Source organism: Alligator mississippiensis, chromosome 4 (genome assembly GCF_030867095.1).
Source record: "Alligator mississippiensis isolate rAllMis1 chromosome 4, rAllMis1, whole genome shotgun sequence".
Lineage (NCBI taxonomy): Eukaryota > Metazoa > Chordata > Crocodylia > Alligatoridae > Alligator > Alligator mississippiensis.
This window is the reverse complement of record NC_081827.1, coordinates 90,181,593-90,253,681: the sequence shown is the minus strand read 5'-3', so window position 1 is coordinate 90,253,681 and position 72,089 is coordinate 90,181,593. Positions and strand designations below refer to the sequence as shown.

At 43.3% G+C, this 72,089-nt stretch overlaps 1 protein-coding gene across 1 annotated transcript; it reads right to left on the bottom strand.

The window, feature by feature from the left end:
* Window positions 1-26,719: 26,719 nt before the first annotated feature.
* LOC102574919 (glutamate receptor ionotropic, NMDA 2B) lies at window positions 26,720-68,918 on the bottom strand. The gene is made up of 9 exons (XM_006269786.3): window positions 68,716-68,918; window positions 68,217-68,388; window positions 67,431-67,584; window positions 65,643-65,768; window positions 61,973-62,202; window positions 35,999-36,159; window positions 32,847-33,034; window positions 31,043-31,281; window positions 26,720-28,636 (listed from the first exon to the last, which is right to left on the bottom strand). Exons 1-9 carry the CDS (start codon window positions 68,892-68,894, stop codon window positions 26,735-26,737), a joined length of 3,351 nt encoding a protein of 1,116 aa, XP_006269848.2. The 5' UTR covers window positions 68,895-68,918; the 3' UTR covers window positions 26,720-26,734.
* Between the last annotated feature and the right edge of the window lie 3,171 nt (window positions 68,919-72,089).

The following is a 72,089-nucleotide window of genomic DNA, read 5'->3' as shown; positions in this document are numbered from 1 at the left end:
TCTCCAAGAAATCTTCAGCTTCTCTGAAGCTGTGCAAAGTTGACTATTGTCCTTTCAGACCTGGTCACAGAATTTCCTCCCCCCTGGCTAAAACATCAGTTCATGGAACTGAGAATGTATATGGGATTTGATGCATACTAGGACATTTGGCTCTTTGGAAAGTTGTATGCAGACTTCCAGCGTGAGAGAATATGTACAGTAATACTGCAAGTTTCTTAGGCTAATTTGGCAGCACTGTCACCAGGTTCTTGCGGTTCTCCTGGCTGCATCTGCTACCCAACAACCAAACAATATAAACTAAGACTTAAACTTACACAGTGCCCTATCTATTGATCTGACTTACCACAAATCTGCACTTCCTTAATGCGACCGTGGCTGACATTTGCACTGAGACACCCAGCTGAGACCACGGGGAGCAATTGGCACTGATGAGTCATAAGACGATCCATGCTGCATGACCAGAGAACAGAACAGTCATTTATACACACAGGCTGTAGAAAGGGAGACTCAAATTAAGCATTAGGAGAAGCTTTCTAGTCAAGAAAAGTTCTCACAAGGAGCAAGGCCACCACTGGAGGTCGTGTTTCAATGAAATAACAGTCTTTGGAGACACTCTACACACCTCTTTATTAGGGAAGTTTTAGGGCAAGGCTGTCCAACTTTTCCAAGTTACCAGGGGCCCCAGGCTCTCCCTCTCTCTGCCGCCCCCCACTCTATGCAGACTGCACATCCCATGGGCTGCAAGTCACACAGACTGCAATCTGCATGTGCCCCCCTCACCCTCACTGCACTATGCCAATGCCCCTGCACCCTGCATGCCACACCATGGGACACCTCCCCTCCTGCTGTACCATGTGGGCCCCCCAGGTCACCTGGTTGCAAGCTCCATTGGCCCTACCTCCAGAGGCACAGACAGGCAGTGAAAGCCAGAGAAGGAAAAGGGAGCCCAGAGACTGTGGAGGCATTAGCAACCAGAGCACTGGGGAGAGCATCACCCAGGCTAGGAGCCCAGGGGCCACAAGTAAACCCTTTGGGAGCTGCATGGGGCCTGCAGAACACTACTTGGGCAGCCCTGTTTTAGGGAATATTTAAATCTTTCTGTGAAGCTAATGAGATTCCTTCCCACACTGGTATCTGTAGGATACTGGAGATCATGGAAAGGTGTCACCCAAGAATCTGAGAATAAACCCTTTCAGCTTTGCAGGACCAGATAGTTACAATAGGTTAACAATGGAAGTAAAATAAGATCATGTGGGTATTAGGATGAAGCACTCACAAGCTCATCAGGACATGGTTCACTGTAGCAGAAACAAAATACCACTCGCACAGAAGGAGGGATGGTTGGTTACCTCATGAACCAACATATATTCTTATCTCTAACTCCATATGCTGAAAATTGGAAAATGAACCCCCTCCCCCCTTAACCCAACGTATCTCTCTGTTCTGAGTGGTCTATATGTATAAAAAAGGAGCACATCTGGTATGGGGAGTTAAAAACAGCCCAAAATGAGGAGGAAGAAGAATTAAATAGGGCCAAGGGACTAAATTAGACATGAGAGAAATCGTATCTCTTTTCCTTTCTGGACTAGAACCTGGACTGAGATTTAGAAACAAAAGCTCTTCATCCCATCTCCCTGTACACACCAGTTCAACAAATTCAGTTGGAGCCAATGACCCAAAGGGTAAAGGTTCCATATTACATTCTCCTGCTTTTACCAAGTCAGACAAAAGCAGAAGGTCCATCATAACAGTGCAAGCGATCATGAGTCAGTCAGGTTCCCTTGTGTGGCATTTTGTCTTCACTTTAACTCATTACACTCTCTAGGTTTTTAAGGAAAAATCACAAATGCCTTACAAATTATTTTTCTGCTCCCCAAAACAAGTAATAAAAGAACAGACAACAAAGAACAAGTCCTCATTCTAGGTTTTTTTGTTGGTTTTTTTTTTTACCCTGATATTTTGTGGTAAGTTTCTTTATTTTTGAATATAAAGTGACAGAAATAATTTGCTGTTAGAAAAGAGAAAGAATCTTCGACTATTTACAGATTTTGTACATCACAAAGTTTTCTTATTTTGTGTTAATTTTTTTTGTTGCTAAATTTTTTTCTTTCTTTTTTCTGCATTGCTTAAACAATGCCAAACTGGAAATCTATACAGTTCACAAAAAAAAAAAAAAAAAAAAAAAAAAAAAAATCCTCTGCCCCAAAAGCAACCCCCAATGAGAAACAAGATAAATCAAAGGGGAAAAAATCAACTCCTTTCTTTGTTTTCCAGGAATCCATTTGCTTATATATATATATATATATATATATATATATATATATATATGTGTGTGTGTGTGTGTGTGTGTGTGTGTGTGTGTGTGTGTGTGTATTTATATATATTATTTTTCAAGTTCAAACACCAAAATTCAAGAGAAAAAAGGAAAAAAAAACAACCATCATCCCCTCCCTGCTCCAGAATCTGTCGATCCCTGCTTGTCCAAAATCAGAAATAGCTATTTACAGAAAAAAGAACCAGAGAGGGGGTATAGAAGAGAGAAGGATTAGGAGAAAGAAGGATGATGATTGGTTGGGGAGTTAGTGGGATTCGGGCCTCAGAGAGATGAGGCAAGCCTGAGTTCAACTACGCTTTCCCTCAGGAAGACACTGACCTGGGAACACAAGAGCAATGTCTTCTTCCCTTGTTTTGGTGGTTGGGGCGTTATCTTTTTGGGTCTCTACCTCACACCCATGCTGGAAGCATTTTGTTACTCCTTCCCATTCCCCGATTCTCTCAGTGTTGTTGAGTCTAACTGCAAGATAGACCTGAACACTAAAGCCGGACAACAACAAAGGAGTGTGCTCCCGGGTGGAGCTGAACTTGGTACATTGTTTCTCCTGCCTGTCCCCAACCAGAATATGTAGCATTGCCCCTCTGGTGTGCTTTCACTACATCTGTGGGCATTTTAATGAACAGGTCAGGGCCAAGGTAGCCATTTTGTAACAATATTCTGATTGGATGCCATACTAGTTGGCCCTTTTCCTAACTCGCACTCCCAGCCTTCCCACTGCCTTCCCAACCTTGTCTTCAGGTAAGAAGACACCGGACCAGCTATGACTTCACACCCGTCTAAGACAAGAGTTGAAGGATGAAAATAAGCTTGTCCCAATCTCTCATCCCACTCATCCCCTGTTCAGATTCACAATTACAAAAACGCAGCCCGCAGCAAGTGACAAGAAGAGTGTTTCTCCATAAAAAGCCACCAGCCATCTCTGTCCTTCATTCTCTCTCCATGACCTTGACCTCCAGCCTTAACCACGTCTACTGAAAAAATTCTTAGACAAAACACAGATTTCATTGCACAAAAAATGAATTTTACACTGCAGATGTGAGCTCACAACCTACACACTATGTGTACGTATTATAACTTATTAATCAGGAAATGCTACATCAATGTGTGTCGACGTAAGCCAAAATCTTAAATCAGTTTTGCATAATAGAAGCACAGGCGACGTGTAGGGTGGGGCACATGGTCCCCCTGACAGGACCAATGCCAATGTCAACAGCGGCGCCTGCAACAGCTTCACCAGCTCCACCGACAGTGGCGCCTGCGGGTGCCCCCCCAGACTCGGGAGGCACCAGTCGCCCATGAATAGAAGTAAACAAATTAATCTCTCAGTTCACTTGTAAATGTTAATATAAACTTGACATTAACTGTTAAGTTCAGATAATATTACTGGTTGGGAAAGCAGGGACTTCCATTTTTTCCTAAACAACACAGTTAAGAACAGTTTAGCTCTCTCACACATTGTTTAGTAATGCAACTAAAACATTCATCCACAAGACAATCAAATTGCCATTTATTTTTAAAGCTATATAAGCTTCATCTTATAGTCGGTGGATTCTTTTTTTAAAACACCACCTGTCCCCTATGATAACACACCAGGAATTAAATGGAAGCAACCCTTGAATATTTGAAGAGCAGAAGTGGAAGTGAATCTTCAAAACAGTCACTCTTCAAACTGTATAAGTGATTTAAAGGGATACTGTTAAGTCATTGAGGCCTAACATTTGATTTTTGAAAAAGGATTTATAAGACTTAGCACCTTATAGGAATTCATTAATGGTTGCTTTTATAATTATAAGAAAGTACATGAGAGGGGAGTAGAAAGAGATTTTTTTCTTTGCTTGTTTTAATTTAAAAGCATTCCTTTGAAGTGCTTGCAACTCAAGACACAGAAGTACTGAGCTCATGCTTGGAGACCAGGAAGTTAGAGTAAGTATTGAAATGGACATACGGCTGGTATCAACAAATCAGAATGAAAAATGCCAAAAGGGTTGAACAGCAGTGGCAGTAAGTAAATAAGAGATGCTCATCATTCATCCTTTCAGATGTGATCATCTAAGGCATTACAGTACATTACTAAAGCAGAAACACGACTTTTAAAGACAAGAATATCTTGACAGCCTCCCCTTAAAAGTTGAAAGATTTTAAGAGGATGAATGAACCATAGAAATACACAAGGAGAAATATTTGAAACAGTAAACTAAAATCTTTATGTGGGATTCTCCAAGGAACAGAGCTATGCTGAAATGTGAGACTTTGGGTAAAGTTTCATTTTACACTTAGACCATACTACATCTGTGGATGTTAACCTGTGTTACAGCTAGAACATGCTGTGAGCATGTCTACATTAAGGTTTAATAACCATTTCTTGCACAGTTCTGACTTGCCACCAGAGGGCTGGCAAACAATGTCATGGCTAGCAGCCAGAACACCTGTACTCTATCCCTGCTTGGGATAGGCAATAGGCAGGGAGGGATGAATCCTGGGATGCTGAAGGACTGCAAACTGTTTGTTTTATTTCTATGGAGCAGGCTACAGTTACCCTAACATGAGCTAGGTAACGTGACCCAGACATAACCCTTTCCTGAAGTAGCATAATTTTGGGAGCTAAGAGTGCACTTAGCATAAGGTAATGTGCTTTAATATGAGGACCTTTGTGTTTTAAGTGCCTTTAGTATGGTCGAAGTGTAATGTGTAACTTCACCCATATTGTAGGCCTTCATGATGTGCCCAGTGCAGGTCTCACCAAAGTCAATGGAAAAAAATCCCTTTACTTTCAGAAGGACTTGGTTCAGGCCCCACAAAGGGTGCTGAGCCCTCAGCAATTACAGCAGTATTGCTTCAGTGTGTAGGCATCCAACCCCTCTTAGGAAAGGACACATGCACATTCTCCCCATCCCTCACCCCTCAACATAGAGCTAATTCATTACATGAGGAAAAACACTAAAAACAAATGGGGAAAAATCTTTTCTTCATTGCTTCTGATCTTTGCTTTGGGAAAAAGTAATAGACAAGAAACTTCTGAGATTTCTCTGTTCCAACAGTTCCAAAACAGCAACTGATAATACTGAATGTGGCTTTGGAAATAATACAAGTCATCCCCCATCATCCAGATAACAAATAAAAGAATAGGCCACCAACCAGGGAAGTAATATTTAAAGAGGATTCCCTAAAACTCTAGGACAAACAATATTGGTAAGTACCTAAGGAGACTCAAGACAACAAGTCTGAGGATTCCTTTCACAGGAAGCACCCAAAAACCTTGGATGCTGATCCACAGTTTATCCAAACCTCTTGACACTGGGCCTGGAAATCTCATGATAATGGAGTTTTCTTTGTAAGATATTGAGCGCTCAAAAGATCCAGCTGGGTCAGAAATACCTGCGAGTACAGGCTCTCTCACAGTTATTTCGGTATTTCCACTTTCTGTTCTATGCCAGAAAGTATAGAGGCAGTCTGAAGAAATGAATAAAACCTCCAAACATGTAACAACTGCTTTTAGGTTGGACCTAATAGATGAAACAAGTGAGCAAAGAACCAGGAGTGAAGAGCATATACATTCTGAATGGGGCTCTGTCATTTCTGTATGGGTCATACCACCACTTTGCCTTAATCTTCCCATTTGTGCGAAGGGGACAATGATATCAGTCCTACTACATCATATTGGGGTCAAAAGGATTAATTAGGCAACATTAGCACCATGCTTTGCAGATGTAAAGTACTATGGAAGTGCTCAAAAGTGTCCTTGACAGTAGTATTTTCAAATGTCAAGGGAAGTGCAGGCTGCAAGTTCAAGTTTCAGTTGACTGTTCAAGATTTATGACATTTAAGACTAAACATCTGGCTCTAGAATGCAGAGCTATCATCTCTCTATGCACTACTTTCCTCCAATGCGTCAGATGGGATTCCTGCTGCCACCACTGATTTGTCCTTTCTTTTCTTCAAACCATTGAAGCCATTTATTTTCTTTTAGGAAACAGCAGGATTTCTTTCCCCCTGATTTACCCACAGCTGACTCTGCAGAACACATAAAGTTCACCTAGTTTACATGCTGCAGGGGACCTGTGATTGTTTTCCTTATAATTTGTACGTCTCATTTATTCATAAGTAATTTATATGTAAATGCATGCAAGGCAAAATTTACCAAAAAAAATCATTTGCATAATGTATGCAAACTATGGCAGCTGTCAATTTACGTGTTAATGTAAATGCTAATACAAATGTATTTAGATTTAACATCAAGACTGGGAACTCTTTGAAGTAAAGATCTTGGGTAAATATTCCAAAAACATCTAAGTGCCTAAATCACCCTTGACATTTTTATTTCTGCTTTTTCATTCTTGTGTCCAAAGCACACACTGAATCTGTGGTCTTCACAAAATAACAATAAATCATTATATTAATTATGATGTTATATCAATGAATAATTGTGACTTTATTAGAGGGGTAGAGTCATTCAGACTAAAATAGTATTCAATTCACATCCACGTCCATTGTTTGAAAGGAACAAGAATCCCCAAACTTTGCCAAAGTTTGAGAAAATTGTCTTATTGGTTTCTTCAGATTTCCCATATCTAAAGCAGCCTCTTCATTGCCTTGTTTGGGTCAGGAAAGGAAGTTTAATAATATTTTGAGAGATAGGATGCTGTTTTGAGATTTCCAACCTGATCAGAACAAGGAAATTCCAGAAATATTTTAGCAGAACTTGTTCTTTTGGGATTTTTACTTGAATTTTGTACACTCAAGAGGACTTAGATAGTTCAGATGACAAGTTTATTAAATGCTTTGTCCCTTCACATTATAAAAGCATAGCGACATTTACAATTTATGGGAGAAATCATCAGAAGCATCTCAGGCATTTAATTACCAAGGCCCTTTGATATTCAGTGAATCAGGATTTGGGCTCTTAAATCCCTTAGGTGAAAAATCCTCCCTACATGTTCAAAACACTGTACAAACATTAACTAATTAAACTTCACAAGACCCCAAGAAGCAGGCTTCAGTTTGCCTTATCTATAAAAGAGAAGTGACAAGGCAAAGGAGTGAAGTCACTTGTCCAATGCTGAGCAAAAAGTGAATGGCACGAGCCAGATTAGAAGTCACGGTCGCCTGATTCTGAACCTAGTGTTCATTTCTCCAGACTGTTACTCCCTAGGTTGCAGCTCCTCTGAGATTTTGTTTCCCTGAAAATCTCCCATTGCCTCTCTAGTAACAGTGGGGACACACTGATGTTTTTACCAAATGTTATCTAACGCACTTGTTCTCGACTAGTGGACCACAGAGGTGGATACAAGGAGGGACAGGGAGCTGGGCCACCTCCTCTGAACTTCCTTGCGATTCCAGGCAACATTTTGCTGAGACCCCTTGCTGCTCTATGTGTGCTACATGCTAAGCCAGAAGCAGAATATCCACCTTAGTGTGGTGCTGCAGATGAAATAATTAGCTCTGCCTCTCAATAAAAAGCCAGTAAACCTGGGCATGGCACCATGCTAAGATAAATACATCGCTTCCCATTTAGTAGGTGGCATGTACAGAGCTATCTTGGATAACTGAATGGCACTGCCTTGTGTGATACTCTGAAGAAAGTGCCAGCAGTACTACTGGCTCTGGAGTGCTGTAGAATCACTTTGGAGTAGCTAACATGGGCCATGGGATTGAAGAGGTTGAGATCCACTGAACTAACCATGCTCAAAGAAGGTCTAAGTGGTAAAAGCCTGGTAGCTAGTTTAAATTAGTGCTCCACACTCTGGTAGTATGGCTGGGGCTGGAACAGTAGTAGGCTTTCAGGACAGTCCAAGTTCTCAGGGTAGCCCAAAGCCATTATAAATTTTAAAACTTCTGGATACTGCTTAATCCAACTCATGATGAACCTTTGGCAGTTTGTCTGTCACTAACACATGCCAAATTACCGGCCAAGGTGGCAGTGATTTTCACCAAAGAGTAAGTTGCATGGGCCCTTAAACTGGGATCTAGAGGTATTTACACATACATGATATGCATGCCGTTGAAAGAATTGCCTTAGGCTGCTGCTGAAAAGCAAATCCCTTGCTCACACAGTGTGGGGATAAGCTTGCCTGAGTTTTGAAGGAGTGAACAAAAACCTGGTTGGGAAATTCCACCTTAAAAAAGGTGCCAAACAAGCCAAAATTCCTCTGCAGACAGGCACACACAGAGATGTACAGACACCTTGAAAGACTTACGTTGACAGAGAGGATGTTACTTAACATCCCAGAGAGTTCCCCTCAGCTACCAGAAAGTCAGCAAGTTCTGCTGAAGGGTACCCGCCTTTACCCAGTGCTTAACCTTGAGCTGACAGATTTGCTATCCAGGCTTCAGTATCTCACCTCCTCAGAGAGGATAACTAATCAGAGCACAGCAGAGACAGTTTCCAAAGCCTCTTGCAATTTTTAATCTAACAGCTCAGATAAGAAAACAACCCATGGAGCCCTTCCCTTCTGCATAGAAAAAGGGAATGGTTATGTGGGGAGTGCTGGTGCCCAACTGCTGAAAAAGTGCATGGACATCCACAAGAGATCTTCGGTCTGGAAGAAGAACATGTGCAACACATTTGAAAGATTATTCCCCAAGCAGATGCTCTTCTATGATGGCTACAAAGCTGAGAGACGTCGTCAGCTCACTATGGCTATTAGTCTTTGGTCCGGAATAGGATGCTGTGTTCTGCGTCTTGATACGCCAAGGCTCAACTTAGCTCTTGGAAGAAATTTTGAGCTTGCCTTATGATATTTCTCATGCTGTGATACTTTTTTGGATGGCACACCAGGCACAGTGAAAGTGCCCTACTAATTTGTGAAAAAGTTCTTACAGCCTTGGTAGTTCAAAGAAGATTCCTGGAACTATAATGTGACGGGAGGGGAGACTACATCCAGCAACTGCTACAGTATTAGAAGCTTTTTCAGTACAGAAATTTAAGAATTTCTAATGGAAACGCAGTATAAGCCAAATTGAAACACTAGCCAAGTTTCCGCTTCATGATGGATCACTAAAGTTCTCCGTTAGGAAAAATAAACCCAGCAACACTGTACATTAACAAACAAACAACAGACAAGTCACAAAGAGAACAGGGACCAGGTCTGTTCCAAGTCTCGCCATGTGTGTGCCCTGAAAAGGATCATGGCATTCTGCTAGCATGGCTGAACTTCTTCCATAAAAATACAGGAATCTGATGCCCTGACATGGAAAGCCAAGGTACATAAGAAGGTATTTTGAAAGGTATTTACAGTATCCCACCCCATACTGGTGAACAAGTTAAGAGGCTGTGACTTGGATGATTACACAGTCCGGTGGGTGGCGAATTGGCTAGAGGGTCACACCCAGAGAGTCGTGGTGGATGGGTCAGTATCGACCTGGAAGGGTGTGGGCAGTGGAGTCCCGCAGGGCTCGGTCCTAGGACCGATACTCTTCAATGTCTTCATTAGCGACTTGGACGAGGGAGTGAGGTGTACTCTGTCCAAGTTTGTGGATGACACAAAAATGTGGGGAGAAGTAGACACGCTGGAGGGCAGGGAACAACTACAAGCAGACCTGGACAGGTTGGACAAATGGGCAGAAAACAACAGAATGCAATTCAACAAGGAGAAATGCAAAGTGCTGCACCTAGGGAGGAAGAATGTCCAGCATACCTACTGCCTAGGAAATGACCTGCTTGGTGGCACGGAAGCAGAAAGGGATCTTGGAGTCCTAGTGGACTCCAAGATGAACGTGAGTCGTCAGCGTGACGAAGCCATCAGAAAAGCCAATGGCACTTTATCGTGCATCAGCAGATGCATGATGAATAGATCCAAGGAGGTGATACTTCCCCTCTATCAGGCGCTGGTCAGACCGCAGTTGGAGTACTGCATGCAATTTTGGGCGCCGCACTTCAAGAGAGATGTGGATAACCTGGAGAGGGTCCAGAGAAGGGCCACTCATATGGTTAAGGGCTTGCAGGCCAAGCCCTATGAGGAGAGACTAGGGCACCTGGACCTCTTCAGCCTCTGCAAGAGAAGGTTGAGAGGCGACCTTGTGGCTGCCTATAAGTTCATCACGGGGGCACAGAAGGAAATTGGTGAAGTTTTACTCACCAAGGTGCCCCCGGGGGTTACAAGAAATAATGGCCATAAGCTAGCAGAGAGCAGATTTAGACTAGACATTAGGAAGAACTTCTTCACAGTTCGAGTGGCCAAGGTCTGGAACGGGCTCCCAAGGGAGGTGGTGCTCTCCCCTACCCTGGGGGTCTTCAAGAGGAGGTTAGATAGGCATCTAGCTGGGGTCATCTAAACTCAGCACTCTTTCCTGCCTATGCAGGGGGTCGGACTCGATGATCTATTGAGGTCCCTTCCGACCCTAACATCTATGAATCTATGAATGCCTGCCCTTCCCAGTCTGAGGGAGCATGAAAGAGTCCAGGTAATTGTTGCTGGTGTGGCAGTGCTTCTGAGTTTAGGCGATGAGGGCCTCAGTCATCCAAAGAATGTAGAACTCTTCAGGTTCCTTGTTTCACCCTTTGTTGCTATCTTTTCCAATGAGGTGAAAGCAAGCTGTAGCTCAGAGTGGATTCTGGGAATGGCAAGTGCTGAATTTCTAGGCAAGCATAAAGAAATGATTAAACCCCTGCTCCTGGGATCTGACTTGTCACCCTTGGAAGTATGGATTTTCAGGAAATTGCCCAGAGGCTTCTCTAGTTCTATTCACTTCCTCCTTGGAAGCTCCTTTCTGAATCTATTCCACATTAGCACATGATTCCAGTCCCAGTTTTTCTCCTCTTTACACATGGTCATGTTGGAGGTAGCCATGGAAAGGTTTGTTTCTTTTTTTTTTTTTTCATTTTGCAGAGAAAAGACATTACTAGGGGGAAAAAATACGTTTTCCGATTCGACCCTTTCATGCCTCTTGCTGTAAGGCAGGAAGCCCTGGGATATGAAACAGAATGCATTTTTGATACTAAAGATAAAGATATTCTCTGGGGGTGGGAAGAGGGGTTGTTCTTAATGCAGCTTCCTGGAAGATCTCAGCCGAGCCCTCTCCCTCATCCTCCCTCAAGACACAGGTCACTCCACTGGTGAACATTTCACAGAGGAAAAGGTGGTCATCGCCCAATCTAAACAGTATGAAAAGGCATCAAGGGTCATAGAGTCATCTGTCATCACAGGCAAACTTAACAGCTGCTCCTCTCACCCTACACCATTTTTTCTAACTCATGACTCCTATGTATCAAACTTGCTTGGAGTCCAGAACAAGCAGCATGAATTTCTGTCTGATTTCCTCTGTTGCAAACCCACCTCTTCTGCCTCATTCCACAACCCCAATGAAAGGACTACACCTGGATTATGCAGGAGAGCCAACCACATGGGCATTTCCAGGCTAAAGATCAGGTTCCCCATGTACTCTCCTTTGCCATTCACAACCTTTGGGGTACAGAGACACATCTGAATATATACAAAGGGTCAAGCTGCATGTGGCACAAATTAAACCAGTCTCCTGGTAAGAATGGGGGCTAAGACACCAAGAGCTAGGTACAGCAATGTTCTGAAGCTGCAGAAAGGGACTGGGATTGACCACAGATCCGTGAAAACCATTTCTGAAAACATATATGACTAGGACTAGATTGCTAGCAGGCAGGGCGAGACAGGAATGAGTTTCTTTCCTTCACATATGCAGCAACAGGAGAAGCCACAGAAGTGTATCACTGCAGCTAGAAGCCAACCTGCTGGTAACATGGACTGGAAAGAACGGGTCTCGTGTTCCAAGCATAAGGCAGCAGATGTTTGCTAAAGGAGCAGCTTAGAGTCCAAAATAACACCAGAAGAAGCTTTACAGGACAAGGGAAATTCACTCTTTCTTCCGCAAGTAGAGCAATTGGGTTACTCAAGGATGGGTTAGTGCTAGCCTGGACCCAAATCAATCAAGATGTTGGTCCATCGTATCCCAGGATCTGAGGCTCTCCCCACATAGAAACTTTGTTTTGCCCCTTTCTCCTAAACAAACTTCCTTTTACACAATCTCCTCACTTTTCCCCATTCACAACCACTCAATATCAGTATCTTGAACTTCAGTATGATGAAGATTTTTATCCATTTGGATCTCTCCAAATAGCCAGTCAGTGGCAGATGTGCACACTGCTGTCAAAGGCTGACCCTGGGGGGTCTGAGCTTGTGATTTGGTATCAATGTTCCTTCTCAGTGCTGGCTTCAGACCCCAAGGGCCCACTATTATACTACCTGCAGTACTAGCAGCTTCTTCTTAGGCTTACAGGACAGGGGCAGTCAACCAGAAAATGGTACAGATTGGTGGCAGTGGAGGATAGCTGGGAAAGGAAAAGTGGAATTAACTGGGCTTTATATCTACAAACACGTAACATTACATTCTATTTGCAACACAGAACATGTAATGCCTGTCCACTTCCACCCAGCCAACCACCATCCTCCTCTCTCGGGAAACAAGTATCCACCTCCTCTAATCCACTGCAAACTGAGAGGGTAAACTGAAAAATAGCCAAGTTTCAACTATGTTCCTGCTGTGATTAAGGGGACTGGCATTTACTTTCATTTGAAGGTTTAAGGGACCACCCCTTGTTTTACAGCAGGAATGGAAGTCCACCATACATGTTTCCCAGGAAAGCTCAAGGAGCCAATGCCTCTTCCTCATTTCAGGTGGTAGCACAGTATTGTCTTTTGAGGTGCATATTTCTTTCAGCAGAGAGCTCTAACACTTTAATTTCTTCAAGACAAAGGGTGGGGAGAGGCATTATCACATTTCCTATAAAGGATTGTAGGCCCAGCACCTACTTTTCTCCAGGGTTTGGAGAAGCAGTGTGTTTCCTTTAAGATGGGGAGAATTGGAAATGACTGAAGTGTTTCTTTAAAGGAAGCTGAGAGATGGTGCTTGTGTGCCGTCAAGAGAGATCGTGCCCCAATTCCCCAGCAGGGAGGGATAAAAAGGAGAGATCAAGTTATTTACAGGGAAGTTTGTGCACTCCATCACAAAATGAACAAATGTATGTGTGAATATAGTCTTTACCCCTTCCTCACTTCTGCACTTGCTACTTCTTAACCAGTATTGCCAAGCTTGACTGCTAAAAACAAATCAAGTAAAAATGAAACATCTCTTAAAAATAAAAGACAGAGAGAGAGAAAGAGCGAGAGGAATGTGTATTTTTTTTTTTTTTACTGGTGCAATGGGTTTGGAGCCTTTTGGGATACACCTTGTTTAAATTTTCATGTTGTTTTGTCTTCATAAAAATGAGAACTAAAAGCTTATTTTTTAAAAAAAGACAACTGAGATTCTCATATAATCACAGGAGTCCAGGAACAGAGCCTTTAAGAACATAAAATATTTGGAAACTTGCAATCAGCTCAAGAAGTTGCAACACTGCCCCCTCACTCACATCCCCACACATACTCCTCCTCACCTGCCCCTCCATTCCCCTCAGAAATAAAAAACAATCCTCTGCGCAAGTTTTATTCTTGATCATTTTATTTTGGTGGTTTTCATGCTACATAAAAATTAGTTTTATATCAAAAAAATTATTCACAATATTTCCAAAATAGTTCAAGTTTTTTTGTTCCTTTTTGTTTTTTTTAAATATTTTTAATTATTTTTGTTTTTGTTGTACTGCAGCTAGGGTTACAAAACATCCCATTTCCTCTTGCCACCATCATCTTGCTGTCGGTTCCCTTTTTACATTTGCATATTAAAAAAAACTTTTAGATTACTCAATAAATAAAAATTCATTTGGCACTCATGTCTCTGTGGCTCTGATTTTCACCATTGCAAGGGCCAGAGGTGGGCATATGTGTGTAAAACAGGGAATGAAGAGGAGGCAATATTTAGGCAAAGAAGTCCTCATAGGGAGAGGGAAATACTTGTTCTGACCAAAGCTCTGATAAAGTGTCAGTGCCCACCCTGACATACCAACAGTTCAGACTAGTTTGGGTCTTAGATCATCTACACCCCAAGTCTGGAATAAACTACATATTACCCCACTACTGCCCTCTTTGAGCCAAAAGCCTGAAAGGAAAAAAGGAACCTGATACCAGTGCCTACGAGTCAACAGATAGGTTCATCAGATCAATGAGGGCAGTGTATTAAAAACCTTCAAATGCCCTTCCTCTTCCTCCTCCTTCTCCCCTCCTCCCCACAACCTGCACATATGCTCACCTCCAAAGGCCAGTTAGTAAAGGTGGTGCAGTTTCTGTAGGGTGTCATAATGCTAGCCAACCTCAACACCTATCCTCAATCCAATCTGTCTGAGTCAAAAGCCAGCCACGTCCACTTCTGGACAAAATAGAGAAGCAGAGGAAAGAGAAAAGATGGAAGCAGAGGTTGTTAGCTCCCTTTTTTATTGTATTCCACAGAACCTCTATCCAGTCCCATTTGTTTCTCCAACATGCACATGGGGGAGGAGGGAAGAGGTGTAAGAGGAGGAGTTGGAAGGAAATTGTGCACAGAGGGCAAAGAAAAGGATTACTGAAATGTCGGCTTCAGTTGTTCCAGCCAAGTGCTCAGGCTAAATCTGCCTCCCGCCCTGTCTCCTAATTTCCTCATTATCCCTCATTTCCCTCTCACCTAAGATCCTGTTCCATAGCCCACTGAAGTTGCTGGAAAGCTTCACGGGGCTTAGGATCAGTAGAAAGTACCACGCTGAAAGAATTATCATCAAATGCCCAACAGAGAAACCTCCACATTTCTTCCACTGCAGCCCTTTCTTATCACCAATGAGATGTCACATATGGAGCACCCAGATGGTATTAACAGTGGGGATATAGGAAGATTCTGTAAGTGAACCTTCCTCTGCCAAAATACATTTCAATAGAGATGAGCACGCACACAAACCTGAGGTCCAGAATCCCACTGGGACGCAAGGCTTCACCTCCCCACTAGATGTCCATCAGCTTGGCGTTCACCACCACATTCTCTAAATATTGCCCATTAAAGGATGTCTCAGTTTTGTCATGAAATAGACACTGGGATTTCCATCACTCTGCATCAGAGAGGTACCTGTACCCAAGATGACCATCATTGCTGGAGCCTAGGCCAGCCTAGGTACGACTCAGGAATTTCATTGGTAAGATCAGGTCTGAAAGGGAACACTGGTTGGATGAGCTTTTGGAAATTATAGCCTTCTAATCAGGCAACACATTCACTGCCAGGTATTAGCCAATTCTCTGCGGAAGGGAAATGGGATTGCAAGAAAACTGTGGTGAAAACTGCAGCTGGGAATGAAAAGAGTGGAAAGGAAAAGCTCTTATTAAACAAAATTACAGTTATGACACCCAATGCTGCAACTCACGCTTGTGGAACAGCAGCATTTTGGGACATTGCTGTAGAATAATAATTTTAGAAGGGGAGGGAAAGAAAGAAAAGAAAAAATTATAGAGAAGGACTGTGAGAAAACCCACCTCTATGCAACTGTTAAATATTCCCCCCTCTGTGAGTCCATGTAGAAGTCTCTTAGAAGTTACTGCCAGAAAGGCCAAGGTCTTTTCTCTGTGGCAGCTGCTGGCTCAAATTATAGCTGGCGCTTTGGTCACTGGCAATGAGACAGCTCAAGGTAGCCCTGGCATCAAAAACATTTACAAAGACCCCTAGTACAGCAGAACTGTATAAACAACACTGCACAGAACTGAGGTCTTAGAAAGTCGTATTGCTGAAAACATCTCCCCCTCTTCCTGCCAAAAGGAACGTTTATAAAACATTGTTCACATTAAAAATTTTGAAAATGGAGAGCTTAAAAGAGCAGTTTGTTGTATTCTGAGCACAGACCAAAAGAGATCCCGCTCCAAAGGTAAGAAAAGCCACATGTGGCAGACAGGCCTCCAAATCTAGCAGCTTTCTCTTCAGATGCCTCTTATTACCAAATGTTCCATGGGAAGGTTACTTCCTACAGCACCTCCCAAGGACTCTGGGTAGCTGGGAGCTTTTGGATGCCCAGTACATACAGAATAAAAATTATTATTCATTTTTTTTCCTCTTGTGTAACAGCAAAACCTGGCAGAGCACAAGATACAACTTACTGAAGAGAAAAGAGTAGGTGCATGTAGAAGAAAGCAGAGAAATTTGATGGTTATGCTAGGAAATAAAGAGCTATCTGAGGTCCACACAGATACCCTTCATGGACCTGTACATATGTACAAACATGTAATAGAGGCCAAAAAATGGTAGTACCAATGGGTCACTTGAATAAGGTAGTATGAATGACAAGCTGTTGAGTGTTGCTCTTTCTTCAGTTGCCTGGTCACTGTGGCTGCTCATCGGGTCCTGGTAGACTTTCCCAGGTATTGGCTGAGAGCCTTGTCTTGCTCAGCTGTGACACTGGCCAGATAAATTGCTGTGTCAGTTGAGACCATCAAAAATCCCAACTGGTCCTCCTCTGCTGGGATGCTACCTGTTTACTGATATCTCCTTGTAGTGGGATAAAAAAGAGAGGTTGCTGCAGAAAGATCACCTGCTCCTTCTTCATACAACTTGTAGCTTTCTGTCTCCTCCTCTCATCCAGAATGCTGTAGAGCCAGTGATTTATAAATTCCATCTGTAGCTCAAGTTACCAGGTGGATATTTCTTCCAGGTCTTTCAATGAACACTTACATTTGCAAAGAGAAGACAGGTGAAAATGGGAGCCCCAAGATCACATCTGCAACGACTCAACTCTGCCCTCCATATATGTCTGAGAGAGAGAACACACCTGTAGTGCTCTGTGAGGCAGCAAAAAAGCAAGGGAGGTTTCTGTTTCAGTCATGGGACTGGTGCATACAACTTCCAGTTAACCAGGTCTCTCCTGAAATTCTTGACTGGACAGCAAGGTGATGTCCTCCTCCTCCATCTGCCAGTTAAGGCCTACGGATGCCATGCATGTGGCACAAGGGTGTGAAGACATGGCACAACGGATTCAGCATGGAACTGAGCAAACACATGGACTGTGCTTCTGCTGCTGTATTCAAACTCCTCCCAGGAGGAGTCTGTTCCTAATGAGGTTTGTGATCCAAAGCTGGTCTTCAGGGTCTAGCCACAACAGGGTACACCAGGGAAAATAAGAGCAACAAGAGGGTTGACAGGCCTGGATTAATTACTGCAAGCAAAAGAAAAAGAGGAAAGGCCCACCAACCCAGTGATACTTATCACCTAGCTTTACCAAAATGCACCTTCCAACCTTACTCCCTCTGCTCAAACACCCACACGCACATTCACATATGCACGCGCCCATGCACGCAAACACACAAATGTTTGCACTGCACATACAAATATGTACAGGCATATACTCACACAGATGCACCACCACCCCCTGCCACAAATATACACATGCAATAAATACATACATGTAATAGGCATGCAGCATCGGCATGATACTCCCAGGCAGTTCAAGTCCTGCAAAGCTGAGCTCAAGATTTGTGTTTAGAAGGAATGAGAGTTCAGGACACTGAATCCCAACAAAGAGCTCTGCCAGGGCACTCTGTGGGAGACACCTCAAATCCCAGAACCTCCATTTCTTGTACTTCACTAATCTCTCATTTATTCTGGGGCACTTATGTGCCTTTCTCTAGGTGCCATAGGACTCACCTGCTAGTGCTTGTGGGCCTAGACAGAAGTCCCATGATATAGACTCCTTCCTCTCTAGACATCCTACAAACACTGGCTGGTAAGGTGCAAGTACAGCAACCTGAGAAAGCAGAAGAAACAATGGATGTTGGGGAAGAGGAGGGGTTACAGACACTGGCTCAGTGAATTCAGTACTTTTGCTGAGAACTAGTTTACAAAACATGCACCCAGACATCCAGGTGGTGGATGCCCTTGAATTCTGTCTGTACTATATGGTGGAGTGGAACATGGTTTCTCAATGCCTATAAGCTATAGCCATTGTTAAATCTACAATTTTGTCACACAGGTGCAGGAGTAATAGTGATATTAATAGAAGACCTATGAAGCATGCTTGCTGCATGCTTACAACAGCCCTACTAAATGATTCTCTTCCTAGGGGAGCATTGCCTCAGACAGGAGCAATGCCTCCGTTCTTTCCTACAGACCAACATCCATGGCTGAACTGCATCTCCCATAATCCTATTTCTTCTTCTTTTCTGAGTGGAAGGTTTCCTTGGGAGAGTCAGAGAGTTTCTTCATTTTCACAGTTTTCGCAATGTCCATGCCCACTGGGGCAAAATTGTAGTCTCAACCCTAGCGACTAAAATGTGAAACATCACAAATATGCTTCCTCACATACTGACAAACATCCGCAGTCACAATTTGCACATACTTAATCACCTGTTGACTGTGCTTGTAGAGTCACTCTGACACTCATTCATCACCCACTGCTTTGTCCAGACAGACTTTAACAAATCCTTATAAAAGCACGCTTGGACTTATGCCGACACTCATACACCTTCACATGTATGTATAGACACTGACATATGCTCTCAGACATTGAGACCTGTACACATGTTCACATGGACCCACCAATCACCTTACTCATTTATAGAAACCCAAGCTAAGTTGACTGAGGTCCTCTTTCCAGCTATGCCTGCTCATACTAATTTGTCAGACAGGCGGAAGGCTGCCTATTGCTATCTATACAATATAGCAGGAAGGATACTATGCAAACAGAAAGCAAGCTGATGGACAGAAGACTAAGCAAAGTAGTATTTGATTTTAAAACATGGCACGTATCTGGAAACAGACTTTACTGGGTTCAGATAAAGCAGAAAGACTTGGTCAAGAGTCTTACATTTGATATGAGTCAACTTGAAAAAGTTATGAGTTCCTTCCTTACCCTACTGTGCACACACCAATCTTCCGTCTAGGAAGGAATCTTTACCTTCTCTCTCATGTCTTTCCTAAGACAGATGGTTTACCAAATTGCTCGTGCTGGCAAAGCTGCCAAGCTACCCCTTTTTTCTTTCCTGGCTTTTTCAGGACAGAGCACCGAATTGGTGAAAGCAACAGTAAAGCTGTTATGGCTGCCAAATATCTTCTCGGTGGAAAAGGTAATTTGAAGAGGGCTAGCTCTATTATAAAAGAAAGAATAGCCTGTGTCCCATGCCCCACCACCATCCCATTGTACAGTCTCATAAGTATAGAGCAGTAAGACAGTAACTGGAGGAGATAAGTGAGTAAATAGTGAGAGTAAATGGTTGTGAGGGAAGAGGTAGAGATGGAGTTGGAGGAACAAGGTGAGGAAATAGACAGACAAAAATCAGAGACATGAGGCAGTGAAATGCTGGACAAACCAGAACACCTGGAAAGCAGGAGATTGCTAGATCCCAAATGGACTGAGAAGACTAAAATGGGAAAAAAAATAACATAGGAAGTCTATGGAGAAGTAGGTCAAAAGGAAACAAAGGCCCAGAGAAAAATCCCAGCAGAAGCAAGATAATGATGAATCCTGTTAATGTTCCAGAGAGAAGACAGTAGGGACCAGAGGAGAGAAAACAATTGAGAAGCAGCAAACTACCTAGAGAAGGAAACAGCCATGGGCCTTAAACAAACAGTCCCTAGCAATCAACACAGATTTTTGATACAGGAAATTATTAACACCCTCTCCTACCCACCACCCCTTAGCAACCCCAAACCTCCCCTATCTTGGGTCCCTTTCTTGGAACACACATATAACATCCAGATAAACTTTCCAAACCAGCAAAAGCAACCACTGAAACAACTTCAAACACCACAGACCAAGGAAAACCACAATTTAGAAGTTAACTGCCCTGCCCACCCCTACCCCATGCCATTGCTTAATAAGGAAATACTGTACATATAAAAAAAAATCACCCCTTCCCAACCTGAATAGCATTGTTCAAATTTGCTTCTGTACATATATACATAGGTATTTACACATAATACTGCAGTTAAGGAAGCAGATAATATAAAAATCACAAAATGAATGCATAAATGAAATAATTACCAGCAGAACATTATGAAAGGTCACATTGCCCCTACTTGGAGAAAATGCATTTTGGGACAGAAAGAATCACACAGCTACTGCAATGGACTGGTGTGTGTGTGTGTGTGTGTGCATGTGTGAGCACGCACACACACACTACTGTCTCCTGCTAAAGTATGTCAGACCTGCTCACACATATGGCATTTCCCCTGCATGCCGTGTGTGTGTGTGTGTGTGTGTCCCCAGAGGAACCATTGTCCCAACAGGATGGATCTGCTCAAGCACTAATCAGCATTAGCTATTTCATCCTTTAATGGCAGGAAGTTTGCAAGTATGGGCTAAAACACTAGTAACTACAGACACCAACTGAAGATCCTCATTTACCTCAGTGGTTATAAGACTGTGCTTTTTTTGGAATTGAAGGTCATGAGTTCTACTCCCTGTGATATACAGTGGTAGTTTCACTGCCTTTTCACTGGGTGTTGCTAACACAACCAAACTCTTTCCATGTCAGTATTGCTGTCTGTGTCCACCACAAAGTGTGAGAATCCACCTGAATGTCAGGGGTAAGAGAGGAATTTGGGGATGCTCAAGAGATGGAGAAGGGACTCAAAGCCAATTAAAAGTGACGCTTTTACAAGAGATGCCCAGGTTCATCTGAGAAAAACCTCGATGAGTTTCAGAGAGCCTGGGATGAAGAAGAAGCAAGACTATTGGGATTTCTGCTGTAACAGTGGTAATCCTGATTCTTTTTCTTTGGGGAATGATACAGGATTAATATTGTGAGTGGGTGGAGGTTTATGGCTTGGAGATCTATTTGGCTGCAAATTGAAATTAAGCCCTTGTGGGGACAAAGTTTGGGTCCCACTAGTTACTTTCTTGATGTGCCCTGCAGCATCCAGCAGCATGGTAGGTGTGTTCCACTTTGAACGCACCCAAGGTGTTCAGCAGCAGGGAAGCACTTATGAGAGAGGGAGGTAGGGAGGGAGATCATGGCTTTGAGTCCTTCCCCATTCGCTGTTAGCAATCCAGGACCTGACCATCCAGGAAATGTTGGTAATGCAACTCCCATGGACTTCAATGCAAGTTGAGCATATGCCACTAACAGCATAATTGGGCTGTAGGCTTTTCCATACCTCTAGCTGGACTGAGCATAAAGGTTTACATATACCACCTTAGACCAATAATGCAGATCAGCACAAAGTCCTTTCATCAAAATTATCCCCCAACCTCTCCCCTTTTCTGCAACCAAATATAGACAGGGAAATGCAACCCCCACCCTTCTCCATGGGAAAGAATTATAAAGAGTTGATTGGAGTGAGGATGTGAGAGAAAGATCTTAGTCTGATCACTGGCCATGTTCTCAGGCTTGCTTCCCTCTGTTAATAAGCAATGGAGTTTGGAGGGTATACACCACACTTTATAGATAGCTCTAGAGCAAAGACGTGCCTATAAAGATCCCTGAGGTATCTCTGATCACTTTAATTTGCTGCCAGTATTATGTATCCTCTTTCACTCTTGCTGACACCATTATGAGAAAAAAAGTCATGGCTCTGAAGATCAAGGGAATCCCTTTCAATATGAGTGCAACCATCTTGCTATTAGGAAATCAATATTAGCATGCATGCTGGAGAACTCTGAAGCCAAGTGGCTCATTCTCACAGCTATATATTCTTTTAGGGCATTGTAGAAGAACCTACCTCAGCAGGTATAGGGAAAATTAAAACAGCAACATCCTATAGGACTTCATGCTAGAGAATTCATGACTTGTCTAAAGCCATTTTGGGTGTCCGGCTAGGAGCATCTGGGAGAATGTGAGGGGTGTCAGAGCAGCCAATATATATTTTTGGTTAGGGAGAGTGTACTCTGTTGTCTTCACTGACAGTGAGGGCTGAATGCAGCTTTCCCTCACATTTACAATGTGTTGCATTATGTCCTGATACCACACTTAGAGGGCAATGTGTAATGCCAGGATGCAGTGTGAGATGGCATAATGCTACACCAGCCCAAGTGATGTTACCTTACTGGAGAAAGCCAGTGTGCGCACTCCATGCAAGTTTTCATACAAGGTCCACAGCCAGAAAGTCTCCAGGCCAGATTCCTAGTATAGTGTATGGCAGAGGTCAGCAAGTTACAGCCTGCAGGCTAAATCTGGAGCCTTTGGATCCAGCCTTTGGAGCTGTCCCTTATTCGACAGCATTAAACAGCAGGGGGTCTTTAACTGTGCCATGACAGTCAGCCACTTGGGGCTCCAGCAGAGGGAGAGTTTTGCCCATGCTGTGCCAGAGTCAGAGGGCATGGATTCCAGAGGAGGGGGGCTTTCACCATACCATGCCACAGATGAGTGGCTGGAAAAAGTGTCAGCAGAGGTCATATTTTAATACCCATTCACCTCTGACCTGAACTGGGTCATTCTAGACCCTGACCCCCCTCTCCCTCCAACTGAAAAATGTTCCCAACCCCTGGTTTATGGAATAACTCTGATTTAGGAACATTTCCTTCCCCATCCCCACATCCCCTATTCTCCCTCAGCTAAATGCACATGCTTTGGTACTGCTCCATGGCTCATGAAAACATCTCTCAGGGAGCCACATCTGGGGCTACAGGGAGGAGGAAGAGGAATGCAACAAATGCATGGCTTAGATGTGCCAGATCCTTCCTGGTAAGCTGAACCATGCAGTACAGATCACTGAATCATTCATGGCACAATGATTTCCACTCACTATTCTTGTACTCAGAAACTTTTGGTAGGCAGTGATCCCATAGAGTGCCCCAGAAATACTGTATTGTTCCATGAGGAAGAAAAGAAGAGAGGGCGATGGCAGAGTGGGATATGCAGAATTTTGTTGGGCTTCGGTATGAAAGCCCGTGCTTGTTTGGAAGCATACGCAATAAGTAACACATGGGCTCTGTTTGAGCATAAACAGCACCTGCTGCTAATGTACCTGTTTGGTGCACTTGATTACCTGTAACAAAATAACACTGAATTTAAATCCTAAATTCATAATCTATATTTGATCACATCATTTTTTTCCTGGGTTATAATCTACCCGATAAACCACAGACATCCTTCTGCCCCAAAGCTTCTCACCCACAGTCAGAACTTAAGTACATGAAGCCACCAGAAAAGGTCACTTATAGGAGAAAGAAGCAACTAGGCGGACTTATGGTCTAATCTGATATAACAGAAGGCAAGATACCAGACTCCTGTAGATGGACCAAAAGTTCGATCCGTTGTTGCCAGTCCTACTTTTCTGGCTGTCTCCAGAGCAGAAATTTTTGTGGTTTATGGCACAGTTAATGTTTGAAAAACGCTTTGAATGTTAACAGCGCTACACAGTATAAATGCTAAGTTTAATTATCATGGCAAACCATCATTTGCCAGTCACTGGAATTAGGGAGAGAACAAATCAGTTCAGAGAAAAGAGCCATACCAAAGCTTGCCCAAAACACAAAACCTGAACCATTTACAGAGGTTTGAAAAAAAAAAGTCCCATTAACTTCTTTTTGGTTTGTTTTCAGTTTTATTTCCCCACAGTGCCAACCTCTGAGCGTCTTGGTTCCAGGTGAGGGGAAAGGATTGAAAAAACCACCAGAGATCAGCTGCCATTGCCAGCTGCTAAAAAAAAACAAACCAAAAACCCCTTGGGAAATACCAGAAATCTCAGAAGCTCTCCCAGTCCCAAGATTTCTAAACCAAAGAAGTGTCGGAGAAGTCTCTGTAGTGTCAGGTGATGATCCAAAATGTACAGCCAAACTGATGGTTCACCCCATCACTATCAAGACAGCAGAATGCCTTGAGGCCCAAATTCCACAGAGATGCTGGTATAGAGAGTTTATCATCAAAAAGGGAGATGGGGTGCTTCCATCATAACATAAGAACCCCGCTGGCAAGGTTCAAGATGACGTGCCGGCGTCTTCCATTCATGAAGATAAAGGAGATGAGGGCTGTTTTGGGGTACTGAGGAATACAACACACACGATTTTCTTGTTTTTTCCCATTCGTACGGCCTCGACCCGCGTAAACCGCTCCAAACACTCAGCCTGAAAGTTGTAGAAAACAAACTCAACAAAAACAACCATTCCCCTCCCTCCCACCCCACGACCTGAAGAGTCACGAGAAGAAAAACACCAATTTATACAAAACGCAATAGAAACGAAATATTTACAAATGAAATGAATGTCTTCTCGGTGGCCATTGTCAGTCAATTCTGACAAGTTGCCATGTGTTCTGGATTGCAGATCGCTTGGTTAGTTTGTTTGGTTTTTCTTTTAAAGGGAGGAGAGGGAAAGAGTAAGTAGTTCCCTGACCCCTGTTACCGGGGGTTATATTTCATAGACCCTTCCTCTCTACCCTCATCAGGAAAATATAAGAAAAGACAATGTCCACCCAAGTCACCCTTTTCTCACACCATGAAACTTTTCAGGTCTACCCCATCCCTCAGCCCAGCTTTTTAAAAAATGAGACCTTCTATTGGCTTAAAAAAAGAGAAAAATGCGATAAAATCAACTGGTGTGTGATGGAGAGTGAGAGAAGTGGGTTTCAGCTCCAGAGAGTGCAGAAAATGTGGCTGATAAAATGGTTGTGCCTTCTGTTTTGAGTCAGTCTCATGCAATGCCCCAAGTCAACACGGGTTTTCCTGATTGAGTGAAGACTGGTAGGTCATTGGGACAAGCCTATGAAAATGAGTGTGGGACCATACCATAGATCTCAGGTGCTGGCCTATGGCATCACCATCAACCCTCCTGGAGAAGACAATAAATGAAAGGGGAGGGTGACTTCTCACTCCTACCGCCTCTACCCTTTAGTTTAATTAATGTGCATGAATACAATGGAAAGAAGTATGCTCTTGCTGATACTATGTGCACTGGGAAAAGCTGTCAGTATGACTGCAGGCATGGTAAACCCTCAGGCTATCGCAGCTTTGAACCTATGCTAGTAACTTACTCTCTCTTCTACTTATACATGCACGCGCACGCATACACCCACATTTCCTCTCTTTCTCCCCTTCTCCCCCCCCCCATCTCCCCCCACGTTCAATTCTAGTCTTCAGACCTCAGCACAATTGCTGTGTCTGCTGCCATTTATTTGTGTCATTCCCTTCTGCACCCGGAAGACAAGTCATGCATATTCACTGCACATTCAAAAGCATATGCATGTATTCAACAAGTGTGCACCCTCCCCTCTCAGTTATACAACCAGACCAGACATTTAAACAGTCTCCTGCCTCTTCCATACATGTTCCCTGGTGCCTCCTTTCTCCTTGTCACTACCAATATTAGCAGAGAGAGCTCTATTCCATTTTATAATACATTTCTTCCTGCCCAGCAAGGATGGGCAGGGAGGAGAGTTAAAACCCCTTCCTGTTTTGACCCCCTCCTTTTCAAAAGGATGTAGCCAAAATGGAGTTGCCATCTCCTGAAATGACTGCAGCAGTTCATCCCCTTTGTTCTTTTTGTGCCATCTTTCTCCTTGCCTTTTCCCTGGATTGTCATGTTTTCTTCCAGTTGTTCTAATGGGTTTGTTATCCAAACATCACAACTGATCTGTTTTATTTTGTTCTCTCTGCAAACATTTCAAGTATAGTGTTATCATATATACTCGTGTAGAAGCCAGCTCATGCTTTGAGCCATTTTCATGATTTAAATATACCCAAAAATGAACAGGGGTTAATTGTTAATGAACAAGCTAAGCCTTGCCTCTCATCTTTAGGTGCCCCTTATTTCAGGGCAGTCAGTATCAACCCCCAGCATACTCAGGGGTTTTCCTGACCTCAAAGCTGCTCAGCATTTTTTCCATCCCTCACATTAGCCTGTCCCAGATGTGATAACTGCATTACCAGAACTGAACCACTGGCCAGACCCGCATATAACTCAACCTTCCCACCCCTAGCAAATTATTCAAAATTCCAGAGGAAATTTCTCAGCATATATGCAAATACATGTTTCAGCCCTAAATCCCCATGATCTTCAGGAAATAATTTAACAAGAACCACAATATAATTAACATGTAAGTGCAGCAAGCCAATCCCACCTTGTTTCCTCTTCATGCCTCCATTTTTTTTTTCTAAACAGTTTTAGGAAGAATTGCCTGAGCAAGCATTTTCCTTCATGTCCATTCCACCTCTTCTGCTCTCTTCTTCTATACACACATCTGTGTATACCTTCACTGTTTTCAGTTAAATAAAATGAAACTACATAGCCACTGCTCCCACTCATGTACCCTCCCCTGACTCACCCCAAACCTACACCTTCTCCGTCTTTGAAACAACAAGATACCTGACTCTTACGTCACGGGACATGTGATGGCCAGCAATGGAGGAGAAAGGAAGGAGTGGGAAAATGGAAAGATATAAAGGAGGTGGGGAAACAAAGAGGTGGCACTTGTCACCAGTGCTGCCCTAGATAGAACTCAGAACTCCAGTATTCCATGAATAAAGAACCAGAAGAGTAGCAAATGGGAATCAAGTCTGATCCCACCCCACCCTCCCACACTCCAATTTTCCCCCATGACCCCTTCCCACATTCCTTCCCCTCACTCAAACATCAGACTCAATACTGGAGAGTTTCTCATAAACATGCCCGTTGCTGGAGCCATTGAAAGCCCTGGGGTTTTTGTTGTTAGGCACACAGGGGTTGGACTGGTTCCCTATACAGATGTCCTTCTGGAAACGGGCTGGCACAGCCCCATGAAGGGCTGATACCACCGGCTTGTTGGTGGTGACGATGGCTCGGAAGTCTGGCCTGGCTTTGGGCCCCCCTGCCACCACAGGCTGCCTGAAGAAATAAGATTTGCTGCCGTGGAGCAAGCATTGGTCATCCCCAAAAGTTGGAATGAAAGGGTTTTGCGTGACCCGGTCGGGATAGAGCGACTTGCTGAGCATGTAGCCACTGCCGCCGGGGTTGTTGTGGTGGTGGTAGCTGGTGGCGGGCACTGAGGACTTGTTGTTGGCAAAGGTGGTCTCGTTGGCTGGCATCTCAAACATATGGGCATAGGGACTCCCCTCCAAAAAGCGGCCCTTGTCCTTCAGGCTTACACTGCGGGGGGCCAGGGCTGATTCTTCCTTCTGCAGGTCTACAAAGGTGTCATAGGAATGCTGCCGGCGAAGCTTGTTGCGGTTCTTCTTCTGCACCTTGGAGGCAGAGTTGGAAGGGCTCTGAGGATACTTGGAGGAGGAGGAGGCGCTGGTTGGCACTGGCACAGGGGCAGGCGGTTGGTCCAGCTCTTGAAGGGAGTTATCCTCACTGATGTCATAGAGGTTGCCTGCTTTTTTACACGCCTCACACCGGATGCATGGCTGCCGGGTGGAGTTCTGTCCCACCACTGTTGGAGTATAATTGTGCAGCTTAGAGGGGCAACTACGACAGAAATTAGCCCCAGTCCGGTCCTCCCAGTCTAGGTTGGTCAGATTCTTCTCCCATGGTGCCGGCACCCCACTCACAACACCATGCTTGTGCTCATTGGCGCTTCCAAACTCCCCTGATCCATGCTTGTGGTGGGCCCTGTTGGTGCAGGATCCTCCTCCCCCTACAGTGTCACGCTTGAACTCATCTCCCCGCTCTTTGTAGATATCTGTCAGGTCCACATGCTCCCAGTGCGGTGAGTTCTCCTTGGCCCGGAACTGGTCCAGGTAGAAGTCTCGTAGCCCTTCCTTGTCCCTGAAGTAGCGCTTGTGATCGGGGGAACGGGGTGGGCGTCGGCGGTAGGCTAGTTCAATCTCATCAAATTCCCGCCGTGACTTAGCTGAGGCTGGACGTTTCTTCAGGCTGTCCTTATACTGCTGCTTCCGCCGCTTGGCAGCATTACCTTCAATGTTGCCATAAGTCACCGTGTGGGTGGAAATGTCAGAGACATCTGAGCGGATCAAGTCATCATGGCCCCCTCCACCACTGTAGCGATCACTCTTGAAGGAGAACTTGCCATAGAGATCACCTAGCTGACTGTGCTTGGAAGATGGCAAACCAAGGTCCAATGGCTTCTTACTGATGGACCTTGGCTGGGCACTGAAGGGTGGGTTGTCACAGTCATACAGTCCATCAATGGAACTGGCACTGCCGATACTGTGGGGCCGGTGGTGATGGTGGTAGTGGTCCTGATACACATTACTATCTTTCAGTTGCAAGTTGCCAAAGGTCCTTTCTACCTCACTAATGTAGTCACTGAAGAGGTTCTCCTCACAGGGAGGGTTGTTATAAGACTTGCAATCAGAATGAGTGAAGCTGCGGCGGTGCTCAGAGATGTCATAGACGGATGATTCACGGCGGATAAAGTCCAGGGCACTCTGCGGTGAGCCATTGACCCCTGACAAATTGGCCATATTCTTTGCCGTGCGGAGTAGGCGCAAGATGTTGGAATGGGTATTGTTCATAGTTGCTGTGGGAGAGTTCATCGCTGACTGACGTTCCTCAATAGCTACACCATGAATGCAGCTGTAGATACCCTGAAATGAAATGGAACAGGAAGAGGTGAGTGCTTATGCAAGAGGAGAGAGAGATGAGAGGTACAGGACTGGGAAAACTGAACTATGAGGCAGAGAACAGTTTGTTCTTGCCAAAGACCCTAAAGTTGAGATCAAACTTACATCAGCAACATACACTCTTCTCTCTGTCTTGCTCCTCCTTTCTATTTATTTTCCTTCCCCTCCATTTTTCTTTCTCTACTTTGTTCCTTTTTACTTACTCCTTCACTCTTCTTAGATTCCCTTTCTTTCATTAACAAACAGTTTAGAGGAGAAGGACAAGTCTTACTGGACAGAACTAGACTAAGACTAAGACAAACCAAGTTCACTTCCTTACCCAGCTTAGCCACAGACTTCCTGTGTGACATTAAACAAGTAATTTTGTCACTGTGTGACTCAGTTCCCCGTCTGTAAAACGAGGATAAGAATACTTTCTTTGTCTGATCTATTTAGATATCAAGTCCCCTGGGAGAGAGTCTGTCTCTGATTACATTTGTGTGTGTACAGTGCCTAATATAACTGGGGCCCTGAGTTCAGTGTGATCTTCCAGGAAAGATATTAATATATAAAATTAATTACATTTTATTAAATCGTAATACTTTCCATCTGGAAAGAAGCTCATTTATTTGAGGCATAAGAAATCAATATAACACAAGATCAGGCTCCTCTTCCAAAGCCAGTAATTCCAAAGGCAAAATTGTCTCTTCTGCAGGATGTAAGTAACAACCACTAAAGTCAATAAGAGTTACTCATACCCGGTAGAACTCCAAGAGGGGCAATACCACTACATATATTATATTTGACAGCAAGAGCAGAATTTCTGTGCTGGACACAAGAGTTGAAGATTATCTAGTTTGGTCCTGAATTTACCCTCTTACAATACTGAATCACCCACGAAGGAAATTGGTTAAAAAGGGCATACATACAGGCATATTAATCATCAGCCCAGTTTTTAAAAAAAGAAACAGAAATGATAGAGCTGATGAACAGATATTTAGGTATTTAGAATTTGGATGAATGGGGAGCAAAAGAATTTTCAATGGCTTTCAAGTTAAATCTAACAAGGTTAAGAGGACCCCAGATGGACATTCCTGGAAAGTCCCTGTGCAAGCCTAAAACAGACAGTGCAACATCTTTCCATGTTTCCTGAACCAGTGCTTCTTAACCATGATGTAGAAAGATTACATTTAGGGTGAAGAAGTAGCTCAGTCTACATTATTCACTCCTTGACCTCCCAAATTGAGGCCATCATTTTGTGCCAGTTGCAAGGTGACACCAATACTTTATAAAAGGGACTGGTCAACAAGTCATTTCACATAGATCCCTCAACAAGTAGATGGTTAAAGACTCTCAGGCATACCACCAACCTGGCCCAGATTTGAAGGTAATCTAGATATGAAAGAATTTATAGTATTTTAATAATCTATTTAATATTAACAATCAACTGACACATTCAGTTCCTGATTCCTAACTTGGGATCAAACTAGAACAGCTAACATATGACATAATAGAGACTTTTTACCCAGACTCAGCTGAACTATCTAATATCCCCCAAACAGTGTGGTACAATACAATGTATGTCTCAAACAACCATTCTTTGACGCCCTAAATTCCAAAGCAGTGGGCAGTGATGTCAGAAACACAGAATTATGAGCTCTTTGCAGGATGGGGCAGGAGGAGAAGCAAGAAAGTGGGACACAGATGTCTACATCAGTAGCAAAGGGATCACACAGAAATGATTCACTGAAAAAGCTACCTCATATGTAAATGTTTGCCATGAAGGCAGATTTTGCATTAGGTGTGTGCTGAAGACAAGTGATTCTCCTTTTGGGAGGGACTTTTTGTACGGTTCACAACATGATTTTTGGTTAGAAACATAAGTGTCCACAACGACCACAAGCCAGTGCTGATCTGCCACAAGTTTATCTATAAAGCTCCAACACACAGAGCAACAACAGACTTCTCCATTGCTTCTAAAATTATTGACTAGAGCCAAAGGAAAATTGGTTCAGGTAGAAGAATCAAGAACTGCCCTAAATTTCCTCCAGGAAATCAACATTCTTTAAGGACATTTTGGAGGGTTAGAAAAATAACACACATTTTTTTTTTTTTTTTACCTTGTCTTTTATTTCCCCAACTGTTCCACCATTATTGGTTCCAAATGAGACCAGAATTTATTAAATACTCTGAGGAAAATGCAGACTTCTTAAGGAAAGTGGTGGAAACCCTTGTAATATTTAAAATAGACAAAGCAATGGATATATATTACGTTGGATGTGCATAATTGAGACAGTCAAAATAATCTAGTAGGACTTCCTATTTTTTAACTTCTATAACCAGATGACTTAACTTCCCCATGGTTCCTTTGCATCATCTGAAGACACTCACCCTGCTGATAGAGAAGACCATACCAGGCTTGCCAGAGCAGACACCCATGAAGCAGTGACGGAATTGCCAGTAGAAGAGATGCTCACAGATGAAGGTGATGAGGCTGAGAGCCATGGCTGCCCCCAGCATGTAGAAGACCCCTGCCATATTGTCTATGTCAAGTTGGCTGCTCATTACCTCATTCTTTTCATTATGACAAATGCCAGTGAGCCAAAGAGCTTCCAACTCCTCCATTTCTCCTAGAAAGACAAAAGATAAAGTTGAGGTGGTTCTGTGCTAATTATAAACTCCAAGCAGTAGCAAACTGGAATAGAAGTTGGCCTCAAGTCTTTTCTACTGTCTGAGCTCTGGTTTTATAACTGCAGTCTGACCATGGTGGAGTTCTGTCCATATAGCTCCTTGCCTAGCACTTCTGGCAGGATGCAGTGTTCATAATAGTAAGAGATGTAGTGATTTGTTGGAGGAGAAATAAAAGGACAAGACTCTGCCATAACTAGATGCTAGAATGAAAGGCTGCATTATAACACACACCTGCCAAACTACCAAACTTCTAAAAGAACTGTTAAGGAAATTCCATTCCATGTCAGTAGAGACCTTTCTTCTGAAACTTTTCACTGTGGATATCAGATCAGTGGAGGGAGAAAACAGCCATTACTACAGATGTTTAAAAACATATTATTTTTCTCAATGAAAATATCCTTGCTCAGGTTTAAATTCACTGACATTTCACATTTTAAATTTTCCACACAATTCCGTAACTGGTTTTTGACTAGCTAAAAAAATCACTTATTAAAATATTTCCATATTATATTTATTAAAATATTTTTCAATTTTGTCAAAATTTCAAATTTCTATTTTTGATCAGCTCGAATTATCAACAACATATACCAAGTAACAATAGAGCTTTCCTAGCTTGCCTGTACTGCACATTTATCCCTATTACAGTATGCTCATAATCTATGCAAACCTTCAAAAACTGAATTCTGGGAATACTTTTCAGATTTAGGAGAAACTGGAGGTTAGTCGTACTTTTCAGGATCAGACATGAGATCTTATGTTCATGTGGTATTACATTGCACAGTCAGATACATTGTGGGGGGTTTATACTTTTCAGAATAAGCTTTCAGATGGTAGTTAATTCTTTGCTAAAATATATCAGTTCTAATAATCTTCCTGTATTTATTTTCCTGTACTTTTATTTCTGATTTAAGAAATCTATTCATTTACACAATAAGATAAGAATTTTATTTTTCCAATAGAAGTGTCCTGAAAGGAGTGGTATGGGGAAGGAAGGGGGAAACAGTAGAAAATTCTTCCCAGAGTGAAGCTCTCATCCCATCGACAATGTACCATATTTTTTTTAAGTAATACCTAATAAGGATGAGGGCAAAGTAGTTTGAATCCAGTAAGTGCTGAAGAGCTCTTCAAAATTTACTACTGAATTCCTAATGGAATAATTCTTGCAAAGTCCATTTTTACTAGTGTCTTTGATTATGGCCAGCAACCTGGAAGTACTACTAATTCACAAGGGAAAACCTGCTTTCACAAGACTTCTGAAAGGAAGATATTCAGATAAGCTTAAAATACACTCCTGATCTGATGCTTATTTTTTATCAAATCTTTGAAACTGTTTATATTTCTGCTCATGTGGCTCTATCTATCTTTTCATTGGTAACCTGTTTTTATTAATCTCCCATTATCAACCAAGTCTAAAACAGTAGGGTAGGGACGAGAGCAGCAAATTCCACACAGATAGGATCTAGCAAGATCAAGGAAACCCAATCTTTTTGTTCAGATCACTTACCATCACCAAAAAGCTGAAGGATGGCAAGGTCAACCTGGCGCTTCCAGCCAGAGTCCTTTTGGATGGCAATGCCATAGCCTGTGGAGGCAAACACCTTCCCACTTCCAATTGTTACCAGTTTACAGCCCTCGTCTCTGCCAGCCATGTAGTTTAGCACTGCTGCGTCATAAATGAAGGCATCCAACTTCCTGTATAGGTGTAAGAAAAAAAGAGGGTATGCAGTAAAAAAAAGATTCTATGCAAGTTCAAATCACAATACATAGTAATTCCCTTTCGTTGCAAAAAATGTGGTTTGCTAGCTATGGATGAGAAGAACCAGTCCAGATCGAATAATGTATACTGCATTCTGAAACTTCACTAAGAGCAACTAAAATCTGAGCCTTGAATCTTAATTTTCAACATGGAGGAGATTAGGTAACGACCTATCTCTGTTTTCCTGACTTCCAACATGGTCTCCACTGAGGTGATGTGGAAGAAGAAATAAAACAAAAACCTATTGCAGGGTCAAGGATGAATAAAGAGGAATATAAAAGAACATCTATAGTCATCTTACATGTTTATAGAACCTTTCATCATAAAGGATCCTGAAATGCTCTAGAAAATACATGGATGCTATAAAAAAAATTAGGATTTGAAGTAAGGCAAAAAGATCATTTCCAGTTGAAATGGCTGGCATGATTTAGCTAGCTTAAAATACTGAGTTTAACACCCCTATTAAAAAAGTCCCAGCAGATCTTTAATGATAACAATTGATCAGGTCATTGATCGATTTATGTCTTAACCATGAAGATGGGTATTATCATACCCTGCTTGTAGAGCACTGAGGCTGGTCGGAGACTGGACAAGCACCTAGCTATGGTCATCTGACCCCGCAGCACTCTTTCCTGCCCATGGCATGGGGTCGGACTCAATGACCTACTGAGGTCCCTTCCGACCTTAACGTCTATGAATCTATGAGGCTATGTCTACACCACCTTTGAACTGTGCTAGGGAGTGCAGTGGTGAAGCATGGCACGGCCATTTGGCACACGCTACACTTTGAAAATATTTAATGTAGCCATCCTTCGAGTGGCACTGGGATATGCCTAAAGCATTTTGTCTCGGGTGTACTAAATAGCACATGCCCAGGCTACTCTAAAAACATCTATGTTACACTTCTGGGGTGTTGTATATGCAGAGTACAGATGCCCTGAGAAACTTATTCCAGATTCATTTAGAGAACCACTAATGTTGGCACTGTGACTAGATGACACTGGTGGATGTGGTTTGGAGAGGTTAGGTAGCCTTTCCTTCCTCCCAGTAAATATAGATTATTTGGGAAAGAAACACCAACTCAAGGAAATATGCTTTATTGGTGGCAGGTTAGGGTGTCATGTCTTGTGGTGTGTCAGGGTTGATGACAGTTTTACAGAGAGTTTAGATTATGGATTTGTATAAATTGGTTTGGATAGGGATGATCCTGCCTCTGATGACCTCTGGAGGTCCCCTCCAGCCCTAATTCTCTATGATTCTATGGTTTACATCTTCCAAATAACCAGAGATTGCAAGAGAGTAAAACTTTCTGCTAAATATGAAATGAAGAACTTTCATCTTCCAACCTTTTCACCACCATACCCACCCACCCATTCAATCCTGTCTTGAGCAGGTGGTTGGACTAGATGATCTCCTGAGGTCCCTCCCAGCTCTACTTTTTCATGATTCTAACCCCTATGGGAGTGCATGTATGTTTCCAAGGTAGTATCTTAACCATTCAGTTCAAGTTTATTCCTAGGGTGTGGTCTATCCCAAAGTTAGTATAAGTCAGTGTTGACTTCTACCTGGTATATATTTCTAGGATGACATCTCTCTCATCTATATATTTCCAGGACAGAGCATATTTATTTCCTGGATGACGACTACCCTGGCACACGTTCATTCCCAGGATGGCATCCAGTAATTGTACAGTCATTTGTAATGGGCTACGCTCCTCTGACTCAGGCAAATGGGTTAGAAATATTCAGTCAATCTAGTAATTAAATTGGCTGAACATCCTTTCGTACTTCAGAATGAACCTTATCAGAGAGTGCAGTGCTTCTGCAACCCAGAGTGAGACACAAGGAGCAAAGATCTTGTTTTTCCCCACAGGGGTTCCTTTCTTTTTCGGTGTCCTTGTGACAAGGTATTTAGCAGAATTTGCAAAATTGTTGGAATCTGAAAGGGCCAAACCACGAGCAATTCTGTTATGGCCTCGAACTTGTGATTTCTGGGCTGTCACCCCTTCACCTTAATGCCCGCACCACCCCCTGTAATGCTGAGTTTCTGAAAAATCAATCTGATGTTTGACATGGAAGGGGCTGTCCTTATCCACAGAGGATAGGGACTTAGGAAAAACAGCAGGGTTTCTGTCTGCTCATAGAGGACATCCTGGTAGCTGTTAGAATGGGGCAAAGGGCTAAAAGCAGACAGTATTTTCAGTGAGTTTTTCCCTTTCTGCTTCCCAAAGATCTGTGAAAAAACTCTGATTTCATATATATATATATATATATATATATATATATATATATATTCATGATTCAAAAACATTTTGACAGGCACTTTATGCAAAGGTATTTTAGCCTCTGGGTTATTCACAAACAAATTACTTTGACTATGTCATTGCCTATATGATCTTCATTGTTGCTTCACCGGCCTGTGACATTTAGGCTCCCTAACTGACTTAATCTTTCATGGAATAAAAAAGGAATCAAAACAGTATCAGGAGGAATGTGCAAACATTTCTGGGACAAACTTTGGCCACAAAGTACTGAAAGTACTGGCTCTGCAAAGGCATAGGCGTCTCCTCATACATAACAGCTTGTACCAGCAAGATTGCTCGTACTAACATGTATGCAAATAAATATTCACATGAGGTTCGCTCTCTCCAAAAATATTCCTGTAAACAAACAAAATCAAACAAAATCACTTGTATAGATATTAACAGAAAATTATCAAAAAAAGAATTGTGAATAGCATCAAAACAAAATTGCCTCAGTAACTGTTGTAGTGTTTGTGATATTTTGGGCACTTCGAAAATCACAGAGAATAGTCACTGAAGCCCAACAGAAAATTCTCAGACACTCAAGACAAGAAACCAAGCTTACATTGTGGACAAATGTAGAAGATGGCAGCCTTACCCAGTTTTCAGTGATAACAGTGCATCCCCTACCCCCCTCTGATTGAACTTCACCATGTAGCTATGCATTTCAGGGTAGTTGTTGCGAATGTTCCTTTCTGTGCTGCCATTGGGAACTGTCCCAAAGCGGAAAGGGGGTGAGAAGTCATTAGGTTTCTGGAACTGGAAGGAAAGAAAAAGAAAACTTCTCAGGACTTTCACCAATAAATAGTAGTTTTCATTAAATAATCAATTTTGTTGAACAGGAGAAAGTTTTGTTGGGACACAGAAATTAGCTACCATCTTATTTAAAATTATATGAAAGGATGCTTTCAAACACAATAGCCTCTGGTTAAGAAATCAGAGACCGAAACCAACCAATATAGTTTCACTAACAATACACAGTTTATACAAAAGTTCACTAAGGAGTCTGAATGACCCCCCCCCCCCCCCCAAAAAAAAAAAAAAAAATCAGCTTCACGAATGAAAAATAATATTTTTTTAAATCTTTTACAAAATAGCCTAATGGGTGGGTTTGGAACACATGTAAGAAAAGGTTTTTCAGAAATTATAAAGAAGACTTACTCTGCCAGCATTACTGTATTTTTTTAAATCTATTTTTCAGCTTTGGAACAGACACTGGGCTACCTGGTTCTGTCTGATGGAGAAACAGTCTTCTCATGAAGAAACAGTCTTCTCACAACCCCTCATACTCAAATTAGCAAACTGAGATTTTGTTTTCTAACTTTTGGGTGTTTCTCTTGACTCAGAGTCTAAACCCTATTAGAGCTTTGCTTGTTTCTAATGGCAACTGATGCCTGAAACAAAGATGGAAGAAGTAATCCTCCAAGTCCTTTGCTGCTCCCAAGAAATACAATCATCATAAAACTCCCCCATGACCGTAAGGCTGTAAGATTTTATATGCCACTTGCTTAACTCAAGTCACAATCAGTGCTTTCTGGGGTTTTATGAGCAGTAAAATTTAGCACTGCTGATTATCAAGACTTCTTAAAACCCACAGAACAGGCAGATGGGAAGAAGCACAGAAAACTGCAAGCCAGGAACTGAATAAGTAGTAAAGAAAAAAAATATGCAGTGGTCAGTCTGGTAGATAGAAAAATCTGTCCCCTGGTTGTGCAGAGTGTTATTTTGCATGGTGCTCCCTGCTAATTCATCTTTTGACCATGCTTAGTGAGACTTACAAGGGGCAACATCAGATCTTGGTCTAATGGGTGAAGTGACCAGATATTATTGAGAGGACAGACTGGCTGCACATAAGTGTTTACACATGTACCACTTATGCTGTGTGTACACAATATACCAGATCCAGTAATGTGTACACTGCCCTGTGCTGTGTAGAATAAATTAGTTCCATAGCAAGCATATCTGTTCAATCTGCTGGGTGTGTTAACATCATTTCACAGCTATTTGTGTGTATCCATCCCCTGTCCTGGATGAGTTAGGGAATCATCTCCCTAGTTAGGATGAGTTTGACCAGGTCGTGTGTGTATGTGTATGAGACAGAGAGAGAATAAGAAGACGTGCATGCACCATTGCTCCTAAAAGGATGGAAAACGTCAGCGCGATTTCCCAAAATACAGGCCTGCACTTAAAGAAGTTCTCAAGATATAAACAGGCAATAAGGTGCCTCTCCAGAAACTTAACCCTCTCCCAAAGGGAGAAGACAAGCTCATAACTATCAAAAATTGTAATGAGAGTAAATTTTGATAGAATAAAATCACTGCAGCATGTTAAAGCTATTATTATTCATCACACTGATTAGGACCAACCAAGCATAGGGCTGACTATGTGAGGCACTTCAAACACAGAACCATTGGGTGCTTCCTACCTCCCAAAACTTGCAATCTTAATAAATAAGCTCCTCGACCCCCAGAGAGACACTGAAGCAGAATGAACAATGTTATGGCAGTGAATGGGCACATTAGTCTCATGGTCTTTTCATGGATGGGCAGTGGGAGGAGGATTTCACTTGAGGATAAACTGAATGGGGAAAAAAAGGAAAGGAAAAGGAGGCACTAGAGGGAAGGAGAAGGGTTCAAGGTAGGAAAGGAGGGGGTAAGAGGGGCAGTGGGGGAGTGAAGCTGGGGTGGAGAGACTGTGAGGGAGAGGAAGGGGGAGAGGATTGGAGTAAACAGGCAGTCAGCACAGAACACAGAAATGCAGTCAAATGCTTCAGAAAGCAGTAGCATAACCAGGGCAGGGCAAGCAGGGCACCAGCCCTGGACACTGACTGAGGGGGTCCAGAATCCCCCAACCCAGCTGAGAATCTACCACAGCCAGGAGAGTCTTGTACTGCCCCTGGTCAGCCACAGAAGGTGGGCAGAACAGTGCTGGATGGCATGGAGCGCATCTGGATGGCATGGAGCAAGTGCAATGGTGCTTCCCCCTGGGGGCTTCTGCTAGAGCAGGCACAGCCCTGAACCCAATATGTATGCATGAGAAAGGTGGGGTGCAAAAAAGTCAGTAGGATCAATGCCCAGGAAGCCCGGCCATGGGGCTACTGATGCTGGAGCTGATTGATGGCGCTACAGCAGGGGCAGCAATAGCACATGCAGATAAGACTTCCCTTCCCCTAACCCACCTCCTCCCCCATCTATGATGGTCAGCACACTCTTGCCCTATGCTCCCTCCCCCCCATCCCTCCCCCACGAGGGGCTCAATTTGCTCACTACAGCTCTGGCAGAAAGTTCTCTGAACATCCAAGATCTCTGCCTTGGTTGCTTCTATGGTTGTTCCTACTGGCTGGAGTCTTGGCTAATTGTTCCCCGCAGGCTTTCCCATAGAGTCACGTGGCAAAAGAGAAGGGAGAGACCACCCAAGTGTGTGCAGGGGGGTTACTCTGTAAAGCTCTGCCTTTGGGCAACACTGGACTGCAGCCCTTCCCCAGTGCAGCAGTTGCAGCTTTTGCCACTTCTACAGCTGGTGGTTGGACCTAAGAGGAATAGTCACATCTATTACCACATAATGTGCTGTAGAACAGGACACTGATCCCTGAATCTTCCAGAGCACCCCACCACACATGAACAGCCACATTAGCAACAGCCGCACATCAGTCTCTTATCTCTTTTCTCAATTCGTCTCTCAAGTTAAAAAAAAAAAAAGTTCCTAAGTGACGGAAACTATCATTCCCTCTGGCTATAAAAGGTTGACCCCAGAAAATGGACCCAGTAAGAATGCCTGCAAGAAAATTTATTTACATCCAGGTATTTTCTTGTGAGCTCCTCCTTCTCCCCCTCCACTCTCACCATTCAATCAAAGACAAATCTCCATATGCACCTTAGAGTAAGTCTCCCACTGCAGTCCTGTGGAGAGCAAGATATGAAATTATATGCAAGGATCCATACGATACCCAAAAGCAAAGATCCTTGGCTCTAAAGCTTGACAGGAACACACATAAATATTCATTCCCCGACTCCTGGCTTTGTGTTCATAACACTAAAGGGAATCGATGCCCAACTGCCACTCACCAGTCCATAGGACCCAAGAGAGAAGGAAAAGGCTTGGGAAGGGAGAAAAGTCCTCACTATTAAAGGAAATGATATCCTGTATCACAAGTTAGTTAGTCAGTCAGTTCCTCCCTTTTAGCTTGGGCTTGGAGAACAGCATCACAACCAACATCCCTAGGTCTGGGGCAGAGCCAGAAGCAGTAGGATCAATCAGAATATTTCTGATCCCATTGCCCCATGATGTGGCATGCAGTGAAGGAGCGGAAAGGTTGCTTGATCCCACAGAAAGTACTAGCACTGCCTACCTAGGGAAAGTACGCACCTCCTGCTGGCCTAGGAAAGCACCGGGATAAGGGATCTCATCTCTTGGACCTCCCTGGGAAATCCAAAAAGGCATGGCAGTGCTGCAAGAGACCCCAGCAAAGGAAGATCTGGGTTGTGCCTATCTCTGCAACTAGCTTAGAAGATGTCACCCCACAAGGAGGAGAGGCAAAGTATGTTGCTGTCCTACCCTAGGAGTAGACAATATAAGATGGGGCATATATAAGATGCTATGGGAGAAGCATTACGTGGAGAGGGTCTCTGCTGGGCCTCAGTCAATATAGATCTAGAAATTAAACATGGGCATTTATGCACAGGGTCAGCATCTAAATCCCAAGCTCCTAAAGATTTCCTATCATTTCATCTTAAGCTCCTGAGCTACAGAGGCCCTGAGTCACTGTCCCTCTACACCCAGGACTACAGACCTCTGTACAATTCCCCTTGATACCTCCAAAAAACAGTGTGGACCGAATAATAACAGCAAGAGTTGCTCTTGCCTCCTTATAGGTAAGAAAAGGAAAGATGATACAGCAGTAGCACAAATGGAAGGAGAATCTGTGACAATGGAGAGTCACAGGGAGCAGATAGCACGGGTGTGTGGTGACAGTGCTGATGCATATAGGGAGGCCTAGGACTTTTAGAAGTGGGGGATGTGAGGGCAGTGTCTAGCCCTGCAGGAGTGGATGCACCCTTGCTTCCAACCTATTCCCCCAACCAGGATAGGCAAAGTGTGCCATGGGAATAGCAGCTATGGACTTTTTTTGAGGCCCAGAAGCATGTAAGAATCCCCCCCCCCCTCACTCTTAGCCCCCCCTCTTCCCCTCCATGCTCCACAGTACCTTTCCTTCCTTGCCATCCCATTTCCCCTCTCCCTATTTACACCTATGGGCACAGTGAGCCCCACCTGCCACCATCACTGTCCTGCTCCTACCAAGGCTGCAGGGAGCTGCTGAGCAGGGAGCCAGGCTTGGCTAGGGACAACTGTGGTGGCAAGTAGGTTTCCCTATCCTTACACCCACTCCCATGCTGGCAGGGAACACTCAGGGCAACTGGGAGGGAGGGAAAACTACCCGCTGTCACCACTGCTGCCATTCCCTGTTCAGCCTGACTCCCTACGCAACTCAGCTGGAGCAGGGCAGGAAAGGTTCTGGAGCTCCCCTGCCCCAAGTCAGCAGGGGCAATGGGGGCATTGGCAGTAGGGAAGCAGGGGAATGAGAGGCAAGGGGGTGTGCTGCAGAGCACGGAGGGGCAGAGAGGAGATGGTGAGAGATGTGGAAATCTTACCTACTTCAGGACTTTGAAAGAAGTTCCCAGCTGCTGTCCTGCAGCATGGCCTAAAAGGGGGGAGCGATGCAGTCACATCATTGCACCCCCACCGGATCCACTACTGTGAGTGTATGTTTCTCTGCTTGCCTGTGTGCCTGTTTCACGACAGGGAGGCCCTGTAGTGCTCTGTGTAGATGCAGGACTGTATGAATGCTCTTTTACAAAGCGTTTCTGTGCAACTGTGACTGCATGTGTATTGTTGTCTTTACACACATAGAAGCCCAAGAGCTACTCCACTCTCAATTCCTCCTTCCTCCCTCCCTCCACAAAATTGAGAGGCAACAAATTACAACCTAAGAGTGGCTTTGGGAGGGTATGCTCTCTGAGGTGGAGCTCTGAAAAAGGAGAGCCACTGCTAAGATAGGGGCTGCCAGCACATTCAGAGCTGAGAGTCTCTTTTCTGCTCTCCCCATCTCCCCCTATGAAAGCCTTCAGCAGCAGCAGGTTAAGTGACTTGTCTGGCAGTGCAGTCTCATTAGCAATTTGGAACCGTGCCGTGCACAAGGCAGCATTGTTCTCGGATGTTTGAATATCAATCTGCACAATGAAACAGGTGATAGGGTTTCTTTCCATTCAGGCAGCTGTGATTGGCAGGGATAAGGGGGTGGGGGTTAACTCTAATTGGCCACAATTAATATGATGAGATTCTTTTTTATCCCCTACAAAAAAGTACATTGTCTATCATGAAATTGTTCCCTGCGAAAAGTACATCTGCACATGTTTGTCTGCCTGGTATAGGCATTGTCTACAGTAAAAAGAACTTGCCAGCATAGTTTCAACCAGTTTGCTCAACAGAGTAATTGCTACCACAGGGATTTTTTTGCCAGTATAACTGCATCTTTACTACATCCTTTGTTGGCAGAGCTCTGTCAGTGGAATGGGGGAAGAAAAATCACTCCCCCAGCTGACACAGCTGTGTCATGGTAACATTTAAGTGCACACATGTGAAATGCCAGTCCATCTAGGGGGGATACCTTTCTTAGTGGCAATCCCTGAACTTCCTCTCTGCATTGCTCTGAGACAGGTTCTCTGGCTTCAGCACTTCTGCTTCTTGCCACAGTTTTGTCAACTGTTCCACAAGAGTTCGAATCCTTACTGAAAACTCTTTTAGGAAGCTAAACTACCAACAGCTGTTTGCTGAGATTCAGGCCAGCCTTTTCCAAACAAGAAAGCAAAGCCTGAATGCATGTGAATGCTTGTAGCATAACCTCTCTGCCTTGCGCAAACATCTTGGGTTGATGCTGCCCTGATCTCCTATAGGAGGATCCTGACACAGTCTGCTTATACCTTAATTTTTTTTCTAAAACTCCAGTTACACTGTTTTCAAAGACACTATTTTCTTTTTAAATCAGGTCAGCGGTCTTGCCTTGCATCTCCAAGGTACCCCCCATTTATATGTTGGTAGTTCCTAATAGATGTGAGGAAGGGCACCTGACGCCTGAAAGCTTGTCCAATAGCTCTCCCAACTATGCAGTTGGTCCAGAAAAGTTATCACAAAAAAGCCTTGCAGTTTAATGTTTCCTGAACCATCATGGCTACAACAAAACTCCAAACCTACTCTTTAACCTATGTCTTGTCTAGCTGACTAGGTCTTCAGAGCTGAAACTTCAGAGCTTGATCTGTATTCAGAAAGCACCTAACTTTTTTTTGGAATATAAATTACCATCATAATCACCGTTATTGTCATCAAGGCTTTGGCTGTATTCATTTTCTTTTAAGTCTTGTACACACAACTACACATACACACATCTTTATCTAAACCAAGGATGTCAAATTCATCCTGAAGGGCTAAAAGCAACCACAGTGGGCCCAGGGCCAGGCAGCATCAAGGAAATACATTCAGGCAGCAGTATGTGTCTGGGGATGTGTGGCAGCATAAAGCCACACACAGGTAGCAGTGGATCTGGATCTGGGAGCATGCAGCAGCATGGTGCTGCATTCAGGCTGCAATGCAGGTCTATGGGGCTGCCCCTCAAGGGCCATATTCATTGGGGTCCAGGGACCCTCAATTCTGTGACAGATTATGGCCCACAAATTCTGGTAGCCTGATGGACTACCAGTAGGCCAGATGGAATGGTTCCATGGGCCAAATCCAACCCATGAGTCATATTTTTATTGCTATAATAGTGTCTGCACACTGGATTATACCAGCATAGTTAGTCTTAAAGAAAATCACACTTTAACCTAAATTATTTAACAGTAACGAAGCCTGTGTATAGCACAGGCCTAAAAGCCAGTGTTTCTCATTCCTTACTTATTGACAGTTCCTTCTTACAGAGACTTCTCAAGTTTCATTTCTCACTTATTCTCATCACCTCAAGGTAGACACCCAACTTATACATTGCAAGCACTTTTCTTCCCAGGACAGAATTCTGAGTTTATTTCATGAGGCTACCAACTCCCAGTTCCTCATTTTTTTCCATCTGATATTTCTGCTCCCTCTGTTCATGCTTGCAAGATATCACTCTTCATCTTCTCAGTAAAGACCAATACCCTGTACACTGAAGATTCAACAGCCTCATCAACCATTCCATTACTTGACTCCAGAACAGAATTCAAACCAAGGACTCCCAGTGGTCAAACACTAGTCTCTTGACTTCCGTTATTTACACTGAAGACATACATTGCTTTGGGTATAAATGACACTGTGAGGACACAATGCTAAATCTAACCTATAGCTTTAAGAGATCCTGAAAATGCATCCCATTTCCTCAGCCTTCTAGTCTATCTTATTAACAAATACCCTCTGGCTTTTCAAATTCTCAAGTCTTATTTTGCATAGTGCCTTCTTCCACACACAGCCCTTGATGACTCTCAAGAGAGTTATCCATGCTAATCTTTCTGACTCTTAACAGAATTGGTGAAAAATTAGATTAAACCCCCCCATAAGATGTGGGGAGAAGCTAGACTCCCCTTAGAAAGAGCCAAAGATGCAAGAACATCTACAGATGAAATAGCGACACTGCCAGGTGAGGAAAAGGAACAGACACACTAGGAACAGTGCAGAAGTCAAAAGAAAAAGAGGAAGATCAAAAATAGCACATTTAAAAATAGCTGTCCTTGTAAAATGAATGAGATGAAAGCAGTGATCCATTGGTGGAAGAGGCCTCCATCACATATAATTATTGCCAGAGGAATGCACAGTGGGACTGTACAGCCTCTTCACCAACTGGACTGTGATACCCATATCAGTTCTCGGCTGGCTGTTTCTGTACCAAACAGATTGCTTAAAAACAGCAGGGCTATACAAACTGTTCTCCAACTGGATGGTATCTCAGGCATATGGCTTCATTAACAACCAGATCACCAGGTATTCACTGGGACCACGTAGCCCCTTCACTGCATGATTGCTACAGCTTTGTCAGGGCTAAGCAGCCTCTTCCCTGGCCAGACCCTTAGACATACTACAATGGCAAAGTCCTGTTACTGCAAGCAAACCAAATATGCACCAGAACTACACGGTCTCTTTGCCAACTAGGACACCATGTCTCCAGCATATTGGAGCCTTTTCACCCATCATATAACTCCATACATATCAGGCCTATAAAGTGTTATCAGTGTGTATACATCAGAGCTATAAAGCCCTATCACAGCCATGTACTTAGGTGCCATCAGATCTCTTCAGCAATAGGAAACTATCCCCATCTTGGGATCACTGAGCCTCTTGACCAAGCAGAAGTCCCTTTGCGTACTAATAAAGGTAGTGCTTATGGGATAGGATCACTATAGGCCTAACTGTTGTAATTCAGTGAGTGCCCACATACAGGGGTGCAAGCACTGGTGCACTTGCATCCCCTCTTTGATTCCTGCTCCACTCAAAGTTTAAAACCAACTGCCTAGCAGTAGCAGAAGCATTTCTAGTCAGGCAACAGTGAGGGAGTCAGCTGACTTCATAGATCATTGTAATCTACCTGATCCCTTCTAAACTCTTCATTCCACCAGTGTTAATGACCCTCTCCTTTTTAATGGTCTTGCCGTTCCACCAATCAAGCTAGCCTTTCTTCCTCTGTGTCTGTGCACTGCTCCTGGTAATGAAGCTCCTACTTCACAGTCCTGTAAAGTGCTTTTAACTTATTCCAGTGAAGTTATATTTGTTTTTGCTTCAATTTTAAACTAACTAATATAGCCCTACCCCCCTAGCATATTAGCACAGCTTCTAGTTTAATTTTAACTGGAGAAAAACATGTGTTGTTTTAAATGTGATGATACACCAGACCATCTGCACAAATTCTAGATCCACCCACACTCACATATGAGTTAAAATATAGTTTTCATAGCTTTTATTTGTGTGCATGCATGTGCAGTGCATGTAGATCATTCACTCTATGAACCACCATCCCAAGTATCAAATGCTACCTGACACTCTGTATCTTGTGGACAATTTCACATTAAAGTGGAACAGGCAAAAAGAAGTGTTTCAAAGTAGTCCCAGGCAAGCAAACAACAAAGTGATATGCCATCTGGAAAATGTTTAGGTAAAAAGCTTAAAAGATATGAACAGAAACAGATGATCAATGGAAGAGAGAACACCAGAACTTGCTACTGCTAAAAAGGATAGAGGGGTGACCACGGATAACAATGAGGTATGAAATTTAATGCAACTGCACAGAAGAGAGTTAGTTAAAAAAAAAAATCACTAAATCAAAAGAAAGTTGGGGGGGTTTAAGGAAAGGGGAGGGGAGGGTTGCACACATTTCAGGGATGGGGAGAGAAATTGCCCTCTCTGGAAAGGAAAGCCAATGGAGTTCTGTACATGTTAGTGGTATCTTATAGTGGAGTAGGGGGTCAATAAAATTGACATGTTTCTTCTGCAGGCAGATCTTCATATGGACACTGAATAATGGGCACCAAGTGTGAAATATTGGTCAATTCTGACAATGTGTCCACATGGCAGCATCAAAGAGCTCAGTACTTCCACCAAAGGAATAAGCTACACTCATCCACTTTGTGTGCATCAACCCCAGAAGGGAAGCTGGAAGGTTCCATGGGGCACTGCTGGCACCACGCTCAAAACCTGTATTTCCAGTATGTGCCTGAGTGGTGCCTTGGGGCACCTTTGGGTTATCCTCACAACCTTATATCTGCTGCATATGAAAACTGTGAAAGCTTGAACAGTGTCTCTTGCACAAAAATGCAAGACAATGGCTGGGGCAAGACTGGATTGTGGTAACAAGGCTGCCACAAGAAAATCAAACTCCACTAATTTCTACCCAGGACAACTTTTACAATCTTTTCTCCAATGCCTGATGAAGGGTGTTTGTGCCCGAAATCTTGCAATAAAAGACATTTTTTTGCAAAAATCTTGTTGGTCTAATAAAAGCTATCATCTCTACTACGAGTCCTGATTGCCAAACTCCGCTAATGGCTTGCAGCCCATTAGGCATTGAGACAGTGGAGTGCTTGCAGTACCCAATACCAGACCCACACCATAAAAGTGATGGCTACAATTGTTAACAGAGTCCTGACATGCTCGTCACATATGTATTTCCAAGCTAAGAAAGCCAAAGGAAAAGCTGAGCCAGTGAAGGCAAGGTAACTACACATACATTTCAATTGAAGTAGCAACTAAAGAAGACAAAAGACTAAATATACATTTCAAGCAAAACCTGTAAAAGGTGCATTGAATACAGGAAAGCAGTCCTGTATGTGACATGCTAACATTTCTCCAAACAGGCAACCAATGTCTAAGGTGTTATAAATGTCTCAACCATTCAATTTATGTCTGGAGTTCTGTAAATAGACTATCACCAGTATGAGCTATTGCAAATTTGCCCCATTGATAAACAAATACCCGAAGACAGGTCTGGTAACACCTCTAAGCATCCTGTTGGACCACTCAAGGCTCATCACCTGCAATTAACCTCTAATTGCAGGGGGCTGCAAGAAACACAAGTTTTCAAATCTAGACAAATCCAAAAACAGGAGTCAGGCAATTTAATAGTTGCAATATGATGGTCACCCTTTTCCTCCCTTTTTTGTTTCAACTTTAATCAGCCAACTATCAAGGAAAAATGCTTTGAAGCTATACAATTAAGCCTTATAAAGCAAGACAGAACTGCCAGCAAAGTGTGTGCAGTCCAGGAAAGACCAAGAAGCCATTCTGCCACCCAGCTGATAAGCAAAGGATCCACACTGTGAGGCTGTACAAGAACCGCTTCCTGCCTGCATTGGGTAAAGATCTCTTTGCAGCTAAGACAATCAAAGACTAATAGCTCATCTTATATTGGAAAAGAGTCTTTTTTTTGTCATTTAGTTTTGTAGCTTGCTTGTGGTACTGTTATTAAAGCCTTTTTGGTATTGATCAACTGGGTATTCTGTCAATTCTTGGAGCATTAGGTTTAAAAACCTGCTTTCTAAGTGCAACAATATCCAAGATTGATATGCGCAGAATGGGCAAGTGGGGCTTATTCCCTTAGTTGCACAACTAAGATCTCTGCCACTAAGGCACAGACATATCCCTTGGATTAAATGGTCGCATCAAAAGGCTCCAAATGGAGTCCAGACTGATATTAAATAGGTTCTCTAACACGCAGGGAGACTCAATCCCTGCCCTGAACCTTTACAATCTACTTTAGTAAAAAATAGATGGAATTTCAAATTTGCATTTGTGACTAATCAAAGCATTCCAATAACTCCAAAGATCATTTCCATATAGCTCTTACATTTTAGAGTTCATAGCCTCTAGAGTTGTACGAGGTAGTTTTTCTCTCTCAGACTGTAAACTCATGAAGGAAGGGCCATTGTCTTTTATTTGACTGCTAAGTACCATGCAAGTTTATGGAGCTATATATGTAATAAATACAAATACACTTAGCTTCTGTCTCCATTTAGTTATTCTTATTCTGAAGTAGGAAACCGGACAAACTTTGTATCAATATTATTTTTATTATTATTAATGTGATTGCATAACTCGCAGAAGTTTGGCACTTTCCAGATTGCAAAAAGCAAGGACCTTTTTTAGGGGGGAGCATGATATATTTTATTGGATCAAGTGCATAATTGTTAGAGATTTTAGACAAGCTTTCAAGCTTCAAGTGCCCTTCCTCAGATCAATCATTTTTCAAACTGCTAAACAAATGAACATATAGGTGGCCAAATGTAGCAGAAGTCTCCAAATGGTTAATACCAAGTAAAGACTAAGAGAAGAAAAAGGACCAGAAAATAGTAACCAGCATCTGTGATGTGCCAGGATAGTGAGGCTAGAGAAAAAAGAAAGCTGTAAGTTAGGAATAGTGCCACTACTTCAGAAACTTGCCCCTCTATTTCAAATGATAAACGCCCCCATCATTCTCCCATGATTGCACCTCAGCTGCATCTCCCTTCACTGACAGAGATGACTCGAGCCTTACTCAGCATATTCCTTGTGTCATATCTGCTTAAGTTCCTGACAAAAACATATTTTTACTCCCATTAATCCTGAAAAGCCCCATTACTAGTTTGTACTGCCATTCATCCTTGCAGACCCATGGAAGAGAGGATCCTGTGAGACTGAGCCAAAGATAAAGAACATCATAGCTTTATCAGTGTTCTAAGCTTGGGCTGAGGGAGAGAAAGAGAGGGACAGAAATAGAGGGAAAGAAAAGAAAGCAAAAGAAAGGATGAAAAACAACAAATGTGTTTCAAAACCCGATGATTTAAAATCTTCAGAGCCTTAAAACTATTGAAACAATTTTCTTTAAGCATAACATGTTTTGAGGATCTCATTAAAATTTTAAAAAAGCAGTGTCCCAGCTTGGGCATACATCTTGTGCTGTAACTCACTGCATGTACGTGGATGGATAAGAAATTCTCATACATTTCAGTAGCTGACCATTTATAATGATGCACAGAGATCACCACATTTAAGGCACAGAGTTTGAAAATTCAGAGTTAATTGTAAACCTGGGCTCTGACTGTAGTGTGTGCTTGCAATTAATTAGCATACACTATATTCAGCAATAATAGAAAGCTTTGCGCAAAGTGCATCTAATCTCAAGTAGAAAGACTACATTTAAACAGAAGACAGTACATATTTCAATTTATTTACAGTAATCTGTCTCACCAGAGAAGCAGTGCAGAAGAAAATACAATTCCATTCTATTATATAATCCTTTTTGACAAATAATACATAACAGGAGGGACATGATGCTCATCTAAGGAAGACTGGGTGCATCTACACGAGACACTAACTGCACAGTAGCTTAATAACACTGTGCACAGCAGCTAAACCCATGCTAAAACGCTACTGCACAGTAGTATTAGGCTGTTGCACAGTTAGCATCTGTAAAAACCCATGCACCAGTGCTACTGCACAGTAGCGCCAGTTACTGCCGGTATTTAGGTATCCAAGTTCTAAATTTCATGCGCCATAACTATGGTGCATTAATGTGTTTTACATGCAAGAGAACAGAGTTAAAAGATGCTGTGTTGTCTTTAACTATGCACTGTCTGTTCTGTATTTGTCCAGCTACTTCATAACTTCCATGAATGTCTCCTGAACAATGCAAATCATATTGCCATTGAACTGGCAGCGTATTTTCCATCTTTTATAGCTGCCACATAAAAAGCCTAATTTTGCCACATAAGTCTACACAAAGCCACAGAAAAAAAGGTTGTGTTGGTGTTATGCACCACCTTAAGAGCTCTATGGCTAAGACAGCCAATTGAAATAGTTTCCCACCTTGCATTGCAGATCTGGTGAGGTGCAAAAGCTAAGCCCCACTTCTGCACTCCTCAAGAGACCTGCAGATGTGAAGTTACCCACTGTAACCTCCTCCAGAGCAGAGATTTAGTGTATGAAACCTCACACCCCAGTAAAAGCTGTAGATTTTAATCATGTGAGTAATATTCCATGAACTTTCATGTAGCAACTCATGAGCTCAAAAATTAAACACATGGTTAATTCCTTTGTGGACTTGAGGGCCTTGTATAACCTAGGTTTATTCTGCTGCATAAAAGAATTGGGGAAATAGTTCATTTTTTAAAATTTGGCTTAACATAAAATGTTGTTGGCAGGGAAAGAAAAATTTAGGGGGTAGCAGTGGGGAAGACAAAAACATTTTGTTTTCAATTTTTAAGTTGAGATAGCCAACTCCAGATGCCTCCAAAGAGTGAGCATTTCACAAGGCTTGAGCTGCTCTGTGCTCTGGCTCTCCTCATGCCACACTTTCCCTCACCAGAGCTACAGCCCAGGTTCCACTACCTGACGAGTGAATCAGACCCCCTGTCTCAATGGGCAGATAATTTCTTTAAGATTATCTTCTGCCATTACAGAAAACCCTCACCCAAGTCCAGTGTTGCTTTCAACAGTACCAACTGACTCTTTTGGGACCTGCATAAAGCTTTCACTAGGGCTGGCAACCCTTTCACCTTGCAGTGAAGATGCAGACTGAACTGTTTGACTGCTGAGTTGTCCAGGGCTTTCTCCAAATTTTCCTGTGTTGTCTGAAGGAGAGATACGTTCTTACACATTTTGCTGAGAAAGAATCATAGAGCACTTCACTTTATTTTACCTGAGAACCATGGAAAGTCTCAGGCTAAAAACAGACAACCGGTTTAATGCAGCCCTGATTTGGCTGGGATATGACTCGCAGCAAAACAGATGTGGCAGAGCTGTTTACACACTAGGTTTAAATAGCAATTAACTTGAATTAGCTGCAATTGCTCCACAGAAAAGTTTTAATTTGAATAATATACAGGTATTTAAGCTGAGACATTAAGCTTTGATGTCTGTAAGGTCTGGATTTGACATGGCACAAAATGCTCTGATGCAAATCAAACTGGTTACCCGTTTTTAGCCTTAGTGATTCACATGGATGAGTACAACAGCACCAGTCAGGACATGATAACTCAAGTATGGCTTTTTAGTGTGGTGCTCATACCTGGGCTCGTTTAACCTGGTGCTCAGACCTGGATGCTAATTACCCACATTGACACTATGGTAAAGACCACACTGCCCTCAATGGGTAGGGAACTTCCCTTCCCAGAACAGACTACTGCTGAATCTACTTTAAAACCCATCACACTGACCTTGACTCTTATCTGCAGGAAACTTCAACTTGGAGGAATTAAATAAAGTGAGTATCTGACTAATTCCCATGCCTGAGCTTCTGTTCAGTTCTCCAGAGAGTAAGGTTGATGTAGTTAGCAGGGAGTGTTTCAGGATTGTTCATAGGAAGAAAAGGGGTCAGAAATGTGGTAATCTTCCTGCAGAGCATTAGCAGAGCCTCTAAAGAGAAATGAGGTGACAGTTCATAAAAGACTGGGTCACTTCAATACCTACTAGCTGGGACCACTGGAGAGAAAGGTCTACAGAAGCCACAAGTCATCTCCAGTGCTCTAGTGCCATTTTGGAACAGAAACTTAGAGGTAAGGCCCACCATATCTGAAGAGAACCTATGGGAGGGACCATCAGTAACAGGAGCTAACTTGGACTTGAATGATGATACAATGCTGGACAGTATCATTTTCCCTTTGGAGACCTGGTGATAAGTTTACTTGCATCCCTACTTCACAGGGAAGAGGGGGTCCTTTCCCTAATACCTCCATACTCCTGAGGTGTTTGCTAACAGATTCAAGAAGTGTGGGAGATGAGTGGGAAGAAAGACAATCTCCTTTATAGTGAATAGTCCCAACGTATTAGCTTGGCCTATCTAACTTTATGACCCTTCTTTTGTTCCACAAGTGATTGCCATGGACAAGAGTTCCTTGATTTGGTAGATTAGGGCAAAAGACCCTAAGAGTTGAGGTACATTCATTTTCCTCTGGACTTTCTGTGGTTTGTCAGCTGCTGTCTCCTCCAGCCCTAACCAGCTAGGAGAATGAAGCCAGGGAAATTCTGGAGGAGGATGAGAGGTCTCAGCTTATATACTGCTCACTCTAGGTGAGATTCACTCCTATACTGATGGCTGCACGTGAGGTTTGTGAGCCACTTGTGTCCCATCTTTACCCTACATCAAGTGGGTGGGGAGAGGCAGGTATGTTAGAAATACATAGGTTTTGTGGGGGGCAGACAAGTGAATTTTACCCAGAGAGACTAAGGAATCCAAAATCTGCTTGAAAAAATCTGGAATTTGGGTCAGAAATTGTACAAATGTTACTGGTTATTTGTACTTCTTCAGTTGTGAAGCAAGTGAAAACTCATGTAGGTGTGATACACCAAGCTTATTCATTCGTCCTATGCAAGGAGCATAAATCTACCCTTCCCCTTATTAGTCATGGGTGAGGCATACACACAGCAGAGTAAGCTTTGAAGAACATATTGCTTGGCAACTTTCATTTGGTTCAAAAGCTATACAATTTTACCCCAATGCATGTCATGCACTGAAAGCAATATATTTGTCTAAAAGTTTAATCACCTAAATGTTCTGTCTTCCTTTTCTGTTCTGATAAACGTTCATTGTAGTGTACAGAATATCAAATGCAAGTATAGATATGTAAACCAAGCGGGGTAGAACTGGAAGAAGTACCTAGACCCACCATACAGAAGCAACAGTACCTAAAACAGTATCAGTGACATAATTAAGATCCAATTCACTCCTTACATCAGAAAGTGTGGAATTTGCTGCAACCTATTTGATATTTTATAGACTCATAGGCATGAAGTCTGCCTTTAGAAACATGAATAATGAAGACGGATGAGTTTCTGTCTTCTTGTGTCTGCAGACAGTCTAAAATAACAGCTCAGAGGTATGATTTACCTCATTCAACTTAGGGCCATGCCACATGATACACTTAGTATGTATTAAATGCAGTTAAACCATGAATGTCCATGCATTCAAGCAGTAAAACATGTGGTAAATGTGATTGTATTGTAGAAAAGTTATGACCTTTCATGTGAGGAGTATCTCTAGAGCATATTAAGTAACATTTGTTCAACTATTGCCAGATTGCTCCACAGGGATATTACAAGCAAAGTATGGTCTTCCAGTATCCCAAGATGCACCACTCCCAGCCCCTCATCCCGCTTCATGGGACAGTCTATCCACCTACCCAAATTCTACTGCCCAAGGGATGGTACTGAACCTAAGGCAACACCCCTACCTGCTCTGGGGAGTAGGACCTCAGCCCACATGACACCACCCTAGCTTCATAAACCAAAATGGATCAGAGAATGCCCTTGTCAAACCCCAGCAGGCAGGCCTTGAGCAGGGGCTGTGGCAAGATGCAGGACCTTATGATATGAGGCAAGGAGAGAACCATCACCACTACTACCAATGGTATGAAGGGCAGCCGGCAACACCAGGTAGTCTACACATGCATCATGGCCCAGATGGTGGCTCAGGGACAAGTAGCAGGACTGGCTGTAGATAGCAATGGCAACTTTCAACTCGTCCCTCTCCAACCCTCTGTGGACATCCCGTACCTTTTGGGGTGCATCAATAGGTTTTGGGGGGTAACCTTCACCCTAGTCCATGGATATAGGTTACTATCAGATGAATTCTGTGTGCTAGTACCCAGGGGTAGGCACACACAACTCCCATCCACATGGCCAGGGTCCAAACCCTGGGACAGCTTTTTGGACCAACAACATACAAAAACATACAATCAAAGTATTTTATTTAGAGGTGTCTGAGCAATAGTAGAGGTGTGACCAAGGGGGTGAAGGCCTGAGAGACAGACTAAAACCTAACCCCACACCACCTCTCAACCCTCCTCCTGCCCCCTCTCTGCAACTGTTGGTATGGTCAGTGGCAGGCTCATATGTTTCTCAGTGGGTGCTAGATGAGGATGGGTCTGGAGACAGGGAACTCAGTCATCTTTTGGGTCCTGGGATGTTAGCCACCTCCATCACCACAGGGATATAAGAACAGCCATTTCTGGGGCAGTTAAAGCTGCAGACCTTCAGTATTCCAGGTCCACCTCACAGCTCGAAGGTGCAGAGATAGTGGGTTCAGAGCATTCAGGCAAGGCATGGGACAGGACATCATTCTTCAGAGGAGCATTTGGGAGAAGGAAAGGAGATCTCAGTTCAGGGCATGAGCAATCCCCAGTCTCACTGCTAGGAGGTCTGGCAGAGCTATGAAGCTGCAATGCAGGTGAAGGATGGCTTCCAGAGCCTCATGAGCGTTCCATGGGACTGCCAGCCTCAGCAGACAGCCTTCAAAACCAGCAATTCCCTTCCATGACTAAGACATGAGCTGGCAGAAGAGCTCATAGAAGCAGCAAGGCATATTTTGCAGGATCACTACCTGCAAGTTCAAAGAACTCTGCTGTGCACTGACGAGACACTCTATCCCAGGAAATACCAGCCAGAGAAGTGGTGTCCTGAGACAGGGACAGACAAGTTATGGTGGAGGTTAGGGAAGTTTCATAGCAGATGATCCCTGGCTACATGTGGGAACTTACAGGGAGGGAAGAAAGGGACAGCAGCTAGGTGAGAGTGGGTAGCAGAGTGCTTGCTTATCATGATGAGGTTCTGCTCTTGTCTTCCTGGCTCGTGAAAATGACCAGGCTGAGCAATGTTTCCCCTCATATAATCTTAGAAGTTTGCAACAATGTCAAGGTCTGCTCTGTTGTCAATGCCCTGTTGTCTGTGCGCCTGGCAGGGTTTGGGTGGGAATTCAGAATTCACATGCATATTATCTGTCAGATTTGGAAAGAATCTCAAGGCCATTTCTGCATTCTTCACTCCTCACAATTCACCCTGGCATGAGAGCACTCAGAAGCTTGAATGCTGATGCTACCTCAAAGCCATGAAGGGACACTCAGGCTCAGACAGTGTTCTGTACCCAAAAGTATTGGTGGGACCACTGAAATCAAATGTTGGAGGACCTTGCTGAGTTCCCCATACACCAAGCTACCACCATTGAGAACTGGCCTGCTGCCTACAAGCACTGGCAGGATGAATCAGAGCAGCTGCTGAGAACTCTTCAATAAATGGCTGAAATGCAGGAAGACAGTTCCTGGAACTGGTGCAGAGATTGAGGGGTTCAGAGAGGATGCAGAAAGCATCCCTCAAGACCTTTCAGTCCATTGCAGAGTCATGCAAATCCTTCCTGGACACCAGAGCTACTACTGCAGAGGATTATGTCTATTCCTGACAGCCAGGCAGCAGATACCTATAACCACCTACCCTCCATCACCCAAGGCAATGGAACTAGCCTCATTCCAACATGCACTACCATGGACACTGGCTGCCTTCAGCTCATCCTCTACCACCCTTCTCTGACCAGCAACCACTGCCAGATGATCAGTAGAAGCAAGGGGAGGCTGGCCAGATTGTTGTGCATGCCTCCCTGGCCAGCTGGAGTTTTGCATCCCCCAGTGTGGCTGGACTCCAAGTAGCAAGTGAATGTCTCAGTGGCAGGTTGACTGAACACCATGGCTGGGGCAGCCCTTCCCTTTCCTGGAGCAATGGAAACCCCACCACACTCTCAGGGGCCTTCACTCTAGCAGCAGGAGGGCAGTGTCCCCAAAAAAGTACCTGAACTTTTATGATGAGCAGCAAGAAGGACCACAATTTACCCCCAGCAGTGCAAACTCAGATCTAACCATGGAGATGTGACAATCAAGTTCCTTGGAGCCATATAACTGAGAGTGGGGTGGGGCTTGCTTCCATGCCATGGCTCCTAGAGACCATCCCAGCCAGAAAGAAGGCCTGTACACAAAGGCCTTGGGTGGACCGAAAACCATCCACTTCACACTTGACACAAGTGCACAGTGTAAAGAGTTTTAAGCACATCATATCTATTTGTGAGAAGGCCTATGATTTCAAATACTTATTTCAGGTTCATTTGAAGAAATATAAAGTTTGCCCAGTTAGGAAATTTGTTCCTTGTGCGCTTCCTGTCCAGTTCTCAACTTGATACATTCACAAGTCCAACCTACCCAGAGGTTCAATTTCCTCCTCCCATGCATGCAACACTCACAAACTCCTTTCAATTTGGTGCCCCAACCCCATGAGGACCTATGACTCATTCCCTCAACCCCAGGTCTCCCACCCCAACCCCCACAACAGGGAGTGTCAAGCCTGACACTTAGTATCATAGAATCATAGGGCTGGAAGGGACCCCAAAGGATCATCAGGTCCAGCTCCATGCATGAGCAGGAAGGACATCTGGGGTCAAATGACCCCAGCCAAGTGACCTTCCAGTCTTCTCTTGAAGACTTCTAGGGTAGAAGGTTGCACCACCTCTGAGGGGAGCTTGTTCCATTGTCTGGACACCCTAGTTGTAAAGAAGTTTTTCCTAATGTTCAGCCTGAAACTATCTTCCAGGAGTTTGTGGCTGTTGTTTCTAGTTTTCCCCCAGGGCGCTCTGGTGAACAGTTGTTCACCGAGCCCCTAATGTATGCCTCTGATATAGCAGTAAGCTGCAATCAGGTCCCCACTTAGCTTTCTTTTCTTTAGGCTGAAGAGTCCGAGATCCCTCAGTCTCTCCTCATATGGCTTGCCATGCAAGTCCCTGATCATGCAGATGCCCTTCTCTGGACCCTCTCAAGCTTTAGCACATCCTTGTTTAAGTGTGGTGCCCAGAACTGGACGCAATACTCCAGCTGCAGCTGCACCAATGTTGAGTAAAGTGAGAGAATCACTTCTTTGGACTTACTGGAGATGCATCGATTGATGCATGACAGAGTTTTATTGGCCCTGGCGGCTACTGCGTCACATTGCTGGCTCATATTCATGTTGGGGTCTGTTGTTACCCCCAGATCCCTTTCATTTGTAGTGCTGGTCAGGTTAGCGATACCCAGCCTGTAGGTTTGCTGGGGGTTCTTTCCTTCCCAGACGCAGCACTGCATTTCTCTACGTTGAACCTCATCTGGTTCCATTGTGCCCAACATGCCAGCCTGTCTAGGTCTGCTTGTATCTGCAGCCTATCTGTGGGTGTGTCCACACATTCCCATATCTTGGTGTCATCCGCAAAGTTGGCCAATGCACTTTTCACCCCCTCATCCAGATCGTTGATGAAGATATTGAACAACACATCTCACCAGGACGACACCAATCCATTCATTTGGACTCTGTGTCCTACCCTACAACCAGTTTCACAACCACTTGACAGTCCTGCAGTTGAGCCCAATATCTTCCAGTTTTCTGATTAGTACCTTGTGGGATACCAGGTCAAAGGCTTTCTGGAAGTCAGGGTATATGATGTCAACTGCTTTTCTCTCATCCAGGTGACAAGTTACCTGATCATAGAAAGAAGTGAGGTTGGTCAGACAAGACTTGCCCATGACAAAGCCATACTGGCTGTCATTCAGTATCATGCCTTCTGCAAGTTTGTCACATATAGTCTCAATGATCAATGTTTCTAGGATTTTCCCTGGAATAGCAGTTAAGCTAATTGGCCTGTAGTTTCCTGGGTCCTCACGCTTCCCCTTCTTGAAGATGGGCACAACACTGGCCCTCTTCCAGTCCTCTGGGATTTCTCCAGAAGCCCATGATTTTTGAAAGGCCTTTGCCAGAGGCTCTACGATTACTTTGGCCAACTCTTGCAGCACTCTTGGGTGGAGTTCATCCAGTCATGCTGATTATACACATCTAATTTCTTTTAATTGATCGTACACCAGTTCTACGGCAATGGTGGAAATGGCGTCAATCCCGCCCTGCTCATTCTGTGCCCTACCTGGCACGTTGTTCCACTTGGCCTTGTGAAAAACTGAGGCAAAGCAGTAATTTAGGAGGTCCATTTTTTCCTGAGTGGTAGTGACCAGGTATCCTGAGGCATTGAGCAGTGACCCCACACTCCCATTAATTTTCCTTTTACTCCCTATGTAGCTAAAGAAGGACTTCTTGTTGTCCTTGATTCTTGTAGCTAGTTTTAGTTCGGTTTCTGCCTTAGCTTGCCTAATCTGTATTCTACAAGTGTGGGCCATTGTCAAGTAGTCTTCCTTAGAGACTGGCCCAAGTTTCCATTGTTTGTACACCTCTTTCTTTTTCTGTAGGAGGTCTGCAACTTCTGTGCTTAGCCAAGAGGGTTTTTTGACCCTTCTGCTACTTTTTCTCCGTAAGGGAATGGATTTTTTTAAGGACTGTATCCTTAAGGAATGACCATGCTTCTCATGCTCCCTTTACCTGTGGAGCTTGGTATCTGTTCTGTCAGCCTTGTGATGGATCATGAACGTAATGATTTCATGGTCACTATCGCCTAGGCTGCCCTCTATGTTTAAGTTGGTCACCAGGTCATCCCCTTTGGTCAGAACCAGGTCAAGAACTGCATTGCCTCTAGTTGGCCTGTGCACCTCCCAATTAAAAAACAAACAAACTCTTCGGCACTGGTCAGGAAGGATCGTGATCAATCCGAGCTGGATGAGCACTCCTCCCAGGAGATGTCTGGGTAGTTGAAGTCACCCATGACAAACATGTCCTATGCACGCGTGGCCTCCGTTAGTTCATGGGCGAACACTAGATCAAGTTTCTCCCCTTGGTTAGGTGGTCTGTAGTATGCACCTACAGTCAGGTCTCTCTTGCTGGACCTCCCCCAGAGCTTGACCCAGAGGTTTTCAAGCTGTTCTTCTTTGAGGCCAACATCGGCCTGTAGGGAGGTGTATTGCTCCTTCACATAGAGGGTAACACCCCCACCTCTCTTCCCTACCCGATCCCTTCTGTGAAGGACATAGCTTTTCTGTTGGAGCAGAGGCTATACCCCACTGCCACTTGCCCCCTTCCACCTGGAACAAGCTGTGCCCACATATGAAGGATGTAGCCCTTTATGGCTATGCTCCAGTCATGACAGGAGTCCTACCAGGTCTTCGTGATCCCTGCTAAATTGTAGTGCCCAATGGAAAGCAGGAGGACTAGTTCCTCCTGCTTGTTCCCCATGCTTCTGGCATTGGTGTACAAGAACCTAAGTCCTTCTACTGAGGTCGCTGGCTGCCTGTTGTGTTGAAGGGGAGCTGTTTTCTCAGCTCCCATAAGAGTGGCTTGCTTGGTTTCATTGTCGATGGAGCTTTCTTGTATATTGGTCCCTGGGTAGGCTCCAGCTAGCATTTCCCCATCCCCCTGCGATCTTAGTTTAAAGCCCTGTCTAAGAGATCGGCCATCCTGGCTGAGAAAAGGTACTTACCTTTCCACAGTATGGACAATGTTTACTGAGATGCTCTGGAGAAATAGATAATAAAAGGTGCAGTGCAGTGAATGAAGGGTTTACAATCACACAGAGGTCCCCTTCACCTCTTCCCACCTGGCAAGACGTTGTCCCAAAAAGTAATCAGCCAAGGCTTTCCCGATCAGAATAGCCTACCAGTAGTTCTGTCCAGGATGCTTCAGTCCAGTAACCATCCAAAGTGCTAAGGGTTTCCCCCCACTGTAGGTCTGTTTGGAACTGAAAGGCTTCACCACTCCCCTCATATATTGTGAAGGATGCACACAGTTGCCACAAAACTGGGAATGTTCCTCAGCCCAAGTTCATGAAGGACCCCCCTGGGCACCTCCAGTGTGCCTTTAGGTGCCCAAAGACACATTTCACCACCATTTGGCAGCTGCTTACCTGGCAACTGAAGAACTCCTTCCTGGAGTCCAGCCAGCTGGTGTACTGGCTTCATGATTCAGGGAAGCAATAAATGGCTGGGTCCCTGATGTTCAAGGGAGGGAATGGTCAGCTCACTCAAATTGATGGTGGGAGCACAGGGGGGGAAATTCCCCTACTCCATCATCTCTGGGAAACTGGATTTCCCAACTATGAAGGCATCAGTACCCTTTCCAATCACCCAACACTGATGTTAGTGAAGGGCCTCCAGTGGTCCACAACTTCCTGGAGCAGAACTGAAAAGACCCCCTTATAGTTTAATCTGAGGCATGGTGATGGGGGTACAGAATGAGCATGTGGGTCCCATTCAGGGCCTCTTGAACTCCATGGAGGGTAATTTGTTCAAACTCCGTGATGACCTTGCGCAGGTCCCTGAGCCCAATAAATTGAGGCCCCAGCTCCTCATGTAAAGCATCATATACGTCATGCAAAGCCATCATTGCCATTGTCCATCCCACACAGCTGGTTGGAAATGGAACAGAGGCTGCTGGTGTGCACAAACTTCCAAACCAACAGGACATGTGTCTCTTGATGTACGCAGGGTGCCAAAGCCCAACATCATTGTGTTGCAGTAGTGGAACCAGCTTGGCATAAAGGACATCCTAAATTTCCTCTGCCTCTGCTCATCATCCCAGGTTTCTAGCATGAGCTATTCACACCAATCCAAGCTCTGGTATTGCCCAGCAGTGTCAAGGTGTCATCCAGTACTGAGCCCACAGTGCTGCAGCTTTCACAGTGTCATGTTGTACCATCTATAAGTTGACCAGCATGATGTTCGTGACAATATTACATTCCTCAAAGTAGCACCTCCTAGGGCAAGGAGCTAATGCCACTGAAGTATGGAGATCATGTGGATTAGAGCAGCCAGGGCAAGCATTTACTCAATTCTGCCACTCACCATCCCCAGGAAGCTAGCTGGGATAGTCAGTCAAGGAGGGATTGGAGATCCCATGCCTAGCCCAGGAGGCATTGGAATTTGCTTCTTCAGCAAGACAGCCAGCTAACCAGTGTTTTCCTTAGTTCTCATCAGAAATATGCAAAAAAAGGGGACCCTGCAAAGCATGCTGGGATGCCTGCCTGCTCACCGGCCCTCCAGCAGCAGAGCACAAGCTATGTATGCCAGAGATCATAATATATATTACTGTGCGACAAGTTCTAACTTGAATACCGCATAACGTACCACAGATTTAACATGTACTTTTCTGTCCCACGAGACAAGGCCCTTAGTGGGTAGATGAAGGTGAACCTTGATGATGCCAACACTATTAATGCTTTCTTTGATTTCTTTGCTGACAGCTTTACAAGAAATACCCAGCTAATATGTTTGTCTCATAATTAATCCTGGACAACTCCCACTCCTCTTTTACAGAAACATCCTGCTTTAACTGACAGCTTCTAGCATGCAGTAATGTATAATAAATACAAATTTAAAAAAAATAACTGTCATGATGAAATGAAAATGTAGGAACAGCATGGAACCACCTGAAGACAAAAGTCAAAATAAAGAACATGAGGGACACTGTGTGTATTGTGTTTTGCATTATCATATTCAATTATATTGAGAAACTTCAAGTTAAGAAAAAAACCCTGAAAAAACAAAAATGAAATGAATCTGCGACAGAATTTCCAGCCTGCTGACAGGAAGGTCTCTATGCAGTAATGGGCCTGGACACAATTTATGCCTAGCCTGTCACCGAGTGCACAGGGGACCACAACTATATAACCAGGCCTGCAATAACAAGCCTATGTGTACCGTCCAGTTCTTGATAGCTGTCCTACGATAAAAATATTTGCAGCCTAATACTCAGGGGCAGCCCTACAATAACAAAGTTGTTTGTACAGCCTGGAATAGACTCTGCACAGGCAAGTGAGTCTATTGCACCATGCTCATTGGAAGTAGCCCTATAAAAAAATGGGCAGTGCCCACAGCCTAGTGCTTATAAAAACAACCCTTTCTTAGCACACTAGTGAGTAGAGCCCCAAACACATGAGCAATCTGGTAAGAAACAAACATACACAGCCCAGCATAGCTGCTTACTCTCTAATAACAAAAAAAGTTTGGTTTCTATATTATGCTTCCAAGGGTCGATTCATAACTAGTGAGCATTAAATTAAAGAGCCACATCCTCTATGGTGTAAACCAGTGCAGTACCACTGACTTCAATAGAGCAATGCTAATTTACACTATGGGAAGATCTGGTCCATCATTGTTTATACAATATATACAACACCTTTTCAGCCAATTCATCCTTTTCACAGTCTTTAAACATGCAAACTGCTAGTGTAAAACAGTAATGAGCATTTGCACCATTTTAACCAGAGATGGCATCAATATCTAATCTTTTGAATAAACTCATTAGGATCCCAATTACTACAGGAGAGACAGGGAACAACTTCCTCCCTAGGGAAGGTTGTTTTTGATAGATCCATTACCTTTTTGTCGCTCAAGCCAGACACCTGATCCACATATTCCTCTTGGATCATGAAGGCAGCCAGGTTGGCAGTGTAGCTGGCCAGGAAGATGACAGCAAAAAAGGCCCACACAGAGACCATGATCTTGCTAGTGGTACCTTTGGGATTCTGCACAGGCACAGAGTTGTTGAACACCAGACCCCACAGCAACCAGATAGCTTTGCCAATGGTGAAAGAGGGACCACCGGGCTCTAGAATGACCAAGAAACAGGTAATGAAAACCTTGGGACAAGCTGTCTATGTTTCTCTTTACTCATGCAACCTGACTTCTGAATTAACATCACCATCTGTTCCCACATCTGTAATTAACACCTGCAGCAACACTTACATGTGTGCAGCTGCATTAAAGTACAGTATTACTCTGAGAAGTGAAAAGCAGCGTAGACACCCACACATATTGTGCCTCAAAGACTTCCTCAGAAACTTTGGATACTTGTCAAGAGAAAGGTGCTTTGGCTAACTCACCCTGGTATCTCAGAGTCAGTCTGTTCCTATTTGGTTCATGCATGATGACCCTGGTAATAAAGATTTTGCCAGAGAAATCCTAACCTCACTTAACAGAATTGTCCTCCAACTTAATTGTCCTTACAGACACCTGCGCGAGCTATCACCCTCAGTGGGCTTACACAGGTATAACTGTATAATTTGAAGGACTGAACCACAAATGGTTCACCTAACCTTTCTCCTAGGTCTGCCAAGTAATCACAGTTAACACAAGTGATTAATGCATTAATTCGTTCTTGCATTATTTTTTTTAATGAATTAATCATGCACATGGCTTTGGAACCTGCACCCAGGCACTGCTCCACTGCCATCACTACCACCTCTGGACCACCCAGCTGGGCAGCTGTGGCAGTGCAGAGGAGCCACAGGGCAGCCCGGGCATGGGCCCTGGGCAGCTGCAGTGGGGGAGTGCACACAGACACATATAAGTAGCCACAGCATGCACGCAGCCAAGAATACAGCCTGGTGGCATGTAGAGCAGAGTCCTGCAGGTAAGTCTGTGGAAGGGGAGAAGCATGGGGGAGGGAAGAAGCAAGGGGGCAGATTGAGGCCCCCATGGTGAGGCAAGGAGTGGGACAGGGGCAGGGGCTGGGCCGGGTCACAAGACAGAGCTGCGAGAAGCTGCATAATTTTGAGTTTTTCTATGCATCATTTTGAGTTTTTAGCTGTTCAATTAAAATCATGCTTAATTGTGACTAATTTTTTTTAATCAGGCAACTAATCGCATTCACATTTTTTAATCATTTGATAGCCCTACTTTCTGCTGATCATGCATACAGCAGAAAAGAATACAGTTTGCTTTTGCCAAGCTATCCTGGCTTTGATCAGTGAACAACTTTAAAGAATAGTCCATTGATTTCTTCTCTTCTCAGAAAAATCAAAAGCTCCAACTCTGAATCTGACATGGACAGAGAAGATCTGCTGTTTAAATAGGCATTAGTTTTCTATATTCACTTTTCAGAGAATATGTTCACTCCTTCTAGCAATAATAAATGCGTATGTTAATGTAGCGCTTGGCTAAGAAACCTACATGAAAATGTAAGGTTCCTCAAGCATAATTTGCTGCATATGCTGGACTCATTAGCAGAAATTCTGAGGGGCACATTGGAGCCCACCTTACTTGAGAATGTAAACTGGGAAAGACATTAAATTTGCAATTACTCCTAGTAATTTGGAGTTCTTTGGAGGATCTGAAGAAGCAGAGCATGCTTTCCTAGGGTACATCCTATAAACCTACCAGCTCAACTCTGCTAACTGGCATGCAAATTCCCTTGGAAATACTCCTGTTAGCTGTGGTGTTACACTTGACTGGTTTACTGGGACTGACTGGTAGGGGAGTCCAATTAAAAGAAGGTTTCTTGCAGCTCCCCTCCTGCAAACACTGGGTCAGCCAAAACCTACCCCTTGGGGATCAACTGTGTTATTATAAATGTAACTTTTATGCCCAACAAACCTATATCTGTCTTGAGCTGTGCATACAACTGACTTCAAAGCTGATGTATTATATAGTAAAACTGTATCTTCAATTGGCAATGGAAACTATTTAAAATTATTATGAGGAACACAGATTGTTTGTTTTAGTGCTTATAACTGTAAGGTTAAAATCATACTAGCCAGGACTTTTGCACTGCATTCATTCATTTTTAGGACCAAAATGGAAAGAAAGGTTAAAGGCAAGATTTGTAAAATGACCTCATGACTCACAAGTGCAAGTCCCATGTAGCGTCAGTTATGGACTTTTTAAAATTCTGCCCTAAAACACTCCTTATTCAACTGACTTCACTGCAGACAGTCATAATTGCATTATCAATCACAGAATAATACAAGGATAGAGTTCCCAAAGAAATTCCAGCTCATTATTTGCTTCCAAGAAAACACTACAATATATTCATCTGCCTTCCATAGCCACACTGTTACTCACATCTGTACCTATATGTCTTAGCAATGTCATGATATCTACAAGCCCCCAAAATATTAATATTTGCATCTAGCCATAAAGCTAATTTAAAATATGTATCTGATTTCACCTTTATACTATTACCTGTTACTATTTACACATCTGTATTAATAATTCACATTAGGCTCATAGCTACATTAATATTTACTTCTGTCCATAGATCTGTTTAGATATGGGCATTTGCCCACATGCACTGTTCACAGCTCAGTTATTAGAGAAGGCTCCACCAGCATTACTGTACATAAGACTCTGTCAGTATTTCCATAACAAATTCCTTTTCTTCAGTGTTCTCTAGCTTGGTATAAATCTGCTCAAGGCAATAGGTTGGAAAGCAAGTGAATGTATTTTCAAGCAAACAGTTCTATTCAACCATTTTAAAATTGCCAGCACGCTGACAAAACAAAAAAGCCTTATGTTGGGAACTATTTCATAACAGAGTCAAGTTAAAGAAAGAGAAACAACTTTAACTGCTGAGTGTCCAGCCTCTGCTAATGCTGTATAGTCCTTCTCTCTAACTCATCTTGCCTTCTCCCAAGGGAAGAGATTTCTGAGCACCACTGAGTGAACTCAAGCTTCCCTTTCTTATTCCTTCATACCTTTAACAAACAACTCCCATTGATCCCCAAGAAAACTCATGTTTCACTCTTCCAGTCCTCTCAACCTCTGGACAGCCAAAGAGCATTACAATTAAAATGGGTGGGGGGGCATCCAGAGCTAACAGATCCTAAGTTTGGAGAAGGGAAGAATATAATAGGGGAGAGACTCCCCTCTCTCATGGCTTTTAATCTTTACTCTTCTCTAGTGAAATTTAGCATTGCTGAAAGGTGGATTGACAGCGAAAAGCTACTAATTATCCCCAGAAAAGCACAACACAGGCAGTACCAATGCAAGCATTCGGAATCCATTTCCTTGCAAGTCAAAGTGGATAGGAGCTAGCACTGTGTAGATTAACGGCTCCACATCACAGCCTCCTGAGCCAAGCAAATTATCCATTACACACATCTGTTATCTTCAGAGTAATTTTTCCACCTCCCTTCCCTTTTTAGACAGAACATGGAGATTGGAGTGGGCTGGAACCATGTCATGTATAGGGGGAAAAGGAAATTCCATTGACAAAGAAGCCAGAATTACAAGGGAGAGGGGTTGGCACTGAATAAAGGCTCTTCTTACCTCTGCCATCAGCTAGGCACCGATTGTAACCCACGGGGCTGAAGTACTCAAAAACAAAAACAGCCACTGCAGAGATTATGAGCAGCATCACAAACATCATCACCCACACATCAGCACTGAATGGCTCTGGAAAAAAGAAAAAACAGGGTGAAAGGTTAAATACAGCCCAGATTGCTTATTAGGTTATCCTACAGGGTTCTAAGCAGAGGGTAGGGGAACAGGTTTGGGTAGAACAAGAAGTGACTCCCAGCATTCACCCCCAAGTTCAAACTGAGCCTCAAAGCTCCAGTGACTGGAAAAAGTTTAGTCCACGTTTCATTACAAAACTATTTTTATTCATACACTGGTATCTGGAATCAGACAGACATTGAGAATCTCAGTGAATAAAGGCTACACCCATGAAGCCCTTTCACCAAGTTTGCAAGATTAAACAAATCTGGATAAGTCTCAGAGGGGATTCTGAATTGTGGGGTGCCTTCCAGAATCAAACTGTACCCCTCTAAAGCCTTTGAGACTTAGCTATAGTTATGATATTTTTAACAGTAGTATCATCTTTGCAATGAAGAATGCCAGAGCATACTAAAAATGTGCTGGCTCCTGCCCTTCTCTAAATCTGAAGGGCAATAATAAGGCCGAACTAACTGAGATAAAATAAAAACCTGGTCCAAACTACAGCCAAAATTTGAATCCAGATCTCCTGGTAGATCATAAACCTTAAATTAATCTTGTTGCGGCTCCGGTTTTATATTTCCCAGTGATATTTCAGGACCTGACCAAAGCCAGAAAATACTGAAAAACATGATCTGATGAGAATCCCAGCTCAGAGAGGTTTAGATAACTTCATTTACCATATAGAGTTCTTCATGAACATAAAAACATGCAGGATCCCAGGGTGAGGGAGCAGACTATGGGTCTACAGCTCACCTTTTACACTTGACATCTCTGCAAACATCTTATAAAAGCAAAATGTACTAGACAAAAGACATCATGCCATAATCTCTTTCATAGCTGCTGTTAGATACTTAGCTTCCACCACACAGTGCCAAGGGGAGCTCAGGTTAATGTGCCTTCTAATGGATGACATCTCTAAAAGTGTAGCATCCTCTTGTCTCTCCGGGTATGTCTGTACCCTTCTGCGGTACTCAGAAAGCCAGCCCTACCCACCCACTTCCACCCTATGCACTCCAACCCCGGAGATGAGGCGATGAAACTACCTAAAACAAGTCCCCTAACACCACTCTCATGATCTCTTGCTCCAGCATGCTTGAAAGGAGCAACAGACAGGGACACCCTCCAAGCAATTTCACTGCCTCATTTCCAGGACTGGTGTATGTAGAAACAGAGGAGGGGGACAAGAGTGCTTCAGCAGTGGTCTGACCAGTGCCATGGAAGTGGTACAGGCATGCCCATTGCGTTATAACTAACTTTAAATGCAAGTCCTGTTATAACACCTAAACTATTTTTTCTTATGGTCCAGCGCTCTTGAAAATGCCACTAGCCAAGCCACAGTGAAACCATACTCTGTGGAGTGGAGGATGGCTCTATGTAATATTGACCTTAGGCTGAAAGGTCACTGAGAAATACCCTGGAACTTCTGGACTTTGCCTGTTTGTTTTTTGTCTAGATTTTGCTCATTTGAGGTTTAGAAATAAAACACCACCAATTTTAAAATGTCCCTACTTGAAATGTCCTCCTTAGGAATCTCCCAAAGTCTCACAAGGACTGTTCGGCTAAGTGTTAATGATGTTAGTCTCTTCCTTGCCACCACCTTAGGAAAAGCATACATACCTAGAAAGGCAGAAGGTGAGACAGTTCCATTGCTACGTGACACCATGACGCTGATTCCTGTCTCAATGAAGGGCACGGAGAAGTCCACTACTTCTGACCGCTCCTCATTTATGGTGAGGGAACCCACCGCCATGTAGGCACGCTTTGTGACCACCTGACACAAGGGAAAAGAAAAGCAGTTAGAGATGCTCCCAAGCCTGGCCTCCTTGGGCATCACAGGTAAATACACCATCATCCTTTGCTCCCATCTGCCCATACAGCCCTCTTCTCCTGGAATCCCCTTCCTGCCCTCTCTCCTCTTCTAATCCCTCTCTTCTTCCAAGAAATTTGTAAATAGTAAACTTCCCCACAAAGAATGTATGTACATGAACTTTAAGTACACCTCTGCAGCTCTCAGGATAAATGCATTACTAAACCAGAAGACATGTTATCTTATTTCTGCTGTCCTTAGGCTCACCACTGAAAGGTCTTTCATCATATCCTGGATGTCTTGCCTTAATTTCAACTGTAACCTCATGGTATCACCTTTAATTTGATTGTAAAGTGTCACACAGACTAGGGAAACAGCAGGCAATGATAAATAATGATAAAGGAGTGCTACTGTTCAGCAGTGAGATTACTAGAGGGGATTCTTTCACCCAAGCCCCATAATATCTGGGTTCAGATCACTTATTTATGTGAGTTCTCATCAGCTCCTCCCAAAGGGAGGCTATCAGAACTGGAAATAGGCTTTGACTCTGCAGCACAGCCTTTGGGTGAAGCGTAGCCCTGCCCTTCACTGCTGACCTCTCCAATCATTCCATTCCACGTCCCATTGATCTTCTTCCCATGCTTGCCATTAGTCACCAGGTAGAGATCATAAGTGAACTTGACAGACTTGGAGATTTTCTTCAGGATGTCAATGCAAAACCCCTTGCAGCATTTCTTCATGTAATCTGGCTCTTCGTCCGTTTTGTTTCTGCAGAATCACAACCACAAGAGATTAAAGAGGAAAATTTCACTCGTTATCCCCCTTGCTTCCCAAGATACACTGTCTCCTCCCTGTCACACAACTACCTTGTGAAGAGCTCAGCTTGCAATATCAGTGCTGAGGGACAGAGCGAGCCAGGCTGGGTTAGTGTAGCTGGCTTAGGCATTGGTCAGTGACAGCATGGGTCAAGCTGAGAAAGCCCAGCTGGCTCTGCTAAAGCTGTGTCAGGGAGAGCCAGCAAAGAGTACCCAGCTAGCTCCACCTGCTCTGCAGGTAAAGGCAAACCAGAAGGAGAAAGATCCTGTGGGTGCCTACTCAGACACGACGCGTTTTTGGCAGGGGACTGTGTTCCTCATACAGGTGCCACTTAGCGGGTCCACATTCTCCACAATGACGAATGGTGCCTCCTCTAGGGTCACAATACTCAGATGATCATCCTCCCGCTCCTCAGAGTCAGGGTACAGCTCAAAGCGGGGCCACACATAATACTTCATCTGTAGGTTTTTATCCTTCCATTTCCCCACCTGCAAAGACACAGAAAAAGGCAGAAACCTATGACTGCCCCATTCTTCTCCAAACTACCCTCTCTAACAATTTCCTGTGCCCAGAAAAGAGAGGACGATCCGGCATGTCTGAGTCCACTCATGTGCGAGAAGAGGACCACATTAGGGGAAATAGATTAAAAAATAAGGAAGGTCACATCTGAAATGACTTTGGAGAGTTTATCTTCCTAGAATATTTAGGTACATCATAAAACTACAGCACAAACTGACAACTTTTGGCATAATACTCAATCTCTGTTCTACTATGAGCTAAAACTGAAGTAAGAGGTGCTGCCAGTCAGGATGGAGCTGCACCGAGTGAAAGGGATGAAGACTAAAACAGCAGCAGGTACAGCAGGCCGGGGCTAGAGATGAAAGAACAACTCATTTTCTCAGCTTGCTGACCAAGGTGAAAAATAAATAAAGAAATAAATAATACTTCCAGTGTACCCAAAAAGATTTATTTTTTTGTTTTCTTACCAAAAATGCAAACCCAAATCACTGGCTTCAAACCTCCTGTGTGTTTCCTTTAAATCCAAAATGAAACGTTTCATTTTCAGGAAGCTTTAATTTTTTTTTTTTTTTTCAAATTAATGTATGCAAACGGCCAAACAAAATGTCATTTTGGAATGAAAAATTGAAAGATTTAATTTAGAAAATATCAAAATTAAACATTAAACATTTTGACATTTCCCCTTTTTTCAGAGGAAGCTAAATTCAGTAAATAGCTTCAAGTGAACCAAAGAAAAAATCATTTTTCTTTTTTTTTTTTCCATTTTTAATGAATAGGCCATTTTTCCAAATATTTTCAGTAATCCAGATGGAGTTAACTTTGACAGAAAAGCCTAGGACTAGAACAGTTTTGAGTGTTGCATGTCAGGATTGGCCACCTCTGAATAGAGCTGTGAAGAAGCAGCTCATTTAGCCATTACCCACACCATCTCCAGCTCAGACCTTGCCAACAGTATCACTCATGATTTATACATTTTCATGACCACTAAATTACACAAGTGTCCAAATTAAATGTAGATGAGGAACCAGTGCTTCATCTTCCTGTCATATGAAAAGATATGCCAGAAGGAAGCTATTATTTTTCCTTTATTGTTATTTTTGTTTAAGGAAAATGTTGCAATTATACATCTTGAGGCAGTACTTTCACTCTGCTGCACGTGTGGATTATATTCTCTCTCCTTTCTCCAAATGAAGCTTTCGGCACTCCTTTGACTGGAGTTACCCTTTGAAACCATTCCTATCCATCATGAGGCAATGAATTTACAATGTCCACTGCCCGACGTAAATTATTCCTGCAGAAATTCCAGAAAAACCATCCCTGATGCTTTCAAATATCAAAGCCTCGACTTCATTCACATTTTCCCCTGTCACAGTTGATGCTACTTAGCACTTTGGCTGACAGCTTGAGCAGAGGGGGCAAGGACTGATTGGCTTTGAGAATGAACTCTCTTCTTGTCCCTTCAAGCAGTCCCTCCAGGTCAGGTCTGAAGAACATTAATAGAGGGGGTAGGGCAAGTGTGTGGGAAGTTTGTCCTGTTGCTGTTCATGATATACCTGCACTGCGGGTAAACCAAACAGCCTGTTTTCCAGCAGCTGTCAATAAAGTACTTTTCACTCTATTTTATTTTTTTTTAATATAGAAAAAAGTGCTTATTAGAACCTCTTTAGGTGTCAAAGGTTATTCTATAAAATTAAAGCCTTTGTAGTGTTTTGCATTTGATAGCATCCAAAATCAGCATGAAATATTTATTGCCTTTTTTTAAAAACCTTCATCTGACTTTAAAAGAAAAAAACTGTCCAAAATGAGTTTACCAAGTTATTTATGGGAACAGAAAAGTCACTCAGGCAGCAGTGATTCTGTTACCCTCTTCCAGTGCCAACGCTTCCAGACTTGAGGCAGCATAAGAACGGGTGTTGTAAAAGTATATAGACTATGTAGATTGCTCCTAAGTCTTCATCCATGCCAGATCTCTGCTCATACACACATCTACTAACATTCCAAGTAAGTGTTCAATGAGATATCTTTCAGAGCCTTGGCAGTAGCCAGTAGTTAGATAGGAACTATCTAGGCAACAGGCATAATACAAACACCAAACCAATAAATTAAATCAGGTAGAGACAACCCCAGACCTATCTCATGATTAGCCACAGGTCCTTTATGACAGAAATAGGGAGCTCATAGGGTTGTATACCAGGCATGTTTTGAGGGGTTTATTATATAGACTGAATTTATGAGAGTGCTGAAGTACTAAAAAGGTAAACCCAGCAGTACGTAACCTGTTTAACTGCCCATCTGAGGGTAATAATCCTAGCACTACCTAAAACCAGTCCATGGCAATCAGCTTTCTAAAAATTGTCCACAGAAGAGGAAAAACTCAATGTATGTGAATGTGCTGACCCAAATTTTCAAGGATGCTATAAGTGCCTTTATATACAAATCCTGCATTTTTGGTGCTTGGGTGAACATTCAGGCATAACTGAATAAACACTTAAATGCCTAAAGACAAGAGGCGATTTGAGTGCACAAGATGGCTATCTCCTGCCCATCTTTGAAAATTTAAGGGACGAGAGAAATGTCTTGAAATGCTTTTGACAGACAAAAGTTTTTCAACTGGAAGTCAACATTGCATAAGTGCATTAAAGAAACTGTGTGCATATATGAAAAAGAAAATGCAAGAGAGAAGGATACAAATGTATTTTTAATGTGGTATATATGTGCATAGGAGAAGAAGGGAGCAATCTGTTATGAAGACAAGAGATTTGTGCCAACAGAATTAAATGCCACTGGTTTTTCTTGGCTAAATCATTAAAGGTGATGCCTTCATTTAAAGAGTATAACCTGCCAAGATCTGCAAAGCAGATTGAGGCACTTCTGATGTCTCAGTATTTGAAGCAATTTGTAAATTCTTATTACTCCAAGTTTTGCTCAGTTCTTGTAAAAAAAGCTTATGGTTCTGGTAAAAGGCTTCCCACTTATTAGTTCCTACACTGTTCCAAAAACCCACTCCTGGTAATACCAAAACCTTCTCCACTCAGGCATCAACCATGATAATTCCCACAGGAAGCTCCAAGTAGAGTTATATGTAGGGACCTACTGAATTCACAGTGGAAGTGGGATGCACAGCAGCTCCTTTA

What these genes read in the sequence shown, in the direction of transcription:
- LOC102574919 (XM_006269786.3), bottom strand. Translation starts at nt 68,894, where the DNA reads ATGAAGTATTATGTGTGGCCCCGCTTTGAGCTGTACCCTGACTCTGAG. An exon ending in CTCACCTTCTGCCTTTCTAG is followed by an intron (nt 65,769 to 67,430) that starts GTATGTATGCTT and finishes TCTTTTTTCCAG; the next exon opens with AGCCATTCAGTGCTGATGTG. An exon ending in CTGTTATCACTGAAAACTGG is followed by an intron (nt 33,035 to 35,998) that starts GTAAGGCTGCCA and finishes ACACCTATACAG; the next exon opens with GAAGTTGGATGCCTTCATTT.